Genomic DNA, 66,400 nt, shown 5'->3' on the forward strand with positions numbered 1-66,400 from the left:
GGTCACTACAAGAAAAAAAAAAACTCTATTGCAACAAACTTTTTTGTTGTAATAAAACCTTATTGCAACAAAAAAATTTCGATGCAAACTGTTGCAATAAACTCTGTGGCAATAGGCTATTGCAACAAAAATTTTGTTGCAATAGCGTTTTGTTGCATTAAAATAATTTTATTATTATTAAAACTACTTTATTGCAACAAAAAATATTGTTGCTATACTTTATTGCGACGTCGTTAGGTTCCACACTCTCAAATTTTGATTTTGTAAAGCAAAACGGTGGATTGAGAGAGTAGGAAAAAGAAAGAGGAAAAGTGTGCAAGATAGAAGGGAAAGGGGAAATTTTGTAATAGCGGGTAATAAAAATTGGGGAAAATAAAACGCAAGAGGGGATTAGTCTATTGCAATAAGGTTATTACAACAAATAAAATATTAGTATTTTTAAGTCCTTATTGCAACAAAAGTAATATACACATTTTTATGTTTATTGCTACTTTAATGTCTCTTTATTGCAAAATAGCATTTTTCTTGTAGTAGTTATTGATGGAGTTGGGGATGCGATTCGTCCAGAGTGAGAGCCGTTGAAGGTAGGGAAGGTGAAAGACATGTTTTGGGAAGAAGAATAAGAAACCGGGCCATGGAAATGAGGGAGGCTGAGGAGTTGATGGATGTTGTATCTAATTATAGCTTTTGCATGGTACAAAGGCAATTATACTTATCTAATCTCTCTCTATCCTTCTTTTCTTATACTTTTTTTTTTTTTATGAAACAAGATGAGATTCTTAGTTGAAGCAATTGTTATGGACCATTAGAAAGTTAGAGATAGATTACACTGACCTCACTTAAATTAAAGAGTTTAAATTGGGATTGGATTTGGCATAAAAGCTTAGTTTACAACATCCAATATGAGTATGCCACATCAACATTTTACTAAAAACCAATACAACTTACCACACACAATAACAACTAGTTTATATCCTTTCAGAAATAAAAAATCAAGAACCCTCTTTAGAATAGTTAGCACTTAACACCCATCCAACCACTCCATCACACACGCCGCTAGCCACTGGCCATCCTACCATAAACATCGTCACACGTCGTTGGAGATGCTATTGTCACCACTATTCGATTCACTCTCTCACCCACGACAACAAATCTAAAACACAATTCTAAAGCTATGAATAAGAAACCCAAAGTGCATCGAATCTTAAATATGACTAGGAACCCATAGCCACCATATAGGCCAAATTATTTTCTTCTTAAAAAAATCATTTTGTTAATGGACTAAAATTTATGCTACAAAAATTCATTTTGTTAATCTAAACCACAAAAAAATAACAAACATAGCAACACAAATTCATTGAATTTCTACTAGAAAAAAAAATGATTTTTTTTTTTAACTTTCTATTGGGGAACGTTTTTGCGACAAGGACCAAATATGCAAGATTAGCCCAAATCTACCCTTGGGTTCTTTAGAAGTGTTTACTTGTGGAGAATCAAGCCCAAAATTCCAAATGTATAATAAACAAAGGCTAATAGTGCTTTAACAAGAGAGAAATGAAAATATAAATAACAAAAATGCTGAAATATGCATAAGAACATAACAGGTTCGAAACTTCAACTCACAATCAACGAGAAGAGGAAATTGAGAGAGGTTGTGAGGAAGAGAGGGAAAGTTCTCCTGTACCCATATTTCCACCCTTAAGGTTCGTAATTGTGAGAATGTTAGCTGGCTGAATGGGCTTTCGGTCTCAAGTTTCAACTCTGTGGGGGAAAATGTAGTTGGTTGGTTTCTTAGCTAAAGAGGGACTCTTGTATTGAGCTTGGGGTGTTGCTCTCAGTGTAAAACGTGATGCCCCAGTTTTGAATCTGATTGTGGCATTCATATTGAGTTTGTAGTCCTCTAAATGACTGGTTTTTGGTCAATAGAAGAGGCTTTGGACCCCAAGGTGTTAAGCAAGTAGAAATTTTTAGGTTTGCTTTTGTTTGGATAAAAGGAAGGATTACTTTTATCATCATTAAGGAAAACTTTTACGCCATATCCGGACCTAATTTAATCTCTTAATTAAAACTATCCAAGTCTGCAAACAACACTAAAGGCCGTTAGTATTTTCCATTAATGTTAATTATTGTAGCAAATTCAAATTTTAGATTTCAGATTAATGGTAGAGATGGTGACTTTATGCTTTTGCAGAGCTATTAACAAAAAAAAAAAAAAAAAATAGAAATCATAGATTAAATTCTTAATTTGGTTTTTTCACTAATAAAAATCTTATGTCCCATTAATTATAAATACTAGTAAGTTGCCCGTGCAATGCATGGATAATTTTGTGATATTTTATTTAAGACAGTTTTGGAGAATATTGTACATATGTTATAAATAAAAAAGTAAACTAAATTAGAGTAAAGAAACATGAGTAATGCTACCAACACAAACTATTTTATAAACATTTTACAAACTGCTAATTTGGCATGCTCCACATCAGCTTTTTAAAAACTAACATGCCATAAAAGATATTAACAAATTCTAGTTAAAAAAAAAATCAAAAAAGAAACCCAAATCAGTTTTGACTTCTATCCTAAACCCAAAACGTATCAGACATAAACTATACCTAAAAAAGAATTCTAAAACCCTAGCCTCTCTGCATCACGATTGCACTGCATCTTCTCTACCTCCCTCCCTCCTTGCCTCTTCGATCTCAAATCCCAAATCCCAAATCCCAAATCAGAAATCTACTTCCTCTTTCCCATGCCTCCACCCCACCACACTTTGACTAATGCTGCCGCAACACAAGTCATAGGAATTGTTGCAGAAGCCATTAGAACCATGGACAAGAATGGTGTTGCAATCCCATCTAATGAGGATGATGCTCCCACAATGTTATATGAAGCTTCTAATTCTTCTACTTTTGGTAATTCCTCAATTACTTCTATTCTATTTTTAATGTTTCTAAATACAATACATGGTTTAAAGTTTTGTATGCTCGGCTTCTAAATATAGGATGACAAAATTGTATGCTTGACTTCTAAATACAATACATAATTTTCATATGACAAAATTTTATTTTTAAAGTTTTGTATGCTCGACTTCTGAATGGTTTAAACTTTTATATTTTTTTACTAGATAATTGAATAGTATATCTAATGGAAACAATCATGTGGTTGTCAGGCAATGAAGACTACAACTCAAATGAAGAAATTGTCATTGATAAGAAAGAAAATGAGCAAAAGTTAGAGATTGAAAAAATTGAATAAAATGAGCATGAGGTCAATAAGATTTTAGATGGAAATGAAATTTTTTTAGAACCAAAGGTTGGAATGATGTTTAATTCATAAGAAGAAGTTAGAGCATATTATATGCAATATGCTAAACAAGCAGGTTTTGGCATGTCGAAGAGAACCTCTAAACCTGGACATGATTGGAATTTAAAATATTTCACTATTTCATGTGTTAATCAAGACAAGGCAAAAAGTAAGGGACCTAATGCTCTAAGCAAGGCCAAGATTAATGCTAATTGTTGTCCTCATGGAAAATTCACTTTGTCTATTGTTGTGCTTAACCATGTCCATACTTTGAGTCCCAAAAAAGCTAGATATTTTAGATGTCATAAAAAGATTGATGCTTACGTGAAAAGAAGGCTTAAATTAAATGATAAAGCTCAAATTCATATCAATAAAAACTATAAATCTATTGTTATTGAAGTAGGAGGATTTTAGAAGCTTCCATTTGGAGAGAAAGACTGTAGAAATTATGTTGACAAAGCAAGGCGACTTTGACTTGGGGTGGGAGGTGCTAGAGCACTTTGTGACTATTTTGTTAGAATGCAAGAGAAGGATGACCAGTTTTATTATGTAATGGATGTGGATGATAGATCTCGATTAAGGAATGTGTTTTGGATGGATGCAAGAAGTAAAGTCACATGTGAATATTTTGGGGATGTTATAACATTTGAAACAACATACATAACAAATCCATATAAAATGTCATTTGCTCCATTTGTAGGAGTGAATCATCATGGTCAATCAATACTTCTTGGGTGTGGTCTAATATCAAATGAGAATGTTGATACTTTTGTTTGGTTTTTTGAATCATGGATGAAGTGTATGTCAAGCCGAGCTCCAAAAGCATTTATAACTGATCAAGACCAAGCTATGAAAAGGGCAATTGAAATGGTATTCCCTAAAACTAAACATAGGTTTTGTTTATGGCATATAATGCAGAAAATTCCTAAGAAATTAAAAGGATATTCTCAATATGAGATGATTAAGAAGGATATAGAGCACTCTGTATGTGACTCCTTGAGTCGTGATGAATTTGAAGATACTTGGCAAAGATTACTTGAGATGCATAATCTTCAAGATAATGAGTGGTTGCAATGGTTGTATTATAAGTGACATCATTGGATACCAACTGTGAGAGACCTCAACAAAAAGTGTCCCTCAAAAAAGAGATTTTGGTACCTTTAAAAGCACCTCTCTTTTTGGGAAAGTGATATGGAGTAGCCAATTATTTTTCTTTATACAAAAAAATAAGAAAATATACTAATTACAAAATACATGATTGAATAGTTCCATTCATTGATAGAATAAAATTACATATCTAGAAGAAAATTGAAAAGTTACATAGCTTTGGGTCCTAGTTACAATCTACCAAATGTTTACATGGCTTGTCCTAATTACATTCTACCCAAAACAAATGAAGACAATGCTAGATCTACTAAACCAAAAACCTAAATTTGGAGGCTAGGTTACGGAATGGGAAGGTCTTAGGCACCCATTCCACCTAGACAAAGTCTAGTCTTCTAGACTCTTGTGACCAATGTACTTTCTTATGCATGTCATGAATGACATGTTAAACATGTGAATGAAAAATTAAATCACACAAATTTATTTATGAATGAAGTCTCTTCTTTGGTCTCTTTTTTTTTTTTTTCTTTTTTTTCTTTTTTTTGTAATTCAAATCTATTTTAATGATTAAAAAAAATGATTTTGATTTGTCAAAATATCAGATTTGTTATGTAGTATTAAAAAAAAAAGTGGTTTTTGATGACAAAAATTCATATCTATTTTGTTATATTTAAAAGAATGATTTTTAATGACAAAAATTCAGATCTATTTTGCTATATGTTTACAAAGAATGAAAAAGATTTTTTTTTAAGAAGAGAGTTTCACTCATAGTCCAAATTTATGCAATCATGAATTATAATAAACACAAACACAATAATACACAATCTTTTTCTTTATTTCAACAATTTGCATGTATTAAGAAAATCAGATTTGCATCTTAAGAAATATGCAAATCAGTTTTGATTTGAGAAAAATTTAGATCTGCATCTCATAAAGATGCAGAACTCTTTTTGTTTGAGAAAACTCAGATCTATATCTAAGGAAGATGTAGATCTGTTTTTATATTAAGAAAAACTCAGATCTACATCTTATAAAGGTAAAGATCTTTTTTTTTTTTCTTTTCTTTTTTTCTTTTTTATATTGAGAAAAATTCAAGTCTACATCTTATAAAGATGCAGATCTATTTTTTATATTAAGAAAAATTCAGATCTACATGTTATAAAGATGCAGGTCTTCTTTCTTTTTTTCCTTTTTTTATTGAGAAAAATTCAAGTCTATATCTTATAAAGATACATATCTGTTTTTTATATTGAGAAAAATTCAAATCTACATCTTATAAAGATGCAGATCTGTTTGTTTTAAGAAAAATAATTGTTCACATGCAAATTTATTGACATTCAAGAAAAAGAGTATAACAATCAGATAAAAAACAATCATGCTTTAACAAAACAACAATTTACAATTCATGTTATGGATATTTGAAAAAGAAAGAGATATAACATGCATCATCACATCACAAGAAAAAGGGTGAAGGAAACAAACTCTTGCATGAGCACTCTTTATTCTTGAGAGAATGTTTTAGGGTTCAAAGAAATTTGTTCAATTCTCTTTGAAACCTAAAAACCCTAATTTAAGTAGCAACACTTAGAGAGGGGATCAGAAAATATGAGTGGTTTGAGAGTAAAAAACGTATGCCTCTTAGAGTATAGAAAAAAAGTGCTGAATTATGAGGTTTAGTCTCTATTTATAGAGGCCAAAAGACTCTAAAAAATAGGTACGGACAATTAGGGTTTGAATCCGGACACATCCTTCTGTGAAAATATCGAAAAAGGTATGCATAATCGTCACCCGAAGGCCGTTAGGCCAAAGCCCACATCAAGGAAATTCGGCCCTTTTAGAATGTTGTTTGGCATTCCAAAAGTGCCAAATTGGCCCTATGGCTCTGAATGCACTTTTGTGTTCGAGTGCCGTTTGGACTCATCTTTTAGGGTTTTTGGCTGGTTCTTGTACCTAGACGCATTTTCATCCTCCGCTTATGATTTTTCATCTCTTTTTTGGATAATTCAAGATATTTAAGAACAATTATCTTATAGATAAATACCCTAAAATAAATTTTGATAAAGTTCAGATTATCCACAATTTTGTTGTTATCCAATCATCCCTTTTATTCCTATGCATGCATCCCTATTTTAAACACTATGAATATAAGGGATGATTATCCACAATTTTATTGTTATCCAATCATCCCGTTTATTCCTATGATCTTTATAACAATCATGTTTCCTTTTTGTGTTGAACACTTTATGGTTCTTCATTTGTAATGGACATTATGGTATTATTTGAGTGAGGAAAAGCTTATATTTTTTTAAGCACAGATGGTGAATTCCATGATATTCTGGCTACTTCATTTTTTTTTCCCTACATTTAGGGGTTCATGAGCTTTCATGATATTCTGGCTACCCACTTAAATCTAACTTTCTATTTTCCACAGTATTATTCTGGAGACAAATGCAAATGTTATAGTGGGTAAGGTTGTAACTTGCAAGTAATAGTTTGGATGTTGGAGCTACTTTATGCGAGACAAAGGTATTATAATCCTGTTGACCGTGCATGTTGATAAAAGGGATGATTATCCAAAATTCAGATCTACATGTTATAATGCAAACTTGATCATGCGATATCTTTTAATCCGATAGTCCGATTTGAAAACTGAAAACACCGTTGCGATCGTTAGAATCTCAAGATCATTTTTATGATATACAATGAATGAATTAATGTATGTAATGCAAAGACAAAATGATGCATGTAATGCAAGAACAAATTGATGCATGTAATGCAATTATGATTTTTGGGGTACATGGATTGGTCATTCAAGTCATTCTTCTTGATTAAATTATGGGTGCAAAATTGAGTGTCTACACCAGCATATGTTAAAAATACATTTTGGGTAGGAATGTCTACTACACAATGTAGTGAAAGTAATAATGGTTATGTGGGGCCGAAGACTACATTGAAGCAATTTGTTGATCAATATGATGAGGCCTTGAAGAGTAAGGTTGAAATGGAGAACACAGAAGATTTTATTTCTTTAACTTCAAGAGTTCCATGGATACCTCATTATGCCATTAAGAAGCAATTTTAGTTATATCAATTCTAAGTTCAAGGAGGTTCAAGATGTGATTAAGAGAAAAATGTGTTATCATCCTTTTCTTCTTAAATAATGTTGGGTTAAGATAACTTAACTTCAATTAATTAATTCAATTACCCAAGTTAATTAATTATGTTCAATTTTATGTAAATCGTGGAGGCACCAACAAATCATCAATTAAACTAAATGCAACAGAAAATAAATTAATAAGGTGATTTGTTGACAAATAGGGAAAACCTCGTAAGGTAAAAACCCCACTAGGTGATATTAAGGTCATCACTTCTAAGAATTCACTTCCAAGAATTCACTAAGTAACAATCAAGCGGTTACAAGTATAAGGAATCTTACCAACTACCCTTGGCCTATCCCGAAATACCGACCTACAGTTGAACCTTTACTCCAATACCCAATTGGACTTGATCTTGTAGTAGCATTCTTTCCCTTGATGCATAAACCTCCAATTTGTGACTAACCCTTTGCATGAATCCCAAGTACGTGACTAACTTCAACAACTTAAACAGATATTATTGGCTGTAAAGTTCTTCACTTTATCAACAATGAAGATTTGGAAGCACTTGGTTACAAAACCCTATGGCGTACAAACGTAATAGCTTCACACAGAGAAAATAAGTCTCTTGGTCTCTATATCCATGTTAGAAGACCTTTAAAATAAGCCTTATATATGTCCAGAATTGTGAGAAAAGAAACTCCAAACAAATATGCAAGGTTAGACCGAATTTCAAATTTGAAAATTCTGAAATCGTAATTCTTGATAGATCGAGCTGCTATCGAGTTATCTATCGAGCTTCGCAATAAGTCTTAATAGTAGGCTTCTGTCAAGCTATTTGTCGAGGCTTAATGAATAACTTTTCTTCACTTGTTTCTTGGACTAATCTTCATGTCTTTAATACTTGACTTAAACAATATGTTTCTTATAGTACTAAACACATCTTAGATCTACCCAATTACAAGTAAAGTGCATTTTGTCGAAGGATTAGCCAATTACGCAAAATATGACCCTAACAAACAAGAAGGTGTAATTTCTACATATCAAGTTGCTAATGAGATAGAAATTGATGATGATGATACAAAGGAAGTAACCTTCCATGTTTACTTTAATGAAGATGAATTGGAGGTACAGTGCAATTGTTGCTTATTTGAATTTAGAGGAATCCTATACAGGCATGCCTTTTCTGTGCTTATCATGATAAAGAAAATTCAAATATTTCCATCAAAATATATTCTTCCACGGTGGAGTAAGGACTTGAAATGAAGATATACATTTATTAAATGTATTTACAATGACTTGAGTGGAAATCCTGAAGCACAACGTTATGATAAATTGCACATTTCTTTTTATGAAGTTGCATCAATGGCATCAAAACTAAAGAAAGTTGTATGACTATGATGATAGTTTTAAATAAGTTGAATGAGAAATTGAGTCTGAATGTGTCAAGTAGTGAAAATGGTCAAACATCTCATCACACATTGGGTGCAGTGACCATATCTAATGAAGTTATTAATGGGACATCGAAGAAATGTATTAAGGTGCTTAGTCCTTCAGTGGCTTGAAGTAAAGGGCGACCAATGTCAAAACGAAAGGAATCTAAAATAGACCAAGAGAATAGGAAATTGAAAACAAGAAAGAGACAGGAAGGGAACAAAACTAGCTCCCCCCCCCCCATAGTTTCTTTGTTGTATTATATATATATATATATATATATTTGTTTATCTGAATTACTTATCTAATTCATCTATTTTCTTTCTAATGAAAGAATTCTCAAGTGGCACAAGAAATTGAAGTCGATGTAGGTGAAATTGGTTTGCCTACTTTAAGTACTTCACAAGAAGATCATGAAATGGAAACACAAGAGAGAATGAATGTTCAAGTATTAAGAATAAGGAAAAACTATGAGATTAATTGTTTGAGATTTTAATCTACCATATAAATAATTTACACAATTGCATTTTATTAATCTAATCGTCTATCAAAAAAAAAAATTACTCTAATTATTTTGGTTAGGGTACAAATTTTACTTTTGGTTCCACATCTATCTGTTATAGTTAAGCTAATTGAGTTAGCAAAACTGTTTCTTGGAAGGTTGTGCTGTGTAGATTTTCTTTATCTCCCCTTTGACTAAAATGTTTTTTTTATCCGTCATCCAATCATATAAAGCAAATATATTATGTGATGAATCCTTGCCTTTTAGGGTACGTTTGGTATACTAAATGGAGATTACAACAGGAATTGTAATATTTATTACTAAGAATAAAATTTGTTATAATGTAATAACTAAACATATTCATTAGTTTGGTTGTGAGTTATAACATTAGAATGAAATTTAACATTTATTTTAGGAATTTTCTTACTCATACAATTATATTTTCTTAAAAATTGTTATTTTTATATTTTAAATTTCTAGTAGAGTTATTGAAGGATGGGTTCAAATGATAGAGGTAAACTTTTGGATGTCACTGAGTGTTTATTAACCTTATTCAGCTGTAGTGAGAATTGGTTTAGAAATTCAGCTGTAGTAATTATTGGAAAAAATAGAATCATGTTGCTTCATTTTTTCTTGATCATATGCTAGTCTCCCTTAATGATTATTGGCTGCTTCTTTTTGTGGGTTTAGTGGTTAATTGTTTGAGATTTTAATATACTATGTAAATAATTTACATGATTGCATTTTATTCTAGGCATATAGTGGTAGCTTCATGGGAGATGGTTTTGTTGGGCTACAGTCAACATATTCTAGTTTAAACCAATTCTAGGTGAAGTTTTTATGAATATGTTTTTTTTTTTTTTTTGAATAATTTTTTCTCTTATGATTGATATTTAATTTTTAAGATTTATTTTCAATTGCACAGTGTCATTTGAGTCAAGTTTCAAGTGGTGGATATACGATGCCATATTTTAACACTCTTTTATTTCCTAGAAACCAAATGCAGGTCTAGTTTATCATTTATAATTCATTTTATACTATTTATTTGTGTTTTTTTTTTTTTTTTTTTGGTTAATATATGTAATTTGATTGTAGGGTCTTCCTAATCAAAGAGTGGTAACTAGTATTAACCCAACATATTTTGGCACTCTGGTAAGCAATATACACCAACTATCAGTAATTCCTTAACTTTTATTCAATGTTATACTTGTTAACAATTTTTAATTTAACCTTTTTTTTAATGAAATTTGTATTTGTCGGCTCATCCAAATCAATTTTGGGGAAGTGGATCTCAAGTGCCAATTACTGACTAGCTTAGTGTTTATGGAACACAACAACATCATATAATCAACTTAAATCATTTGGATTTGCTGCAAGCCTTGTTACTACATTGTATATTTAACTATGTCAATTATAAGCACGTTGATTTCTAAATAATTTAATACATTTTCTTTTGTTCTTTATGTAGGCTCAACATCATGGGCATCAGTTTAAGGATTAAAAGGCTGGCAAGTTTAGTAAAAATTAAGTTCGACTTGATTAAGATGACAAACTTTTTGTTTTTCCTTTTTGTGTTGAACACTTTATGGTTCTTCATTTGTAATGGACATTATGGTATTATTTGAGTGAGGAAAAGCTTATATTTTTTTAAGCACAGACGGTGAATTCCATGATATTCTGGCTACTTCATTTTTTTCCCCTACATTTAGGGGTTCATGAGCTTTCATGATATTCTGGCTACCCACTTAAATCTAACTTTCTATTTTCCACAGTATTATTCTGGAGACAAATGCAAATGTTATAGTGGGTAAGGTTGTAACTTGTAAGTAATAGTTTGGATGCTGGAGCTACTTTATGCGAGACAAAGGTATTATAATCCTGTTCTTCTCACTCCCTCTCTTCCTTATATCCTTTCATTGCTCCCGTAATAAGAAAATGTGCAAAAGAACATGTAGTTAAACTAAATGATGCTATATTTATGTTGTATATGTGTTTTCATAATTTTTGTAGGCAAGCATTGGACACCGCATGTGAACATCTGTAAGGATATGCGATATTGAATGTAGAGGACCAAGGAGGGAACATCTTTTTGTATTTTGCAGTTCCTTTGAACTTTTTGGCATAGTTTATAAGCATCAAATTTTGTTATCCCTTGCGTCCTTAGTTTATTTTATTTCCATGTCAAAGTGTTGGTAACTGTTGAATTTACATTTTTTCTTGTAAACTCGATTAATTTGGACATCCAATGTCATTGAAGGTGGTCTAGATGAATTTTTGTTAAAGGTTTTGCCTTTTGGATATGAAGTTACCACTAGAATTCATTAACATGTTCTTACAAGTTTTGCAGTAACATATGCCCACCTGCACACCTTTTGACATGAGAAAAAAAGAGAGAGTTTGGTTTCTTTCTACTAGATTGTGGCATATGGCATACTTCCATTCAACTATATTTAAATTGTTGTTGGTGTAAAAAATCCTTTTAAATTTAGAACATTCAATAATCAAAGTAATAACCGAAAAGAATGCATATGGCTAACCTTGCATAATCTTTTAAGGATCCGTAGCCGACCCAAAAAAAAAAATTGGGACTAAAATGATTGGTTGTTGTTGTCAAAATAATCAAAGTCATCCAAACGCTTAAGACTTTATACTACCTAGATATTAATTTTCCACACCCAAAAACCACAAATCTTCACATTCATCTAACAGAATAGCGTACCCAAATATCTAGTCCATAACCCATTCAATCAATTATATCCTAAACAAAATTAAAGGAATTCATCAAAAAACCTAAACAAATTATTCAGAACCCAAAACATATTTACAACAAAACCCTAACAAAATTTCACAAATAAGTATGGAAAAAAATTGAGCTTGCCTTGTTTTCTAATGGAGTGTCGCTGCTTGTCATCGCCATTGAGAGATCGTCGTTTGTTGAGCAAGAGGTAAGGGGTGACACGGTGGCAGAGCAAATAAAAGAGACAAAGAGAGGAGGCATTGAGAGAGATGAGAGACTGAGGGAGATAAGGGATTGAGGAAGACGATTCACAGTGAGGGAGGAGAGCGAGAGTGAGAAACGGTGGTACTGTGTGAGTGAGAGAGATTAGAGGGAGAGAGAAAGAGAGGGACGCTATTATGTGACTTGGGAAAAATAAAAAAATTATAAGATGTAGGTATACTGGCCTAAAACTCAAGTTTGCTACACTTGAGTTCCATTTTTTAAAAAATTTACTTGATTGGAACTCGAGTTCCATTTGGGTAAATTTTTTTAACGGTTTGGAACTTGAATTTAGCAAACTCGGGCCCCATTTGGTAGAGTAGTTAAACAACATATTTTCAATTTTTAAATAACATTATATACTTTTTTACCCACACGTATTTCAAAAAAATACAAACAACATTACTCAAACTCCTCTACCAAACAGACCCTCAAGTTTTTCGTAGTTTTTTTTTTAATTTTTTTTTAAATATATCAGATAACTAAACTAATTGGAACAAACTCAAGTTCCAGAAAGAGTGTACTTAACTAAATAAATTTTGCAGCATGCTATTCACCTAAATTTTTTAAAAAATTAAAGTTTGCCCCAAACCCGTAGTTTAGGTTTTAGAAAATGTTTCCGTAAAGAAAGAAAAGTTAGAAAAAAAAAAAAAAAGGAAGTGTTCCAGACATTTTAAAAATATTAATAATTTAATTCAGGTAAAGTCTATCTACTCTGAAATATGATAAAATCCAGGGTGGAAGTGGGTGAGTGAATGTTGAGCTCAAACAGCAATGGCTGCTCTTCTACTATCTTCCCACACCATCTCTCTTTCTCAGCCAAACCTTTGCTTCCCAGAAGGACCAAGAAGGCCCGGGCTGTTCTCAACAGAACTCAGAAAATGCAAGTCCCCTACGAGTTGAAGCAGGGACAGACCCGTCTTTTCCATAAGCTCCCTTCTGGCCTAAACATGGAGGTCATTGTGCAGAAGGGTGTTGTAGACAAGGATCCATATGACAGAAACAGTGAAAACCCACCTTTAGTATTTGTCCATGGAAGCTACCATGCTGCTTGGTGCTGGGCTGAGCACTGGCTTCCCTTCTTTTCAGCTTGTGGGTTTGATTGCTATGCTCTAAGCTTGTTGGGTCAGGTAGCTTCTCTCTCTCATTCTATATTTTTTCCATTCTTGAAGCTCAAATTTGTGTAGATTTGTATATAATATGATGATGTTAGCTCCATCTTATTCATGATGTTGGTTTGAATTTCTGTGGTGCTATGTAGTAAGTTGGTCTTCATTTATATCTCAAGCTGTCTCTTTTTTCAAATATTTACTAACAATCTTGATGTATTTAAATCTACACATAATATGTGGAACAGGTGTAAATGTATTTGATGATCCATGTTTGTTATTGCTTTTTTTTTTCTTTGAGAGTTGAGACAGTGTGGGAAAAGGAAGGAGACTGAAATTGAAATGTTCATTATTGGGGAAGTAAAGGATCCAAAAACTTTATCATTATTTAGAGATTTGAAAATTTTATAGAAGGGTCAAATTCCAAATCAATTTATTGTTTCTCTCTGTGATCATCAACCCATGATGTCTGAAAATATTTGGCCGCAGACCTGCAGTTGACAAAAACCTAGAGAACTTGACCTTATTGGAAACCTAGAGAGCTAAATTTTAGCTCTACGCTAGGTGCAATAGTTGCATGTTGTGTCTCCAAGTGTCATGATGGTGTGTGTATGGCCATTACCTCTATACATCAGTTCCTAAATTTTAATTACAGTTGCAAATCTTTTGGGTATGGCATTTAGATCTTCTTGCACTAATTATATCTGTGTATATGTATACTATTGAACCTATCAAACTACTGGATTTACGTTCTTGTTTGTATGCTGTGGGACTAATTTGGCATATCCTATTCTACATGGTCAGGGTGAGAGTGATGCTCCTTCTGGTTCTGTTGCTGGTACTCTCCAGGTATTTTAGATCTCCATTGGAAAAATGGCTCCTTGGAAATGATAATTATGATGGTAGTAATTATTTGTTTTGTATGATCCACGGTTTCCATACTGGATATGATGTTCTTATTTCTATTCACTTCAAATTCTGCAGTAGACACATGCAAGTGATGTTGCTGACTTCATCCAGAAGAAAGTATTGTTACCACCAGTGTTGCTTGGACATTCATTCGGGGGCTTATTATTCAGTATTACATTGCAAATGTGAAGAATAACCAGGCTATAGGTAACCTTAGAATTGGTTCATAATCATTTGAAGAAGTTGAAGCAATACTCTGTGGATGAGGCATGAAATAAATTTGTAGAATTAGAGACTGCATTTCAGATCTAACTCAATTCTAATCTGATTGAAAATATTTAGGTCAAATACAGCAAAAACCCTTTATAAATAAACTGTAGTGTCATTTCTTATAATTGATAATCAATGAAAATGTTGATATCTCGTCTCACTGTGGAAAGAGTTGTCATCCATAAGGTCATTAAGGTGCACAACACATCAAAGATGTAATGCGAAATTTAAGATACATTGCTTGCACCTGAGACAACTTCTAGAAATTGATTTGTGATCTTAGTATTATTTTAATTTAAAGCCTCTAAAATTGTGCTTGAAGGAGTTATCTAATATCGTTCCTGAAACTGGAATGTGGTCTGAACCACAAGCACATTTTAAGGAATCAGATACTATTTCATTAAAATGCTTCTGGTTGGTCTATTGAATTCATATTCCTTACTATTTTTTCCCTGTTTTGTTTTGTGCTGATTGGGCTTGATTCTAGAAATGGAAAGTTTTTACCCCAAGCTTACAGGAGCTGCTCTTGTCTGCTCTGTACCTCCTTCGGGTAATAGGTGATTTTTTCTATTTCCTCATTTTTATGATATTCTACTTATCAAAAAGAAAATATTTATGATGTTCTATTATTCTTTTACTTGAACCTATCCCGATTGACTTTCTTCAATTGCTTTCTTTAGTGGGTTGGTGTGGCGGTATCTCTTTTCCAAGCCTATTGCTGCTTTTAAGGTATCTGCTTTCACTTTTTGAAGAAGATTATATATGTGCATTGTTTGTCATTTACACTCACAAAACATCATGTATTCACAAAAACCATGATTAATTGTTTAATATCTTAGCTCGTCTAACTGGTTACAGTTTTTGACTTAGCAGTTCATAAACTCGCATGTCATAGTTCATTATCTTGAAAAAATGCTGCCTAATTATGTGCAGAATGTTCAAAGAAAAACTTATATTGCTTTATGTTTACTAGTAAAGCTATTAATACTTATGACATCATTGCTTGATCATACAGAAGGTATGAAAACCTTGTCAATTTTTGTCCTCAATTTACTTTGTGTGAGTTTGTACACTAAAAATGGGAGTAATGCTATGGACACATAAAAATGAACAACTTTGTGGGTTTGTCCCCACATGGCCCACCATCACACCTCCACCACTCACAACTCGCCATGTGGCGAGTTGTGGCACAAGTTGTGCACTCTTATGTTTCCCTAGCATTACTCCTAAAAATGGAAGTCGGTCATTATTGTGACTTGGATACATCTTTTTGAACTTGACCAGATAACACGCAGCTTAGCAGCGAAAGCTTTCCAAACTTCTCTTCCACTTTGTAAGGAAACATTTTTCTCTTCAACAATGGAGGATCAACTGGTTCTACGGTTTGTTTGCAATCACTTCTCTTCAAGTCTATTAGCATTTTGTTTACCATGGCATTGAAGAATATATTTATATCTTTAAATTTGAACATCAGTTTGTGTGTGGACATACATTTATTTCCTTGCTAAACTGTTTTGCAAGGAAAGTTAGGTAATGGCTTGTACCTTGAGTCAATGTCTGGCAAAATAATGCTTGTGAAGCTGATAGTTAAACCCTGCTTGGAAGTTTTGCAAAAATGCACATTTATGCAAAGAACCTCATTACTAAGGTAACCTCAAAAAAATTTTAAATTTAGTAAAAAAAAAAAAAGGGTGTGATGTTTTCTGTATAACAGACAAAAAGGTTCTGATGCAAAGCTTGTCCCAAATGGAAAATGTGGAAAATGCAATTCCTAGTAGATATCAAGATAAAATATATAAGATTTCTAGTATATTAAAAAATGATGAAACACAAATTATGGTATATAAAATGTGCTGAAAAGAACATTTTTTAACACCTCCATGGGCTCCTTTCTTGATTTCAAGATTGATTGTGCAGATTAACGCCTTGTTGTTGGATTATTGATTGATTGTTGGCAGCCATGGTTTCAGGTCCAGTGATCCTAGAGAACTAGGTTTTTGTGTTTGATGTTGGAGGATGGTTGGGCAGTATTTGGGACGATGTTAGGGCTTTAAGAGCGCTATATTTCAAAGCTTTTGAGGGAGAGTGATGTGACTAATGAAAAAAAACAGTAGGATTGCTGGAGTAAAAAATTGACTCTTAAAAACTCTAGCCAATTTTAATACTAGTAATTGAAAGAAAAATCAAGGTCTTAACTTTAATTATTATTTCTTCATATCCTTTTGTTCACTTAATGCAATTTGGTGATCTAGAAATTTGTGAATTATCAATTAAAATTAATTGGTTTTGTTTGTTATTAGGATGAAGTTCTGAAAACTGCTGATATTGGGTGCACTAGGATAAATATGAATATATTACTTTTTAGTCCAATGCTTTTGATTGTAAACATTCACTTAAAAAAATAAATATTCCTTCAAGTAGCCATATTGAGAATCTAAAGTCATATCTAATTCCGCAGACATTTATCCATCTTATATTCTTAAGAAATTTTGCTGATAAAGTTTTTGATTAGTACTTACAAAAATAAATAAAAGAATTGTTAATTAGTTTTGTTCTAAGCGTCCAAACGATCTTTGTTTCTGACTTCAGTTTCAAAATTTCTCTACTTCAGGTTTTTCCCTGAATTATGTGGTTTCCATCAATTACCTGAGTTATTAATTTATAATTAAATGTACATCTTGGTGCCGACCTATCTTATAAATTTTGTTCAAATGTGAAGATCTTATGGATTCAGTCCAGTCTCAATTTTGAAAACCTTGGTTTACATTGAAAATAGAGGACAAAAAGAGACCTCTCAAATATGAATAGTTTAAATTTTCATTGTGTTCCATACATATGGCTACTTTTGGAATCAATTGATCATACACTGATTTAGCATGCCTATGCCTAGGAATTTTATATCCTTTCTGTTCTACAAATCTTTATATTTTTTGTTCAATAGTGGAACTTGACCTTCAATTTATTTACTTCTCATCAGTTACCAGGAACTAATGAGAGAAAGTTCAAGGATGCCATTGTTTGATTTGCGGAAGCTGAATGCATCACTTCCAGTTCCTTCAATCCCAAAAGGGTCTGTTGAGCTTCTTGTGTTGGGTGCAAATGATGATTTTATTGTGGTAAACACAAGTTTAACTCTTATTTACAGAGTCTGCTATTGCTGATATTACATAACATCAAATCTACTGATTCACTAGTGCCTGTTTACCAAACCCCACCATTTCTTCTTCTACACCTTTGATTCTACTTTGCAGTTGATATTGCTTTTGACCTGCTATGATTAAGGGTTTTTTTTTTTTTTTTTTTTTTTTTTTTTTTTTTTTTTTTTTGTAAATTGTAATTATTAGGATGCAGAAGGTCTCAGAGAAACAGGCCGATTTTACGGTGTGTCACCAGTCAATGTTGAACGGGTTGCCCATGATATGATGTTGGATTGTTCATGGGAGAAAGGTGCAAAAGTTATCCTATCATGGTTAACTGCTTTGAATAAGTAGGACCCATATGACTTGAAACAAAAATTTCCAAGCTCAGCACATAATTTAACTCAGAACTATGATATCTGGCTTGCTACCTTGAGTAGCTCATGTCAAGGGCCACACAGGTGCAGGATTAAGCTGTGTAGTATTCTTTCAAGTGTTCCAATTTTCAGGTGTTTGCTCCTTTCAGGACATCGGAAAATTTTGGAATTTTTGAGTGTTTGGGTGTGCTGCAGCATTATTAGATTTTTTTTTTTAATCAGCATTATGAAAGAATTGAGCACACTGAAATCTTACCCCTCAAGGCAGTGTTTGTATAATAGTATTAAGAGCAAGTATGGATTTATGTATGTATGTTTATCTTAGAATTCTATGTTCAAAAAATGAAATGTCTTCCTTGGTCATTTTCATGATTCAACTCCCTTTGAGTGGCATAAAAAAATATTTTGATTTCACTATTAGTCATGTTAGTATTTTTCATCAATCACTAAGTAGTAAGGACTATGTATGTATGTTTATCTTAAGAATTCTATGTTCAAAAAATGAAATGTCTTCTTTGGTCATTGTCATGATTCGATTCCCTTTGAGTGGCATAAAAAAATATTTTAATTTCACTATTAGTCATGTTAGGATTTTTCATCAATCACTTAGTGGTAAGGACTATTTTAACACAATATCAAAATTTTAGAGACTAAAATGACACATTTGAAACGTTAAAAACTAAATTAACACAGTGTAAAGGTTAAAGACCAAACATGTAATTTACCAAAAAAAAAAAAGAATAAATAAGGAGAAGAAACAAATAAAGAAAAAGTATTGGCTTCATGATTTGTGTTGAAATGGGTCCTAATAATATTAGCAAAAATGAAAATTACAATGCAAAATGAGAATCCTTAATTGTATCTCTAGAAAATTATAAATGCAAAATGAATTCTTCATAAAATGCATTTAACGGGAATCCTGCATTTTGTATAATGCATTTTTAAAAATTATTTGGCAAAGTAGCATTGTTGGAAACTTATTTGGAGAAATATTCTCTTTTGGATTTCATCTCTTAAGGTGACAAGATGCACATGTTGGCTAAGCTAATGTGGCCATTTAACATTTTTTAGTCCACCTAGATCTCATCTCTTCAAGACACAATGTCTCATTAAACACATTTCATCCCACCTTCCTTTTCCCTTCACTCTACTTCGACAAAGACTATCTCCTTCTCTCTCAACCATTAACAATGTTACTGTGGTTTCAATTTGCGGGAGTTTGAGATTTATGTAAATGTATAATTTGGCAGTGGAGATAGCGCTTAAACCACAAGTGACAATGCCACCAATTGTCAGTTCATAGATCCCTGGTGTTCCAACTTCCAAGTCATATGTAGGGACAATGGAGGCTTCGCTGGCCTAGTTGAGAAGATCGACTCTAGCATCTGCAAATCTCAAATTTGATTTTTTTATTTCGAATTTTTGGATCGAAAATTTTGTGGCTTTGTGATGAAAGGTGTTCGACTTAGGTGCAGGCAAAAAGGTCTAATTGTGGTGGTTGTAGCCTTTTTTTTTGGGGGGGTGCAATTGGACAACATACTTAATCGTAAAATCGAAAATTTGACACTCTATTTGTAACGTCATTTGAACCGTCTGATGAACATAAATTCTATTCCAACATACATTTAAGCTTATAACGATCAAAATGACGTGTAGAACATTACAATCAAACCATTCATTAAAAAATCAAGCCACGTCAAATTTTAACTTTTAACAATTACTACGCATCAAGTTTTAATTATATGTCAAAATACCATTGGTTTTAATTTTGTACGCAAAAATGTGTAATTTAACTTATCAAATAAATCGGTTTCTCAAAAAAGAAAAAAAAAAAAAAACTTATCTAATAAATCTTATAAGATAATAATAATATATTTTTTTCTCCTTGTAAAAATGAGGAAAATCAAAAGTTAAGGACCCGTTTGGTACGTGTGTTTAAACAATAGCTTTCAATTTTTTTTTTTGGAAATACATGTAGGTGAAAAAGTATATGAAAATATATGTAATGTTGTTTAAAAACTGAAAACATGTGTTTGAGTGAACGTACCAAACGAGGCCTAAACTTTACTTGTAGAACACTTTAATTATCACTAAAAATAATTTTAAAATTCGTAACTATCCTTAAAAAAATCATATAATCAAGATAAAATTGTGCGAAAATTAAAATTTCCTAGGACATAAGTGTTGATCTACACTCGGTCACAAAATCACAAGCGTCGACAGGCATTTGTGTCCAGTATTCCACCAAATCTAAATTTTTTATCCTCTTATCAACTCGTAACTTAGTTCAAATGTGTATTAAGGTAAACATGAGTTCAAAAACTTAGGGAGGGATGGAAATAAGGGTAATTTTAACTTTCTAATCACTAAATACAACCCTTTCATTAATGAAATAGATTTCAGCCTGATAGGGGTATTTTTGGCAGAGGATTAAAACCCCCAGAAGCGTCATTCTAGGGTGACGATGGCGCTTGCATACCTGTCAACTCCATGTGAACCAACGAGAGTCCTAGGCCAACGCCCTAACCATTTGATAACCCCTCGGATTAGGTCCAACAGAAACCCTCTATGAAGTTGATGGGAAGCCCTTTAGGAGCCGAAAGGGAGGGGTAACTGATGGGTCCATTGTGGCCTGGCTTGGTCCCTACGCATGCCCATACATGGAAATACCTTGCGCACCACACAAAATAAAACCCAGTACTCACCCATATCTCCTTTATATGGAAAAGGACCTTGAAATCTTGGAAACCCTATACGCCAAGCCCTCTCCACAAGGAAAGATCCCTACATTCAAGGGATTTCGATTCACCACTCACCGCTATATAAGCACTAGACCTCCTCTTCTCTCAGGTGTGCGAAAATCCCTAGCTCTCTCACTATAAAGTTCTTAGAGATTTCTCATTCACTAACTTGACCTTCGAAAGGTTCTTAGCCGGTAACACACTGATGCCTTCTGTTTGGTCCATTTGTTCTTGTTCCACAAGTACCCATTAGAGTGCTTTGGAACCTACAACTCACTGACGATTTCAGAGTATCATCACAGCCTATAGTTTTAGATTAGTGAATTGTTGGAGAATTATTGAAAGAAACTTCAGAGAGACATTAGGTTGCTTCTTGCAACATCACTCTTTCAAGCCAATTAATCCCAACAACTCTAATCTATATTCATTCAATTATATCCTTCTAATACAATCTTGACAATTATTCTCTAGTCATCACGCTAGAATCTCCTACATACATATACACACATAACTCACTTAGATGTTCAACTAGAAGACATGTGGATTAATCCTAAAGAGACAAGTAAAGCAAAGAATTTTATATCAATAGAAGAAAGCTATCATACCACTTGAAATAGGTCGTGCATGTGAGTGGAATTCCCCGTTTTATTTAATTTTCATGGTTGAGTGTGAATTATATGATCATGCATTAAATTAGGTTTATAATTCCGTTAAATATTACATGATGAACATATTTAAAGTCAATCAATGGATACCAAAATGACATGTTGGATGAAAAGTGCATAACGTAACATAGCCATCACTTTCCTCAAGATTGATCTACAGATCAGGCAAAATGGGTGCCTAATACTTTTCTATTTTCGTAATCAAGCCTCCGATTCAAACATTGAGTTTATAGATCGAGTCTTTGTCATTTTGTCTCCTTAGATTTTAATTAGGAAACAAAGTAATGTAATTTTTCCTTTTCTTAGATTGTATCTAGGCCTGAAACCATACAAATTTTCTCCTTATCATTTGTTGATGAAATTATTTAATAAAAAAAAATTAATGGTAGTTTTCTTAATTCTCTATAATAAAATAAGTGACAACTCCATACACATGCACACATGATCAACACATCATTTCTTGAGGATCTCTAATTGGGTAATGAAAAACGTGGATCAACACAACAATGGGAGATGTAGAAAGAGTGGATGGTTTATTGGATATGGATTAGGTTAGTTTTGCACGATCAATTTGAGTTTGCTAGATCTAGGTTGGTGTGGATGGTTTCACAACAATTGCTATGGCTTTGGTTACATGGGACTATTTGATTGTCACGGTGATGAGTTTCAAGGGTGACAAATGGAGCATAACATTATGAGTTATCTTTATAATGAACCATGAAATATTGCATCCTAATCATTGTTTTGAATTTCTTTCTTAGTGGATCTTGTGAGTTCTATGTCAAGACTCGTATTTTCAAGAGACGAGATCCAAAAAATGTTATTTCTTCAAATAAGTTTAAAACAATGTTATTTTGCAATTTAAAATTCAAAAATGTTAATAATAAGCAAAAAAAAAAAAAAAAAAAAAAGGAAATCGAAAAACTTGCCAAACCATAAGGAAATTGCATTTTGGAAAATGCATTTTATTGTACATTATTGCTAAGAAATTTATAAAATTTGTCTTTGGTACAATTACCAAACCCATGATAAATGGTTGACAGTAAAGCACTTTCAAATAAGAAATTTATTTTAATTAAGTCTTTAAAAAAAGGTTTGGACATCACTTTTATTATATATATATATATAGGGCTGTCCACGGGTCGGGCCGGGTCGGTTTTGGGCCCAACCCGGACTCGACCCGCCGGCGTCGGGTGGGAGGGTGGAGGAACCCGAAACCGACCGCCGGAAAAATCAGTCAAGTCGGTTTCGGGTGAGGGTGAGCGTCGGTCGGGTCGGTCGGGCGCCGGAGTAAAAAAAATCTTCGAAATCTGAAAAAAACGGTCGCCGGAATCTGAAAAATATCGCCGGAATCTGGAAAATTATGCCGGAATCTGGAAAATCTCGCCGGTATCTGCATTTTTTTCGCCGGAATCTGAAATTTTTCACTAAAAATTGCTGGAATTGGCCGGATCTGGATAAATCCCACTAGATCTAGCCGGATCTGGTAGAGATCTCCTCGGATTTTGTCGAGATCTCCTCGGATTTGGCTTGATTTTGCAGGTTTGGCCGGATTTTTTATACATCTCCGGTCGGGTTCGGGTTGCTCGGGTTTTGGAGAAGCAAACCCGCCACTCGACCCGCCGGTGTCGGTTCTAGAGAACGGAAACCCGCCGCCGACCGACTGGACCTTCGGTTCGGGCCGGAATCGGGTCTCCGGCGGGCGGGTTGTCCGGGTTGTCGGGCTCCGGTCGGGTCTGGACAGCCCTATATATATATATATATATAACTAAGAAGTCTATTAAATTTTGTTTTGTTTTGTTTTAATAAATAGGGATTTAAATTCAATTTCTATTTCTATTTCATAGAAGATTAAACCATAATATTAAGTCACAATGCCATTGGTATCCAATTAATTTTTTTTTACTTATTAAAAAAATAAAATTTAAATTTAAATTTGACCTAAAAAAGAAGCAATCTTAAATAAATAATTAAAAAAAAAGAAAAAAAAAAGGGAGAATAGAGGAGAATGAAGATTGAGTCAGCGGCACCAAGGATTATGAGTTACGGACAAACAAGCCCCCAACTATTCGCGTCACCAAACACAGTTAACAAAAAATAGATCAAACGGTGTAGAAGCGCCTTTAAAACCCTTGAACCAATCTCTACCGTCCATTATTAGGTCGAGCTCCTTATAAAACCCTACAATACACATTTTCATCCTCCTCTGTCTCATTGCCGAAGTCTAGGGTTTTCACTCTCTCAGCGCAGCACAGCTTAGCTTCACAGGACTCGGCCTTCACTTCTCGGTACGTAACCAAAACACCACATGGGGTAGCCTTGTTTTTCATTTTTCTCATCTGGGTTGTCGTTGTTTTCTCCTATTTCGGTTTTGAATCTGAGATTCAAAGATCGTGCTGTTTTTGTATATGTGAAAATGATAGTGTGGGTTTTATAATATATGTTCTCTGAAAAGCTAAGGGAAGTGGGACGAAAGAAATTGAATGGCTTTGATAAATGGGTTTGCTTTATGTTAGAAGTCCAGGAAATATATGCTAACATATGCTCTTTTTTGCTACAACCATTTATGTTGTGTTGTTGTTTTTTGACTATTTTATGCGTATTGGGTGATTTTGGTGCCTAAGATATTGATTTGACAATGCAAATGCCAGTAGATGCTTCGTAGATATCAATTTAGAGGCTGGTACTATGAGATTCGTTAAAAAAAAAAGTGTTGAAAGGCTTTTGTATGATTTGAATGAAACCAAACAATTTTGTTTTAACGAAAAACGAACAATTAGTTGTGCAAATGGAGTCTGTTTTTTTGGATCCCATTACACTGTCGTCTGAAATTTTGGTTGCTGAGTAAATTGACGAAAAGTAAATAAAAAAAAAGGCAAGTAGGCCAACGAATGTTAATAGGTTGACTGGGAAATTTTATTCTCAGGTCTCTATTGTTTGGACTTTTGAGACTGAAAATTTTAATTAGTCTTGTCATGTGTCTTTGGATTGCTTGCTGCCACGAGCATAGATTATGAATTTTGATGATTGAATTGCCTATAAGGGTTGTCATGTCCGTGTGATTGGAGTAATAAGTGCTTAGTTTTCATTTTTTTTAGCAAATGAGCTCTCTGTTTTGACGGAGGTGAAATTTTAATTGGGCTACCTTTTGCAATTTATTTGCCAAGCTGTTAGGAACATTTTATGGACTTTCTTTGTGAAAAAAGAAAAAAGCTGTAGACAATGTTCTACTTTCTGAATGAGATCTAATGTCATCTACGGATAACACTGATTTGGAAGCTGTATATGGTATGGATGTGGTTACATGTAAAGAAATGTATAGGGATAATGATTACTATTCAACTGGACAGTGAGTTCTAGCTTATATGGGTCCTTTCCCCTTGTAAGAGCAAGGTGAAGTGTGGTGTTCATGGGTTCAAGACCACTGGGTGTGCTACCTACAATTTAAAAAATGATTTCTATTCAATTGTGTGTTTCTTTTATGTCATAATACCTCCCTGAATTAGCATAAGATTTTGAATTGCCCTTGCATCAGATCTGCCAAGATGTACTCCTCAAGGAAGAAGATCCAAAAGGACAAGGATGTTGAGCCCACTGAATTTGAGGATACAGTTGCACAGGTTACTTTTTATGCTTCTCTCTGACAGCTTGTGTTTCATAATATCTGCCAGTTCAATATATTAAATGTTTGCTTGATATTGATGCAGTACCTCTTTGATTTGGAGAATACTAATCAAGAGCTAAAAAGTGACTTGAAGGATCTCTACATCAATTCAGCAGCGTGTGTATTCTGACTAGTTCTCTCCTTTTTTTTTTTTTTTTTTTTTTTATGGGTTAGAATTTTTTAACTAATAATGATGACAACATATTTAATTCAACAGTCAAATGGATGTTTCTGGAAATCGCAAGGCTGTTGTTGTCTATGTTCCCTTCAGATTGAGGAAGGCTTTCCGCAAGATTCATCTTCGCCTTGTTCGGGAGCTGGAGAAAAAATTCAGTGGCAAGGTAGTGTGTCATTTTATTCTATTCCAAGTGAAAGCTTGCTTTGTTGTCAAATTTTGGGTCCTTGCTTGGCAGCGAGATACCATAATGCAATCATTTGTATTTTTCCTGTTACTTCCGTTACAATGCAGAATAATTAGTAAGTTGTGTATTTTGTGGTGTAACAAACATCTTAAACATTGTGAGATGTACTGTGGTGTATTTTGTGGTGAATTGGTGAATTTTTATTTATTTATTTATTTATCTTAGTTTTGAACTTCCATACATAATGTGCCACATTAGTTTTTGATCTTTGCAATATCAAACTGCCATTCTCTGCTCTAATTGTGGTTTTTGTTTTGTATTCTTACTTAACGCACTTTGTGCGCTTTAATTGATCCTTGTTACTGTTTGGCAGGATGTTGTTTTGATTGCTTCCCGCAGGATCGTTCGCCCTCCAAAGAAAGGATCTGCTGCTCAGCGACCCCGCACCCGCACACTAACATCTGTCCATGAAAATATGCTAGAGGATATTGTGCATCCTGCTGAGATTGTTGGGAAACGCATCAGATACCGAATTGATGGATCAAAAATAATGAAGGTAATTGCAAACCTTGGTCTGTTGGTCATTGTTTTGTCAATGGGCTTTAGTTCTCACAAGAATGGGAAGTAGGGTCAGGCTGTAGGTCCATGACCCAATGAGTTATCATGCCATTACCAAAAAAACTTATATTTTTGTTGGTATGTCTCACCTTGTGCTGTTGGCAATTGGTTAATGGTGTCTGTTGTCCTGGTGTCAGGTATATTTGGACCCTAAGGAGAGGAACAACACGGAATATAAGCTGGAAACATTTGCTGGAGTTTACAGGAAGCTTACTGGCAAAGATGTAGTCTTCGAATATCCAATTGCTGAGGCCTGATTGTGCTGCATTCATCAGCTTTTGTTTTGGCACTGTTATTTTATTTTAGAGTTCTATAATTTCATTGAGTAGGATTATGTTTAAAAATTTTGACTGAGATTTGGTTTGATGTCTTTACATAGGACCAATGAGACTCTTGTGTTGAATTATGTCTTTTCCATGTGTCTAATTTCTGCGAGCTCAGCTTGGTGAACTTATTATATCAAATGTTTGTTGGGTTACGGTTTATCTGCCATTATCTAATGGGGTCCTAGTCAGGAACTGATATCCCCTGTTGGTTTTATTAATGTGTCTATATTTGTGTTGCATGGGAATCAAACTAATCGCTGCAGCGAGTGTTGGTTGGTATATATGGGCTTCAATTATTGGGTAAATTTTAGGTTGATTTCAATATATGTGGTGCATTAGGTTCTTCAACACAACCAATATTTTATTATTTTTCCAAGGAAAATTTAAATGCAATCTTTGAATTTAATTGAGGAACCTTGTTTGACTCATTGTGCCCGAGTGCTTGTCCTTATTCATTCTCAGTGTTGTATATTATACCCTCTAGTTCCATGTTTGGACTTGGACTAAATCTAGAATCAAGTTAGGCATCATTTGCATGATGTTATCTTTGAGCACTTGCTTATTAAAATTTATGTGAATCATTTTCATTTGTGTTCTTTTACTTTGTAAATGACTTGATTTATTGGCATACTGAGCTAAATGATACATACATGTAGACTGAATCAGAATTGGCTCTAATTTGTTTAAAATTTAAGAATATAGACCCAAGATTTTCATTGGCTCTACTTCTAAGTTCTAATTACCCTCTGACACTCTGGGTCGATACTGATACCATTTGGGTAGAAAATCCTAAAAATTGTTGTTCAATCCCTGGATATTTCATCTTGTTCGGTGATTCTCTCTTTTGTTAAAACAAAAAAGTAGTTTGGTTGCAAGATCAAACCCGTAATGAAAGGGTAACCTTTTTGTCACAAAATTCGGTAAAAAAAAAAAAAAGGCTAAAAATAGGCGCGATATTAGTTAATAAAGAATTTGTGTCAAAGACTTCCTACACTTGTTTAATTGAATAATCGTCTTTATTTCAGAATCTTCCTCTGATCGAGTAATACTACCTCATATTTTGAGAATTAATGCTCAAAATCTCATTCGGTAAAGTTTCAATTGGAATAGTACTCACGTCACTCTGTTTTTTTTTTTTTTTTTTTTTTTTTTTTTTTTTTTTTTTTCACCTTTTACAGGTACTTATTATTATAGAGAATATGTCTATGTAATTCTAAAAATGTCACAAAGATCATTGTTACAAATTTGTTATATTTGTTCTTAATGGATTTTGTTGAAATAGTATGTGTGGGGACAATTTTTGCTTCAAAGGCTAAGGGTTAGACTATGGTTGGAACCTTAGGCAATTTTTGTTGTCCCATATAGGAAAAAAAGCCTCCCTCTTTGCACCTTATAAGGCATGAACCAATGGTTGAAGAGTACCACTAGTTTGGTTAACCATAGATTCTAAATAGAACAAAATTGTACCACACAACTATAGATTCTAAATAGAACAAAATTGCGTACCTCTCTTAGCAACCCAAGTGTGTTGCCTCCCAAGGTATTCACGTCTCTCTCTCTCTCTCTCTCTCTCTTTCTTTTTGGATTTTCAGAAAATTGCAGTATCACTTAGTAATTCTGATGGCCAACACTCACTTCATCATGGTCTCTACTTTGGAAAAGGTTCTTGGGCAGGGGAATGTTAATGAAAAAAGGTCTACTACTAGTTTTGTAGTTTTCCTTGGACCATGTTTAATCTCTTGGAGTGCATAGAAGCAAGCGGTTGTCTCAATCGAGTATAGAATCCAAGTACCGATCAATGGCTATGGTGGCACCGTGGCAGTTGAGTTATATTGGCTTAGAATGTTGCTCAAAGGCCTTGGTATCGCTCTTTCTCTCCTCCTACTCTTTGGTGTGATAACCTTGGTGCCTTGTCTCTTGCTAGTAATCCAGTGTTTCATGCACGCATCAAGCATGTTAAGGTGGATTACCATTTCATTAGGGAAAGGTGACATGCAAAGATATTTTTTCTAAGTTTATGCCTCGGCTCAACTTGCAGACTTGTTTACCAAAGGGTTGACCTCAACCCGATTTCACCCGCTTCATTCCAAGCTTATGATTCATAACTTCCCCATGAGCTTGCATGGGGATGTTAAGGAAAAATATATATATCCAATGTTGCTGTCACATCATCATCCACAAGAGCAGATGAAGATGAGTTCGTTAGTGACTCAATATTTTGAAGAGTGCTGGAGTAATCTTTATCTAGTGATACATTATACTTAGTTGTAATTATCTTTTGGTTGTTAACTTACGTTTATTAATTTCAATTGTATTTATATCTATAAATACCAAACATGGATAGTAGTGGAATACAAGCTGCCACTTTTAATTCAGCAGTATTTTCTTACAAGAAGTTGTTCAATTTATTTTTGCTGATTCAGCTTTGATTATATTCGTAACTTCAAGTTTTGATTCGATTACGATTTTGTTGTTAATTTAGTCTCTTCTATTATTTATGCTTCTGTCATTCCTTATGTATGTGTGCTGAGATTTATTTCCTATATGTCATGATTGATATATGTGATATGTTAATTGTATTTTATTTATTCAGAGAAGTGGAGAACAACAAAAATCTGTGTCGTGATTGATATATGTGATATGTTGATTGTTTGGTTCTGATTCGTTTTCCGTATTGTTGATAATATTTGACAAATATGTTGCTGAAGTCACACGTCTCTTGCATCTACTCTTGAGTTGTGTGCCGTAGTGCTATTATTGCTTTATTGTCTATTATGGTTTCATGTATATGTGATTATTTGTGTAACCCATGTTGATATGTTTTAGTTCATTGACTCACCTTTTTATGTTTATAAAATCTTGAGTATTAAGGTCTTGAATCTCAATTAGTGGGAGTTGTATCAGATTCATAAAGAATAATATTTAAATAGCCCAGTAGTAATATATATTAAGTGCTAAATTGGATTATTTTACAGAGTAATTCCTATAGCCCTCCATTGTCTGTGAATAAAGGTTCTATTAAATTAAAACTTTGTCGAAGCCAAAAGGATAGACTTGATTTTGGTTTAGTAGTTCCTCTTGTTTACTTCTTGGGAAGATAGGTGTGTGTATGATTGGTGGGAGTGTGGCTAAAATAGCAACATAATCATACTAGTACATATATCACACTCAGATAATGGTTTGCACTTAACCAAATAAAAATGACCATTAAAATAGTGTAAAACTTGTTTGATTTGGAGGCCAAAAGTAAATCGGGAGTCATAGATAAATTAAATAAAATTAGAAAGATGAGATGAAATTGTGATGAATAGTATCTATTTGCCTTTATATGGTGTGCACAGTATATTTCAAAAGAAATTATTAGAGCATGCAAGGTAAGGGTTCCGGATGCCCACTTTGAACTATTATGAATATAATTGTTATATTTTGTTTTGGGAATCTATGATATTTTGTTCTTGTGGGAGATATCATTAATTATTCAAAAACCTGAATATGATGGATATATGTATGTGAAAATATTATTTTATATTATTTTGCAGATTCATTACGACCAATTTTAATCCCTTAGCTAAGATTCTGATGAAAATCGATTGTTTGGACCAAACTATGTAGATTGGAAAAGGAACTTAATCATTGTTCTCATTACTGATAAAATAGCTCATGTCCTTAATACTGAGGCACCAGAACTTGCTTTAGCTAATACCACCGAGGAGCAGAGAGATGCATTTAATAAGTGGCATGAGGCTGATGAAATGGCTAAATGCTACATAATGGCCTTTATGACCAATGTGTTGCAAAAACAATGCCTAGGCCTAGTTACAGCACAAGATATGATGCTGCACCTCAAAGAGATGTTTGGAGAACAAGGCAAAAATGCACGACAAACTGCTATGAAAAATCTCATGTCCACCAAAATGGTGGAAGGAACTCCAGTTCGGGAACATGTCCTGAAGATGATTTCTTTCATCAACGAACTGGATATGCTTGGTGTAGAAATTGATAGTGAGACCCAAGTTGATGCGATCCTAGCATCTTTACTTGATTCTTTTAATCAGTTTATCATGAACTATAACATGAATAAGATGGAAGTGACATTGTCAGAGCTGCTCAATATGTTGAAACCAGCTGAGGATCTCATCAAGAAAGAAAAGCCTATTGTAATGTTGGTAGAAAAATCTAATACTTCTCTCAAGTTGAAGCCTAAGGGTAAGAACTTTAAGAGAAAAGGGTCTCAGTCATTCAATAAGGCTCAAGGTGACAAAGTGAATAAGGACACTGAAAAAAAGAAAGCAAAAGGAAATTGTTTCCATTGCGATAAGCCTGGCCAATGGAAGAGAACTGTTGCCATTATTTGGCTTCTTTGAAGAATGACAAACCTGCAGAAGGTATGCCTAATTTTCTCGTTATTGAAACAAATTTAATGGACGGTCCATTTGATTCTTGGTGTGTAGATTCTGGTACAATCTCACACATTTGCAATATGTTGCAAGGGTTCAAGGAGACTCGAAGGCTAAATGAAGGGGAGGTGATCCTCAAGATGGGGACTGGTGCAACTGTTTTAGCCATTGCCATTGGAACCTTTTATTTAGAATTATCTTCTAGTAGAACTCTTGTCTTAGAAGATTACTTATATGTGCCAGAAGTGCGAAGAAATTTAGTTTTAGTTTCAAAACTTGGTTGTTCAAGATATTCATTTCTTTTTACTTCTAAACGTGTTGTTAAGTTTAATAATAAATTTGTAACTTCTGGCATTTTACAAGATGGTCTTTATTTTTTGAGTTCTATTGATAATTCTATTAATTGTGTTGAGAATGATATTGCTACCAGTGTGTTATTTTTTAAAATAAAAAGAGATGTTAATCCTACCTATTTGTGGCACTTATGGCTTGGTCATATCAATATTGATTGAATCAATAGATTGGTAAGGGATGGGCCATTGAATCTTTTGAACGTAGAGCCTTATCCAATTTGTGAGCCTCGCTTACAAGGGAAAATGACCAAAAGTCCTTTTATAGGAAAGGAAGCTAGAGCCACTAATGTATTAGGATTAATACACACTGATGTTTGTGGTCCTATGAATCACATGGCAAGAGGTGGTTTCTATTACTTCATTACTTTTATTGATGATTATTCTAGGTATGGTTATTTGTACCTAATGAAACATAAATCTGAATCTTTTGAAAAGTTCAAAGAATTTCGTAATGAGGTTGGGAAACAAATTGGAAAATGCATAAAAGTTATTTGCTCTGATAGAGGAGGAGAATACCTCTTGGATCAATTTAAGGAACATTTAAAAGAAAATGGGATTATTTCTCAATTGACTCCCACTGCCACACCTCAACATAATGGTGTAGTTGAAAGAAGAAATAGAACCTTATTAAATATGGTTCATTCTATGATGAGCATGTCAGAGTTGCCAATTTCATTTTGGGGTTATGCTTTGGAGACTGCTATTTATTTATTAAATAGAGTCCCTACTAAATCAGTTCCTAATACCCCAAATGAGTTATGGACCGGTAAGAAACCAAGTCTAGATCACTTAAAGATATGGGGTTGTCCAACACATGTTAGAAAGTCTAATATGGATAAACTAGGACTAAGGAGTGATAGATGTTTATTTGTTGGCTATCCCAAGATGTCTACTGGTTCCTATCCATGTATACTTGGTCCGGGGCGCAATACTATAGGCCTACTCCCTGTGGGATATGGTATTTGGCCATAAAACCCTCCATACAAGCTAGAGAGTCTACTAAGTGCTTGAATCTACCCATCTAAGCAAACATAGATGACGCAAAGGAAGTTTTCTAAAAAAGAAAGAAGGCTGAGGAGGATGGCCAAGGAGGAAAAGAAAATTTGGAGAGATAAATACTTACAAAAGCAAGTGAATGTATTAAATCTTAAACCTTTAGGAAAATCTTTTATAAATTTCTTAAGGAAAAGAGTTAGGGAAACTTAAGAGTTAGGTGAGTTGGAGTGCTTGAAATCTCTGAAGAACTTGTAAATTTGTAAGGAAAGAATGATCTCCCTTAAGGCTTTATATAGAGGGTGAAAATGAGTGGGAGTTATCTCGCTCAAAATTCCTAGAGAAAGATTAGCCGTTGGATTTGCGCCTCACCATTAGATCTGGGGAACAAGGCGCTGCTTGGAGTAATTAATGGCGCCTTACAAACTTCGAAGCGTTAGTAGCAATCATGGGATGCGCAAAATGGTAATTTCACATGTGTGAACCAGAGAAATAAATGGTTTTGTCTCTTAAAAATCAAAACCCCACTTTTTCTCCTCGAATGAGAGGGAAAAATCAGAGTTTTGAGGGGCTATTGTAGGGATAAGGGTCCAAAATCATATATTGGGCCTTGGGCTTTGTCCGAGGACGTTGACGAATTTGAAGAGGGATAAATAGTTATGAGGGATTCCAGTTTAGAGTCTTATAAATAAGAAATGAGTAGAAGGCGGTCCGAGGAGGAATTCCTCCTCGGGTATCATAGATATCGTTTAGATGTGTATTCCAACAATTAAAGTAACCTTCATAGAAGTCCCAGTGATAGGAACGTGCCTCATGAACATACGAGAAGGAAGGGAGCCCAAAAATATCTAAGGAAAAGCTGCTACCACCACATTAAATTCACTGCAGTTACTTTTCTGGCCGCATTTATGTAGAGAAGACCCCTGAACAGTGCTGCCTTGTCTATCGCAACTCACTGAAAGCCAAAGAGGGTGTCTGATGGGACGGACACTCAAGTAAGGGCTCAAATGATCAACAAGTATAGGATCAGGATGGTCCAATGGGAGCTATATAATGTAAGAAACCCTCCATAAGAAAATGATCAGAAAAATAGAAAAAGAACACTATAGCAATCAAAGTTATACCTATATCAGTTTAGTTGATTTATATAGAGATTTACCCCTCGGATAGGGAAATTCAGTCAGTTCTATATTCCTTGTTCTGGCTTGATCATCTACTGAATCCATACTAGCCGTTATTAAATTCATTAGGGCCGAGTTCTTTGACCCACTCTCTATAAATTTATTGTATTGGGCTCACTAGGCCAACATCCTTTACATTTTGGGCTTGGGCTGCAAAACGAGTCCATACAATATTGATGATAGAAAATCAATTTCTAGATTTGTGTTCACTCTTGGCAAGGGATCAATAAGTTGGAGAAGTTTCAAGCAAGATACTACTACAGACTCTACTATAGAAGCAGAGTCTATAGCTGCAAGTGAAGCTGCAAAGGAAGCTATGTGGATTTGCAAGTTCATTCAAGAACTTGAAGTTGTTCCTTCTATTGAGTCACCCATTACTATCTATTGTGACAATAGTGGGGCTATTGCAAATGCAATTGAACCAAGGGCTTATCAAAGGACAAAACATATTGCACGTAAATATCACTTGATACATGATATCATACATAGAGGTGAAGTAGCAATAGCAAAGATTGCCTCTGCCAATAATGTTGTAGATCCACTCACAAAGGCATTGTCTCAAAAGGTGTTTGAGAAACATTTGGAAGCAATGGGTATTAAATACATGTATGATTGGTTTTGAGTGCAAGTGGGAGATTGTTAGAATTATGTGCCCTCAAAAACAATACAATGCATTTTTATTTGATAATAAAATTTTATTTTCACATACATAATTTTTATAGGTATATTTTATTGTTTAAATGTGGCATGTGATGTTGCATCTATAGAAAAATCATGTTAATGGTTAAGGAATCAAAGATAGGGAGTAATGATTTTTCATAGATTATTAAATTGTTCTAGGCTATGGATATTAATTGAATATTACCATTGAAGCCTACACTTGTTATGCTGCTGTATGATAGGATGATTTACTCCATCATTGAGGTAGTGACTTTGAGCAGACAAGTGGGTGTAATGTAACAAGTACATTCACTGAATTGGATCCGATCAATGACACCTTATGAAGTGATCATTGTTAATTAAAAGGTTGTTCTATCACAATTTTTCTATTGTCTTCAAACATGAGGGATTTGTGTATATTTATTTATTATGCACATAACTTTGACAATTTCAACTGGTGATGCTAATTTTAAAGGCTATATACAGACATGCTAGGTTATGTGTGTAATGAGTAAAATATATAAATGCTCAACAATGAATCCACCAGTCTCTAAAGAAGATAGTATATTCATTTAATTTTCATATTGAAGTTGGACTCAAAACAAAACCGGTCCATGACATTTTTCAAAAATGTTTTTCATATATATAATATTGTGTGTATATATATATATATTATATATATTTAAAGAGTTTTTTAAAGATATTTTGGAGTACAATAGAAATTATGAAATCAAGAAATTAAGGGTCACATAAGCTAGGGGCATGACAGTGATATTAATCCAGTTCTAGTGGCTTGTGGGAATATAGTATGGTGGAAGGACATATATATAAAATTGTAAGTAATGAGACTTCATTTGTAATTCTCTAATCTTCAGGGGCAAATTGCAATGTGTTGATGGACATTATTGCAATTTGTAAAAGTTCAAATATTTTCTTGATATGGTTGAAAAAATTAAGGAATAATTTTGAAAGAGTTTCAAGAGAAGTCAATAACGTTCAAAAAAGTGACTAATGAATCTTACAGCTGAAGATTAGGATCCCTAAGGATCACACGTCCAATCTCTCTCTTAGGTTTTAGAAGTCTTAAATAAAAATAAGATTTTAAAATACTATCAGTGGGCCTTTGAGACATCTCAAAACTCACTTGGCTGCTAACTAATGAACCCTACGTGGATAGTGCATAAACTAGTAGAGCTTGTCAACAACGAAGTTGATTTTTGGTCGAGTTAAGGTACAGGATTGAAGTGCACCAACAATGCTTCTATACTCAGTTGGATCCGAGAGGTGATCACCTGATCTTTGTGACAATTTAGAACTAAAGGTCATCGGTGTAGCACTGGGTCAGTGGTGGAGCCACACACAAGGGTGAGGGGGCCAAGGCCCCCCTAAAATTTTAAAAAATTAATTTACAGTATGTATATTATTTACATTTTAAAAAATGTAGTATGTAAAAATTGAAGTTGGCCTCCCCAAATTTTGAGTCATTTCAATGGTGCTCTTAAAAGAAAAAGAAATTATATTAAAATTATATAATTTAAGAGGTTTAACAAATTAAGCTATGTAGAAAATGATACATTTTTGTACATGTCTAATAGAAGAAATACATGACTTTTATATACTCATTAAAATTTAGAAGATGATAAATTCTCTTAGTAAATTAAGTTATATATATGTGTGTGTAAATGTTTGTCTTAATTAATATATTAGCATCACAACTTGGCCCTCCCAAACCAAAATTTCTGGTTCCGCCCTTGCACTGGGTTTAGCTCCATCCATCTTGCAAGGAGAAAATCAACAATATATTTGGTTTGAGAATGATAAAAATTGGATGTATCACAATCAACCTTGATTCGCAAAAAATAATGCAAAGAAACTAAATCCTTCATAGTAAAATCACAAATCATGCAACGTATCAGATAATGAATGAATTGTAGACTAGTTCCCGTCACTATGATATCATCTACATGAATTAAAACGAAAATCTTGATACTTGATTTACATAAATGAACAAAGAATAATCAACATAAGATTCAGTGAAACCAAGACTGAGTAAAGATTATGTGAGTCGATTAAACTAGTCATGTGGAGCTTGCTTGAGACCATAGATCGCTTTCTTCAATTTGCACACATAATTTGGAAATGTTGAATAAAAAAATCACAAAAGTTGCTCCATAAATTTCATCCAAAGTCCCATGGAGGAAATCATTTTAGACATTTAATTGTCTAAGTGGCCAATTAAAATGAATTGCAAGTGCAAGAACCACTCTGATGGTTGCTGGTTTTTGATAACAAGACTAACGTTCTTTTTTTTGGGTAATCCAAACCATCTTGCTGTCGAAATCCCTTAGCCACCAATTAGACCTTGGACCTCTCAATAGAACCATCAAGACATTGCTTCACTTAATAAACTCATTTGCTGTGGATTACATTCTTGTTGGCTGGGTGTGGACATAGACTCCAAGTATCATTAGCATGCATGGTTGAGAATTCATCCTGCATTGCTTTCTGCCATTCCTTGAACTTGACAGCATAACTTTTAAGAAGAGGGTTTAGTCGGTATTGCAAGAGCATGTAGTGCACACAAAGGATGTTTAGTGAAGTAATAAACTTTATAAACTGGACAAGTTTTTGGGCAATGAATACCAGATTTACTTCGAGTAACCATAGGTTGATCATTGTGAGGTGGAGAAGCTGTAGAGCTTGTTACAACATGTGTTAAAAAGGAGAATTTGGTCCAAGACTCTTAGTTGTTGTTGTATGTGAATTAGGCAAGGTAATAATAAATTGTGAAATAGTAGTTGAAGGAAAAAAGAGGTTACCTTAGTTAATAAAGTTGGAGTTGCAGGGAATTTCTCTCACTTGGTCAGAATCTGTTGTCGCAGGATGAAATACGCTGGGACTCTCTTTTCGATCAGGAAATTGAAGTTCATCAAACACCAAATGTCCTCAAATAGACTATTGGTAATTGGATCAAGACACCTATATCCTCTATGATTAGCACTATACCCCAAGAATATGCACCTATTGGAATGAAATATCAGTTTGTGATTCTTGCAAGGCCCTAGCAATGGGTAGCAAACACAACCAAAATTTCTAAGAATGGAATAATTAGCTGCCTGATTGAGTAGCGCGTGAAAATATGACTGATTATTCAAAACTGTTAAAGAACCCAAGAACCCGGTTCTCAATGTATATAAGTTTTACCTTAAAATCTAATAAAATCATTTAAAAAAAAAAAAACTCACTTACTCACTAAGCAACATGGAAATTAAAGATACACAACATGGATGCAATGCAACCATAAGTAAACTTCAAATGGCTTTAGCCTTTGCCAGTAAAACCTCTGGTCACTTTGTGTAAATATTAATCACATTTCATAGTGCATTTTTGATTTATCAACTTTAGTAGTTGATAAAATCTAATAAAATTAAATAATGCTCTCCTTTTAGGATTTGTTGTGAAAATGTTGTAGACATAGCATTATTCTAAGATTATATCCACAAATCTTATGAAGAAAAATCTACTTCACCTATAGACAGGTGACACCACACCCACTCATTTTATCCAATCAATTAGGTTTCATGCTTTTTCATTTTCTCCTTTCATCTCTTCCAATTTCCATACACATGGGAAATACCAACCACTAATAAAAAAACAAAATAAATAAAGATAAAATGAAAAATAAAGGAGGAAGAAGAAAGGGAAACAGATCCAGAGCAGCAGCACAATGAGTTTTCCCAAATTTTTGTGAAGAAAGGTACAACTGTGAGATTGGGAAGGGAAATGAATCACTAGTTTATTTTGTCATTGGAGGGGTAAAATTGGATTTTTAAGAAAAATATGAGGGTAAATTAAGGAGAATGCAACACCATTCCTACGGTAATGTTTTAACACATTCGACACGACTTTCATATTTTGCAATGGCAACTTAGCAGGTGCCATGCGAAAATGCAGAAAATCACATTTTGGAGATTGAAACGCACAATAGTAAAATTTTAACTTTTGGGTCCAAAAAGCGGAAACAAATGGGCATTGTAGGACCCAAGTCTCCACTTCACTAAATAAAAAAAAATTGACGTCTTAATGGTCATTTGAGCGTGTTCTCAATTAGACAAGTACACCCTGGATCATTGATCATACTTTGCAGGGTTGATCTTGTAAATGTACCATGAAACAAAACTAGTTTTTGCTTGAAAAAGGGGACCTCGAAAAATCTCCAATTCCCGTGATCTGTCATCATATTGCATCTTAAGGAACTTAATTGTCACCTCCACGTTAATTACAACCAGCCACTAACAACTTCTATGCATTAAATGCTGAATGACAACAATAAGACTCATCTTAAGGAAGTTAATTGTCACCTCCACGTTAATTACAACCAGCCACTAACAGCTTCTATGCATTAAATGCTGAATGACAACAATAGGACTCATAGGACTAGGCAGTAACTCATCCCCATACCAACATAGAGAGGGAGATGTGATTGGAGCTACTACTCATCCCCCCCCCCCCCCCCCCCAAATGACTCAGAAGATTAGGTCCTATGTTTTCTATAAATATGAGAGAGAGAGAGAGAGAGAGAGAGAGAGAGAGAGAGAGAGAGTCCATTTGATAATAGCTTATTTAACTGAAACTGATAGCTTATTTAACTGAAACTGAAAACTTTCTTTTGAAAGTATTGTATATAAAGTTAAAAAGTTGCTAAAATTGTATAGTATGACCCATGAATACTACCAAAAAATATAATGAGACTCATAAATAGTAGCAAAAATAAACTAAATAGTAAAAAAATTGGTTTTTTAAGTCAATACTAAACGCAACCTAAATAGAGATAAAAGAGTTAACCCTACCAAATACTCTGGAAGAGATACTCTCACCTTGGTTTGAGAGGCCCTGTGGGCTAGGAATGATCCTTACATCCTCGATCTAAGTTAGAGCAGCTTTGGACATTTTGTTTGTAAATACCTTTTATTTCCTTGCGCCTTGTATGTGATTCTCTATCAATAAAGAAATTTATTGTATTAAAAAAAAAAAATTATCCATTACAATGTTAATTTTAGTCACTTTATGGATACAAGAGAATTTGACTTTAGGGTCCACTTATATATTAAGTGTGTGTTTGGCTCCAGCTTAAAAAGTCAGCTTATTTTACTATTCAACTTATTTTTGCTATTATTTATGAGCTCCATTGTAATTTATGGGCTCTACTATACTTTTTGGTATTATACATGGGTTTTATTGTATTTACTATTCAACTTATTTTTGCTATATTTTATGGGCTCCACTGTAATTTATGGACTCTACTGTACTTTTTGGTACTATTCATGGGTCTTATTGTATTATTTCAGCTAACTTTTACCTTTATCTACAGTACTTTTAGCCAATAGTTTTCAGTTTCAGCAAAATAAACAAATTTTAAACTGACCTTGAAAAAAACAAAAACCAGAACGTGAGTGTGAGGTTTATAAGTTTTGCAATATCATGAATCTACATTAGTTTTTCTAGCAAATGGGGGCATTAATGTCATAATAGGATAGGAGTTCCATGGTCACAAGAAAGTAATAATTTTGTTTGGGCAAATTACAACTTACCTACCTGTGGTTTGGCCTAAATTTAAGTTGCCTAATTGTAGTTTGAAATTTGACACTTTATCCACCTGAGATTTGACCAAAATTTAAATTGCCTACCTGTGATTTGAAATCTTATGATAATAGTGTTTCGCTGAATCCTTTTTTATCTTGTATTTTTATGTTTTTTTTTTTTTTTTTTGTATTTTTAGAGGAGACAGACATAAAAGTGGAGTAAAATTATATATTTAGCTATGTTTTTAACAGAGGTATGTTACAAAACTCTATTTGAGCTAATTTCAGGTGGGTAAAGTGTCAAATTTCAAATTACAAGTAAGCAACTTAAATTTTGGCCAAATCATAAATGGGTAAGTTGTAATTTGCCATTTTTTTTAAATATGAAATTTTATAGATAACAAAGTATAATTATAGGATGTGAAGAGTGTTCATATTCATATAATCTCACAAAATGTCATAATTTAATACATTTGAAATATACAAATTTAAATACCAAAAGCTTGCCACCCGCGAAAGCTAAGTTGTTAACAATTTGCTTCCCTATGTACACGGTGAAATGGTCACCCACTATTCCCTAGTGAGGAGAGTATAACAATTCAAATTAAGAACAACATATAATTGAGAAACCAACTCATTGTAGGTGAGAGAGAAGAGTGAGAAACACTAATTGGACAGGTGTCACATCCTTGCCCTTCTTATTATGGCCCCTTTTTGTTCTGCTGCATTGGGCCATTTATCCAAAGTATTGCCTAGATTATATTACTCAAGCTTTAGTAGCTTGCAGATATAGGGGTTTGAGCGTGGGCACTTAAAGCCCAAGGAAAATAAAAAGGATCAGGAACACTCTCAAAGCCCACCCTAAGTTCTTCAAGGAGATATAAAGTTTAAATAAAAGTGAAGAGTTTAAATTCAATGACACTTTTTTCTCCCCATAAAAATGGAAATATGGGTGAAATTATGGATACTTTCGTCTGTATAACTTATTACTATTATATATATGGCCAATTGCAAATGTGGTAAGTTACCTCTACCAACAAACTCTAAAAGACGAGCCAAATAAGTTTCATAAGCCATTCAAAATATAAATTGCCAAGATGTGAACATGTTTCAATCCCCCTTCTTTTTACTTAGGGTGGGAATTTGATGAGACTTTCCATTGGGAAACAAAAGATTAGACAAAAACACAGAAACAGGATTGGGTGAAGAATAAGAAATCCTGTCACATCTCACTACCAAAATAATGATCCTTATTATTATTATTATTATTATTCTCTTTAACTATATTATCGCTCATGCATGAAAATGCAAGTGTCATTACACAATACACATTTATAAACAGTGCAGAGCATTAGCCGCGCAAAATAATTTAGCTATTTACTTCTCCTAAAGCAAAAAAAGGTGCTCTTGCATTATAACGAGGCTTGAAAAAGTCGATCGTTTACTCCAGCTCTATATAGCTGCAATTCTGATTCACTTTCAATGCTAATCTCAGTGTTAGCAGGTGCAAAAAGAACATCTCCTTCAGTAACTACTTCGCCTTTGGATGATCCCGCATGCATAATTCCCTCCCCAGCCATGACAAGGAAAATGGAAGGGCCTGAAACTGCTGGAAAAACTGTTGATGCCCCGCGGGGAAGAATACATTGATCCACCTCAAATTCATCAAAAGGTGGCAGGTACCTTCTTACATATGAATTCAGAGGAACTCCTTGCAGGATTTCAGGAAAGCCCTGCAGCATAGACAAATATCAATATTCATATATTTGTAATTTGCGTCTGATGCAGTAACATCACCAAGATAATCGATAAAAATAACCAAAAAAAAAAAATCATTTATTAAGAAAATATTAAAATAATATCATTTTTTTTTTCTTGCACCAACAGTGAAGCACAATCATTAAACTCAGTCTAAAATGTATGTGTGTGTGTGTGTGTGACAGCATGTGAGAAAGTTTATCCACTGTCAGGTCTGTCAGACCATTAATTGCCACTTATTGGTTTCATGCTATGCAACAACCAAACTTTTGGCTGAAATAAACCCATAGAACCCATAAAAGACCCCACTTGTAGGTTAACAATACAGATCTCAAATTACTAGTGGAAGTGGCTAGATGAACTCCGTGACTACAAGGTTGCCAAAGGAAAGAAGTATTTCCTTTAAAGCAAACAACAAATCCAATTAAAACTGGATTAATACCTGAGAACATTCATTACCTGTTTGTATGTGAGCATGGAACAAAGAGTTTTGACATCACGGTGCTTGGGAGTAAGGCCAGCCCGTACAACATTGTCTGAAGTCGCCATGCATTCAATGCACTCACCAGATACATATGCATGAGGTTCATCTGCCCCAAGATACAATGCTTCACCAGGATTAAGCTTCACATAATTAAAAAAGAATGCTGATATGACACCAACATCAGCTGGATATTGCTTTTCCAACCGCAACACCAGTAGCTCCTTATCTGTTAATTTCCTCACCTGATGCAAGAGGGAAAAAAGGTTTTATTGATCATCAAAAATATGAGGAAAAACAAAAGCAGGAACTTTATAAGAAAAAAAAAATTCTCCTTGTGCCTATCATGCTCAATACCAAGTTAATCAGTGACCAAATGCCATCACATATAGAGTGATGAAAATTTAAGTTTATTTACATAAATTAGTGTAATTTTAAGGATCTGAGAGCTACTAACAACAAATTGATTTTAAAAATTGGCAATTTAGCACACATAAGGGATACATAGGGTGTAGTTGATCCAACTGTGGGTTCATAAAAATGCATATACCATAAGCAGTAATTGAGCGGTGCAAATATTGCTCAATTTAAATTGGCATAGTTTAATCCTCTCTCTCTCTTGATCGATATATATATGTGTGTGTGTGTGTATGTATGTATATGTATACATGGGTGTGTGTGCGTGCGCCTCATAATTTCACATTTAATCAAATATGGGTTTTAACAATTGAAGATGACAGAAGTTTTTATCACATAGTGGCCATTATGTGGTAGGAAGCAGCATCTTCTCAAAGGCTAACTATAACAATCAAATCATCCTACAAATAAGAGCATAAAGCTCTACAAGAACAATCTTACTTATAAAACTACAAACACAAAAAGGAAATTTTTAATTGCAACTGACCTGACTTTCAATTTGCAGACGACTTTTTATGTTAGATAACACTTTCGTTATCATCTCTTTGCTAGCCGACATGAGCTGGGTGAAAATTGACCGCAAAACAGATTTTACTTTTTCCTCCCCATCCTGCTCATTAATATGCAAGATTTGGTTTGCATATGCCCCACCAACCAGTTCTACAATCTCAGGAACATTACAAAGCACACCCTTAAGCTCCTGGTAAGAAAATAGCAAGTTGCTCCACGTAAATGATACTGAATTAACAAATCATGTGAGCATGCATAGAATACAAGCAAGCTTAGCTCGGCTACTACAATTACCAAATGTTCTACTACACCAATTACCTTGTACACTTCATATCCATAATATAAACATCTGGTGAACTTCAAAAAAGTACTTCTAAAGGAAGAAAAAAAATTGTGAACCCGTCAGCAAAGAGAGGGAAATATTACCCCATTTCTCCTGCACATACTCAATTTATGAGAGAAGGGATACCTTTAAAAAAGTCAAATTTGTTTACCGTTTTAGTTTTATTATTGTCATTATTATTAGTAAGTTACCACACACTCGATGGGTTTTACATTCATGACCTCACCCTCCATGCAATATTGTGGGAGGAAATGCTATTTGAGCTAGAGCTCATTAGCAGTTTGTTCACAATTTTCATGAATAAAACTCAATCAAAGCTGCTGCACATACCTCGATAGCTAATAAAAAACACAAACACACACACACACATGACTAACAATCCTCAGGCAGCAGAAAGCAGTTTTCAGCTAGGGAAAGACTAATTTTTTATTTCCTTTTATTTGTCCCCTGACCAAAAACTGCTAGGAAGTCCAACTTTTGTATCTAACTGAGATCAGTCAGAGCAAAGCTGACTGATGGTTAGGGATTAGGGATTCATCTTGTGACCTGAAGTGTCATGAGAAGAATCCAAGGGAACTACAAAGAAGTTAATAATTCTCCATTAATCTGAACAAAGAAATTTACTAACATTGTCATGGTAGTGTGAATAAAGGTTCAGCCAGTTGATAAACTTTTAATTCAGGAATTAAACAGGCATCACAATAATTATGAATTAATCATCTAATAGGTAGAGATAAAATTAATTAAATGTGCACAAAACATGAAGGTAAGAATGAGTTATATAATAAAACTGGGTGCCAATCAGAATTTTAATCAATAAAAAAAGGTACAGTCTTATCCATTTTGAATGCAGCGACAATTTCACAGATTGCCTTCATTATTCTAAACTGTTTAACAAACAAGCAATTCTAAGCAACCCATTCACTTATCACACCTATATCAGATCATCCACAAAACTCAAATTTGAGCTTGGATCCACAATACCAGTCAACAAAGAAATATCAAGTAAAAGCTTCGCATATACAAAGCTACCTTGGATCTCATAATACCTCAAGACTGATAAACCCGCAAAGGGCCTCAAACTCTGTTATTGCCAAAGCCATCTCAGGCTTGTGATTGTCGTCCTTGTACACATCTGGCCGTGCCTTATGCAACGCCCTTGCCAACTCCTTATTGGGATGAGCCTGTATTGACAACGCTTTTGCCACAGAAAGTACCTATTTCCCACTAAAGAGTCAAAATCCCACAAAACCCTTCATAACCAAAAAATCAAGGATTCACACAACCCATCAATATTTAACAAAGAAAACTCAAATTCCTGTCAAATCAAACCCAAAAACCCAACCATAAGCTTACTGAAACAAAGACAAAATTATATAAAATACACAAATTTACACACATAAACACATGCATCCATATGTGGGACCTTTTACAAAAGAACAAAAAATCAGACTAAACCCATCAAATATTTAACATAGAAATCTTAAATTCCAGTCAAATCAAACCCAAAAACTCAACCAGAAATTTACTACAACAAAGCAATAAATGTACAAAAAAAAAAAAACGCAAATTTACAAACCCAAACACATAAATCCATGATATAAAAATTCACGAAAACCCCATCAAATATTTAACATTAAAGTCTCAAATTCCAGTCAAACCCAAAAACTCAACCAGAAAATAGACTACAACAAAGCAAAATCTTACAAAAACATAACTTTACACACCCAAACGCATATATCCATAACATAAAAAATTCACACACAACCCAATAAATATTGAACATTGAATACTCAAATCTCAGTTAAATCAAACCCAGAAAAATCAATCAGAAATTTACTAGTACAAAGAAAAATTTTACAAAAAAACACAAATTTACAAACACAGAGTCAAATATCAAGATGCAGGAACATTAGTTGTACTCTCCACATAAGAATTTTTTTTATAAGAAAATTCACACTAAACCCGTCAAATACTTAACATAGAAATCTCAAATTCTAGTCGAATCAAAGTCCAAAAACACCACCAGAAACATACTAACACAAAGCAAAATTGTACCCAAAAAAAGAAATTCAAATTCAAATTCAAAGTGATAGACACAAACACATAGTGGGAAAAACATGAGCAGAATTAGTATATTGTACCTTAAACAAGAAAGGAAGATCACAACCCCAGTTGTGTAAAACCTTATCACCAAGCACATTAGGATTCTCCGAAATCCACTTCTTCAAGCTCACACCGACATCATCGTCAACGTCAACCGACACGCCATTGGAAGCGCGTGGGGCGTGGACCACAAACGAGGGCCCAGACTCGTGGGTGCCCATCCATAACTCCGCGTATGGGTAGTCGGGTCGGGTCTCGGACCCCGAGTTCCGGGCATAGAGCCGAGCGACCCGAGAGTCGTGACCCTTTAGACCCCAGTCGTAGTTTTGGACTGAGCATCGTAGCCTGAGAAGATTCTTCTGAGAAGGTGTGGAATCCATTAGAGAAAAAGAGAGAGTTAAGGTCTAGAGTCTAGTGGTATTGGTGGCGGTGATGGTGGTGGCAGTGCATGTTGATGTTGGGCACTCTGGTTTTATGCTTTTTGAAGCGCCACGAGAAGAGAGGGAAATAAATAAATAGCTTTATTTATTTTTTGGAGTGTGAGAGAAAAAGACGAACGTAAAGACCAAGTTTGTCTGAGGCACACGTTGTACTCTTTTTTTATTTTCAGGAAGCTTCCGCCTAAAGTTTTTTTTGGAAAAGGCAATTTGATTTTTCAGATTTTGGGACTAAAGAAAATGTGACCATATCGTTAAAAAAAGAAAAAGAAAAAAAAAAGTGCCCATATCTCTTGCAGTCTTAGTGATATGCATTTCTGACAGTACAAAAAAAAAAAAGAAAAAAGAAAAAGAAAAAGTAATATGCGTGTCCATTTTGCATCTTATCATTTTTGGTAGCTTATTTACTAAATATAAGATTAAAATAATTAAATATTAGTTTTTTTAATTAGAAAATAACTAATTGTAGAGGATTTTAAACAAAAGTGAGATTAAAAAAAAAATGTATTTTACACTTTCCCAAATGAATCATTTTTCATTTCGTCCAAAATATAAAAAAAAAGGCATGATCCCCATAACACGAGTGAAATTTGTGTTACATTCACCTATATTCTCTAAAAGTGGGTACAAATCCCAAGACATGCACCTGTAACTGAAGCTATAATGCCTTCCTCGCCCAATTAAAGGAAGTGGCCACAATCATTGAAATAACGGCCAACTTAAAGGCTCCATATAAGTACTAGAGAAATTCTTGAACACGTTCATTCTTGAAATTCATAATACTAACTTAAGTGTCGGAAGAGCTTTGATTGGCACCACGTTGGTGTCCCATTCGAGCTAATTTGTTTATTTTTGGCAAGTCTCCTAAAGCTCATTTGGATGAGTGACCCATTGAAATTTTTTTGCATAATAAAAATCTAGCCCATTAATTTTTAAATCCAAATAATCTCTGCCCACATCTCCATTGTCACCCTAATTAAATTTATTGTCTCAAAATTGATCACACACACAACAATGTGTAGAAGAATGAGGATGAGAGCCCTTGGTCAATGGTAGAGTTGAGACTCTTGAGATACAAGAGGTCCTTGATGAGTTGGAAATACTTCTTTAGGTAATTGACGCCTTCAATATTGTAAAACCACTTGAGCTTTTTTTTTTTTTTTGCTAGAGAGGCTATGTATAGTTTATTATTAACTCTTTCTTTTTTTTGGGGGGGGGGGGGGTGTTTCAGGAGAGGCTCCACGTATGGACTAGTTGGCTATATATATATAAAATATATTATTATATAGAGTCTCTTTGGACCAAATTTAATTCTTAAAAGAGGATTAGTTACAAGTTTAGGAAATATAAACTTCAATTTTTATTTTTAACCATGTATAGTTTTGAGTTGATCCAAGTGGATCCGTCATTGCTAGTTACAATAGTAAGATGATTGCTAAGGAAATGGTATAAGTTTTAGTGCTTTTGAATCGAAAGTCTATACTCGGGAGATAGATGAAAAGTTATAATTTTCAAGTTAGTTTTCAAAATATTAATAATTTATTGCTAATAAATAGGTTAAATTTGGTCAAGTCATCAACATAAAAACATGCATTTATCTATTTGATTATATATACTATAAAATCGAAATATTTAACCAATGTTTGACTCTCTTTTTTCACTTCCTTATAACTATTCCCCCCCCCCCCCCCCCCCGGCGCAAAAAATAAAACTCAATACTTTCTAGAACTAAAACCCGATAACATAGAAAAATCTAATATAATCTAATATAATAGTGTCTATTTTATTAATGTATTTATATTTAGTTTTGAAAATTTCTGCTTAATGGTTTGTTTATCTCACTATGTATAGTTTACGCTTGATTGTTTGTACTAAACTAATATGGGATCATCTTTGTGTACAAGATGGAAAATGAGATTTTGAGTAATTGTTTAACTATATATATATATATTACTAAATAATTTAACTTAGAATAAATTATAAATAATTTTAGTATAATGAAAAATATAGGGCACAATTTTTTTGAGTTAAAGTTAATTTATGAAATAATTTTTTTTCTTAAGAACTTTATTGTATTTACTCTTTAGCTTGCCCTCCCTGGAAAATATACCTGGCTCTGCCACTGAATGTCACTTACTTTTCAGGTATAAAATTCCATTGAAGGTTGAAGATTGACCATATTCATTTTATTTGATAATTTCAAATAATCTCTTAGACTATCACACAAAAAAATAAAAAATAAAAAATGAATATAATATTCTTAAAATATCACGCTCAATAACTTTCTTGTGGATCGCACGGATTAGTTGATGACCGCTCAAAGTTTAGGTAACTCATTTAATAGTTAATAATTAGAAAATTTAAAACTCTATTGGTGAAGTTAGTGGAAGCACTAGAGGATCTCCTTCTAATTTTCTAATTTTTGGTTTAGAAAGTGACACTTTATATGTTTCGGTTAGGAGTGGCTGCGGGTAGAGTTCGATTGGATTGTCCTCCAACCCGCCACTTGACTCAATTGTATCAAGTTTTAGAAACCTAAACTCACAACCAACCAATGGAATATCTGTTGTTGACGGACGACCTTTAGATTTTTGAAGGTTAGATTGGTCAAAGTTGCCATCCTTCTTGTCGATGGTATTTTAGATTTGGTGGAAATCTCACTAGATCTGGTAGATATCTCAATAAACCTGACTGAGATCTCATTAAATTTGGTGAGATCTTTGTTAGATCTGGCAAGATCTAAATGGTGAAGAGAGACAGCAAAGTGGAGAGGGATGAACAACAAGAAGGATTGATGGGTCAGTTGTAGTGAATTTTTTTCGAAAGGGGAAAATCGCCCCTTGAATTGATGTTGATCAATTTGGATGCTTTACACTCGCCATTGAACATTGCATTGCATGGATCAAGCAGTTTTCGATTCAAATGACTCCAGGTAGGGTGATTTTGTTGGGTTTGGGTTTGGGTTGGATAGCACTTGTCTTAGCCCCATTCTCTGAGCACTTACTTAGTACACTGAGAGAATTACTTCTTCATGTACACAATAGTGGATTCTATTACTAAAATTTATTGTGGAACTCATTCAAGTGAGATGAGGGAGCATTGCTTCAAAGTATTAAAAAAAATGTAAACTACATANTCAAAATATTAATAATTTATTGCTAATAAATAGGTTAAATTTGGTCAAGTCATCAACATAAAAACATGCATTTATCTATTTGATTATATATACTATAAAATCGAAATATTTAACCAATGTTTGACTCTCTTTTTTCACTTCCTTATAACTATTCCCCCCCCCCCCCCCCCCGGCGCAAAAAATAAAACTCAATACTTTCTAGAACTAAAACCCGATAACATAGAAAAATCTAATATAATCTAATATAATAGTGTCTATTTTATTAATGTATTTATATTTAGTTTTGAAAATTTCTGCTTAATGGTTTGTTTATCTCACTATGTATAGTTTACGCTTGATTGTTTGTACTAAACTAATATGGGATCATCTTTGTGTACAAGATGGAAAATGAGATTTTGAGTAATTGTTTAACTATATATATATATATTACTAAATAATTTAACTTAGAATAAATTATAAATAATTTTAGTATAATGAAAAATATAGGGCACAATTTTTTTGAGTTAAAGTTAATTTATGAAATAATTTTTTTTCTTAAGAACTTTATTGTATTTACTCTTTAGCTTGCCCTCCCTGGAAAATATACCTGGCTCTGCCACTGAATGTCACTTACTTTTCAGGTATAAAATTCCATTGAAGGTTGAAGATTGACCATATTCATTTTATTTGATAATTTCAAATAATCTCTTAGACTATCACACAAAAAAATAAAAAATAAAAAATGAATATAATATTCTTAAAATATCACGCTCAATAACTTTCTTGTGGATCGCACGGATTAGTTGATGACCGCTCAAAGTTTAGGTAACTCATTTAATAGTTAATAATTAGAAAATTTAAAACTCTATTGGTGAAGTTAGTGGAAGCACTAGAGGATCTCCTTCTAATTTTCTAATTTTTGGTTTAGAAAGTGACACTTTATATGTTTCGGTTAGGAGTGGCTGCGGGTAGAGTTCGATTGGATTGTCCTCCAACCCGCCACTTGACTCAATTGTATCAAGTTTTAGAAACCTAAACTCACAACCAACCAATGGAATATCTGTTGTTGACGGACGACCTTTAGATTTTTGAAGGTTAGATTGGTCAAAGTTGCCATCCTTCTTGTCGATGGTATTTTAGATTTGGTGGAAATCTCACTAGATCTGGTAGATATCTCAATAAACCTGACTGAGATCTCATTAAATTTGGTGAGATCTTTGTTAGATCTGGCAAGATCTAAATGGTGAAGAGAGACAGCAAAGTGGAGAGGGATGAACAACAAGAAGGATTGATGGGTCAGTTGTAGTGAATTTTTTTCGAAAGGGGAAAATCGCCCCTTGAATTGATGTTGATCAATTTGGATGCTTTACACTCGCCATTGAACATTGCATTGCATGGATCAAGCAGTTTTCGATTCAAATGACTCCAGGTAGGGTGATTTTGTTGGGTTTGGGTTTGGGTTGGATAGCACTTGTCTTAGCCCCATTCTCTGAGCACTTACTTAGTACACTGAGAGAATTACTTCTTCATGTACACAATAGTGGATTCTATTACTAAAATTTATTGTGGAACTCATTCAAGTGAGATGAGGGAGCATTGCTTCAAAGTATTAAAAAAAATGTAAACTACATATTTGATCCCTATCATTTACATCATATTTCAATTTAGTCCCTAATATTTTAATTATGTCAATTTGGTCCTTAACCTTTTAACATTATGTCAATTTAGTCTTTATCGTTATCTCTTAGATGGAAAAGTCTGACATGTCAAACGGCCTAAATTAAATTAAAATAAAAAAATTGGCCCACTAGATGCCACCTAGACTAATAGGTCAGTTTTTTTTAGAGAACACGTCAGTTTTTTTTTTTTTTTTTTTTTTTTTTAATTTTTTTTAAACCCAAATAAAATCTTTTTAGTTTGATAATAAAATTTTCTTATTTTGTTAAACAGAGGCAGACCCATCTAAAACATTATCTCCCTAAAATCCATAATCCCTAAAATCTAAAATAGTAATTATTGATCTTGACATAGTACCGACATAAATCGCGTCGGCATGTGAAATCAGCTTGATAAGGTTAAACCGCTCCGAGGCATGGTACCCACTGACTCTAGCTACCACAGACTTCACGCCTTGAATTGGCCAAGCAATAGATAGCCTCTATAATCCACAAACGCTTCCAAAAAAAAAAAAAAAAAAAAAAATACTACAAATTAAAAACAAAAATCATGTTTGAAATGCACAAAGTTATTGACGAGAACACGCATGGTTAAGCGATGAAAGAGCGAATTTGAGTAGAAACAGTAATGATTCGAATTGAATAAAAATTTTCAAAACGCTGGGATTTGAAGATTGAACAATGTGACTAATCAAAAACCTAAAACCGTTTGATTTTTTCCAAGAAAAAAGAAAAAGAAAATGAGAATCCCTAAAATCTAAAATAGTAATTATGGATTTTAGGGAGATACTGTTTTAGATGGGTCTGCCCCAATTTAACAAAATAAGCAAAATTTATAATCAAACTAAAAAGATTTGATTTTGGTTTAAAAAAGAAGAAGATAGTATAGGTGGTAGTTGATGTGGCAATATATATATATATATATATATTTTTTAATTTAAGCAATTTGACATGTCAGATTTTTCCATCCAAGAGATAATGATAAATACTAAATTAACACGACACTTAAAAGATAGGGACTAAATTGATACAATTGAAATATTATGAACTAAATTGAAATATGATGTAAAAATAAAAACCAAATATGTAATTTACCCTTAAAAAAATTTCCACGTCTAACCTATGTTAAATTATACCGTTAAATATAAAGGGGCAATTAATTATTACGAAAGACTCACCTGTAAGTCAAGTCCAATTTTTCTAAACCACAATGGAGTCAAGACGTCATTTTTATAAATCATTAGATGGATAAAGTTTCACCTTTTTCTCAAGATTTAGATATGCAAAAATTTGACAATTGCTAACAGAGTAAACATGAGGTAGGTAATGTGCCACTTCCTAAATTACATATTTGATTGAATAGGTTCAATCATAATGAAAAAATGTAATTCAAGTTTTATTTTCTTTTAACAACGGTCTTGAAATTATAGTGGTGAAGTGATTTATAGTCTGGTCATTTTTCATTTTCCCCCCATCTGCCTTCTTCTGAATAATTTGTTCAAATATTTTGAATGAATTCAAAATGTAGTTTTTGATTAATTTGACTTCTCAACAGCAAGATGTTTGAATGAATCTTTTATTTTATTTTATTTATATATTTTTTAAGAATCATGTTTGAATGAACTTGAAATAGATTTAGGTTGGTGAAAATTGATTTCTTATCTTTCGTTGAATGAATAAAGTTAATTTGTTTTAAAAATATCGTTATCAATTCTCTCATGAGTTTACTCCAAGTTACTTTAATTATAAGTTTTAAATATAGTTATATACATATTCGTAGTAATCAATTGGCAAAATATTTGTTTCTCAAAAAAAAAAAAAAAAAAAAGAGGGTAAAATATTAAGAATTTCAAGGTAATTATAAAATATTTCTGGAGTATGATAGATGTGTATTCATTTTTCTCACATAATAGGTCTTACTAATCAAATTAATAGTAAGATCTACTTTTCATGTGAGACAAAGAAGTATGTATTTATTATACTCTTAAAGTATTCTTAAATTTTCTAGAAATGATGACTTGGGTTTTTTTTTTTTTTTTTTTTTTTTTTTTTTTTTTTTTTATGGGGGGTGGGGGAGGTGGGAGATAGGTGATAGATCATTGAGCTAAGGCTTAGTTTATGGCCTTTCTTGATTGTGATTTTTTTTTTTTTTTTTGAAAACATTAGAAATTCCGTTTGACCTAAAGAACTAAATGTGATTGACGAGAAATCAATACCTTGATAAATAAATAACTGTGAATAATAAGTATAAAGAAGACGAGATGATCCAATTAAAGTAAACAAAATAGACAAATAAATAAATAAATAAATATTCCAAATAATTGTAAAAAAAAGGGGGTCAAAACCTCAAACGAACCCCACAGAAAAGAGATTTTAAAAATTAAAAAAAAAAAAAAAAGCCTTAAAACATATAGAAAAGATTACAATGCCATTAGGCTATTAACACTACCGAAGTCAAAATGAAATTGCCATTACAAAACTCTCGTACAGTTTGTTATTTTATTTTATTTTTTTATATTTAAAATTTCATACACTAACTAATTTGTGGGCATGTAATAGTTTGACCTATTTGATTGGGAGGTTAAAAAAGTGAGAGGATAGAAAATGTATATATTGTGAAAATATAATATCTAGCCTTATATCATGTCCATGACTCATTTTGGTAGGCACTGCATTAGTTTTATTGGCCATTGTTCTAGGATTCACTTGCATCATCATGCTATCACCTAGATATGTTGTAACTGATGTTAAGCATTTTTTTTTTTAATAAAAAAAGTCCAATTATGTTAGTTTATATACCCTATGACAGTCCTAAATAACATGTACCCTAATCTCAAGGAATCGACTCAATTACCTATAAGTAACTATTTTGAATTTCGAATGTAGTCCTTGACTATATAGTTGCCATTTTGAGATTAATTGTTTGATTGCTACCCTATAGTTTTCGATCCCCTAAATTCTCATATTTGAGTGTTGTTTTTATATATTTTTGTCTGGCCATAAGAAAGCAAGTAATAACTAATAACCATGGAATACCAAAAACAGACCTATATAATATAATGCATGTAAATTATTTTTGGCGTGGCCGAAACTGCTGGACCCAGCGAGGCTAGGATAGGAAGATAGCCACGTAACAAAAGGACAGCACGTGGTTGAGAGAATTTCATGGGTCGACGAAGATATCAACAATAGACAAAGGGGTTGGGGCGTAAGGAATTGACAGCGACAACGGAAGATTCCGCCGTTAGAAATAAAGATCTAGGGGTAGGGGTACTCGGATTGGATAATTGGATTAGGTCGGTGCAGACTGCAAGAATGTACATGGGCTCGGTCATAGTTCACGAGTTATGACACATTGACACTATCTGCTTCTTTAGGTCATTGGGTCTAGAAAATACATCCTGTTACGGGTGTATGTTTTTTTTCTTTCACAGCTGATGGGGTCCCACCAGCTTGTGAGAGGAAGGATGCATACACCCGTAACAAGATATACTTCCTTCATTGGGTCAGGTGTGGTCATCGGTCACTATTGAGTAAATTTTTTTTGGGATGTGTAGGATCCATTACAGTTCATCATAGTCACATCTTGAATCTCTCTAAAAAAATGATGGAATAAAAATGTACCTTATGAGTTACAAATCACATTTTTTGTTGCATAAACTAATTTATTGTATATATTTTTTTTGTTATATATATTATCCATAGTAAGGTAGGTGATTTGAAGTTTTAAAATATCTGCTTAGGAACATTTGAAGATACCAATTGAGTTATAAAATTATATTAGTACATAATTTAACTTTATTTGTCAAAATGTGTTGAAAGTATTAATTAAAATATTAAATATTCCTCTAAAAAACATTAAATGCATCTTAACTTGTGCCCAAGGTGACTCTACATTGAAGCCAAGGTTGTCATAGGATCATCTTGACTTAGAAAAAGAATAATTATTGTAATTTTATGATTTTTTTTTACCCGTAAAAAAATTTTGTGACCACCCTAAATTTTTTTAGGCTCAACATAATTACACTTTGAACAAATTTTAGTAACAAACTTGGTTGTAAATTAAAACCACAAGTCCACTCAATATATTTTTTTATTGGATGTGAATTTTGACAAATCTACCATTGCAATGGTAAATCAAAGATCAGTAGCTATATTATCAATCAAATATTTAAATCTTGAGTTTTTGTAATCTAAAATTAGACATAATAATAAGTTTATGGATTAAATATTAAATAACCTTCGACTGATATAAAATTTAACATGTATTTTAAGAACATAAAAAAAAATATGTAATTCAACGGTTAGATTTTTAAAATATATAGTCACATTAATTTGTTTAGTAAAAGTTGTAACTTTGGACAAATTTTAGCAACAAACTTGGTTGTAAAGTAAAACTACAACTCCACTCAATATATATATATATATATTTATTGGATGTGAATTTTGACAAATCGACCATTGGATTATCATTGCAAACTTTTAAGAAAATCAAAGATAAGTAACTATATTATCAATCAAATATTTAAATCTTGAGTTTTTGTAATCTAAAATTAGACATAAAAATAAGTTTATGGATTAAATATTAAATAACCTTCGACTGATATAAAATTTAACATGTATTTTAAGAACATAAAAAAAATATGTAATTCAACGGTTAGATTTTTAAAATATATAGTCACATTAATTTGTTTAGTAAAAGTTGTAACTTTGGACAAATTTTAGCAACAAACTTGGTTGTAAAGTAAAACTACAACTCCACTCAATATATATATATATATATATATTTATTGGATGTGAATTTTGACAAATCGACCATTGGATTATCATTGCAAACTTTTAAGAAAATCAAAGATAAGTAACTATATTATCAATCAAATATTTAAATCTTGAGTTTTTGTAATCTAAAATTAGACATAAAAATAAGTTTATGGATAATTTTGAGATTAATTGTTTGATTGCTACCCTATAGTTTTCGATCCCCTAAATTCTCATATTTGAGTGTTGTTTTTATATATTTTTGTCTGGCCATAAGAAAGCAAGTAATAACTAATAACCATGGAATACCAAAAACAGACCTATATAATATAATGCATGTAAATTATTTTTGGCGTGGCCGAAACTGCTGGACCCAGCGAGGCTAGGATAGGAAGATAGCCACGTAACAAAAGGACAGCACGTGGTTGAGAGAATTTCATGGGTCGACGAAGATATCAACAATAGACAAAGGGGTTGGGGCGTAAGGAATTGACAGCGACAACGGAAGATTCCGCCGTTAGAAATAAAGATCTAGGGGTAGGGGTACTCGGATTGGATAATTGGATTAGGTCGGTGCAGACTGCAAGAATGTACATGGGCTCGGTCATAGTTCACGAGTTATGACACATTGACACTATCTGCTTCTTTAGGTCATTGGGTCTAGAAAATACATCCTGTTACGGGTGTATGTTTTTTTTCTTTCACAGCTGATGGGGTCCCACCAGCTTGTGAGAGGAAGGATGCATACACCCGTAACAAGATATACTTCCTTCATTGGGTCAGGTGTGGTCATCGGTCACTATTGAGTAAATTTTTTTTGGGATGTGTAGGATCCATTACAGTTCATCATAGTCACATCTTGAATCTCTCTAAAAAAATGATGGAATAAAAATGTACCTTATGAGTTACAAATCACATTTTTTGTTGCATAAACTAATTTATTGTATATATTTTTTTTGTTATATATATTATCCATAGTAAGGTAGGTGATTTGAAGTTTTAAAATATCTGCTTAGGAACATTTGAAGATACCAATTGAGTTATAAAATTATATTAGTACATAATTTAACTTTATTTGTCAAAATGTGTTGAAAGTATTAATTAAAATATTAAATATTCCTCTAAAAAACATTAAATGCATCTTAACTTGTGCCCAAGGTGACTCTACATTGAAGCCAAGGTTGTCATAGGATCATCTTGACTTAGAAAAAGAATAATTATTGTAATTTTATGATTTTTTTTTACCCGTAAAAAAATTTTGTGACCACCCTAAATTTTTTTAGGCTCAACATAATTACACTTTGAACAAATTTTAGTAACAAACTTGGTTGTAAATTAAAACCACAAGTCCACTCAATATATTTTTTTATTGGATGTGAATTTTGACAAATCTACCATTGCAATGGTAAATCAAAGATCAGTAGCTATATTATCAATCAAATATTTAAATCTTGAGTTTTTGTAATCTAAAATTAGACATAATAATAAGTTTATGGATTAAATATTAAATAACCTTCGACTGATATAAAATTTAACATGTATTTTAAGAACATAAAAAAAAATATGTAATTCAACGGTTAGATTTTTAAAATATATAGTCACATTAATTTGTTTAGTAAAAGTTGTAACTTTGGACAAATTTTAGCAACAAACTTGGTTGTAAAGTAAAACTACAACTCCACTCAATATATATATATATATATATATTTATTGGATGTGAATTTTGACAAATCGACCATTGGATTATCATTGCAAACTTTTAAGAAAATCAAAGATAAGTAACTATATTATCAATCAAATATTTAAATCTTGAGTTTTTGTAATCTAAAATTAGACATAAAAATAAGTTTATGGATCAAATATATTATATTAAATAACATTCGATTGACATAAAATTTAACATGTGCTTTAAGAACATAAAAAAAATATGTAATTCAACATTTAGATTTTTAAAATATGTATTACAACTAATTTTGAGCCAAATTTTGTCCTTAAACTTTAGTCCCCTTAACAATATATTAGGCTTTTACACATAAAAAGAATATGCCAAGAAAAATTCTATTGAACTAAAATTTTGAAAGAGATATAACTTGTAGTATTGATAATGATACTATCATGCAATGATTTTAAAATAAGAAAACTCGTAGAAAAAAATTGTAAGACTTTATGTATTTGTGTATATATATATATACATATTTTGGTCAATATATGAAGTTCTCTTTTTATTAGATTTTGTATAATTTAAGTTTCTTAATGATCACTTTGAAAAAAATTCTTGAAGCCGCTACTGCTTGTTCCTTAAGAATATTCGTTAACAAAAGTCTCTTTCATTTTCTCTGTTTAAGTTAGGCTTATATACACATGGTCATTTTTGCAGGTAGTAGTTTAAATTTGAGCGGATTAAATTCCCTTTAATTTTAAAATGGAAGTATATTGTATGTTTTTTAAGTTTTGGAATCGTTTCTAAACTTTCAAAATTTATAATTTACATTATTGAATATTTTTTATAGAAATAATTACAATGTGTTGTTAATCTTGTAGCTTGAGCCATTTTTCTCTAGATCTCTAAGCATTTTATGCATGGGAGGTGCTAATTCAGCTACATCATTAAATATTATAATAATATTAAGTGTCCATTTCGTCATAGTCTATCACAGTTTTGTAGTTAAAAACAATGTTTTTCTATTTTTCTCCATTATAACGTTTTTTTTGGGTGGGTTCATGGAATTATTTTAGGAAATGTTCATTGAAAAGTCACATTGACGTTATCATATAAATTGTAAGTTTTTATATCAAATGAACAATTTTCAAAAAAGCAACCAAAAATTGAAAGAGTGTAACTAGTTGCCCAATACATTAGCAACTCCAATAATATGAAATGGGTTAAATACCCAAATAATTCAATTTTTATGTAAATGTTTCATTTCTCCAAAATAATAATAATAATAATAATAATAATTAAGAAGATTTTAATATAATTACAGTAGATATTTTGTTTTAGGAGATGGAGGACACTTGTTTGTATGTCATCTAGTATAATTTTTGTACGAATAGGACATAAGTTGGATTTAAAAAAATTATTTCCCCATTCTTGAGAGAGATGTTTGTGTGTGTGTATATATACATACATATATATATATATATATATATATATTCCTTTTAGATAGATTAGAATTTGACCATGTGACATTTGCTCAATGATGATTGCTTTTTATAATCAGACAAAAATGCTAATAACTCTTTTAAACGCAGAATTCAAATTAAAATTTATTATATAATGCTAATAAATTTTTTCCATTTGAACTAAATAAAACCCATTAAGAGATATAATATTATAAATAATATTTCATGAAAAACTCCCTACCACAAAACTTTGGAACTTAATAATATTTTTCTGTTTTTCCGAGGTGGAACCGTGCAAATTAACCTAAATGTCATAACACGTGCACTGCGATATAAGAATGCCATGATAAATATTTTTATTTATATACCAAATCATATTACAAGAAAATAATTAAATATAAATGATTTAACAAAGGGGTGTGTGATTCATAACTTCATAAAATTGAAAACCATTTATTAATTCCAAATAAGTTAGTGGTGTTCACATGTCTTGATTTAAAAAAAAAAAAAAAAGCCATGGGGAATGAAGCAGTGATATAAGAAGGGAAGTGCTAATAGGTGCCCTCAGGGCATTGGTTTGTGAATTAATTAATAACTAATAACTAATAACTAATCCAAGGAATGTTTGCAAGAATTAAATGGTTTGTGAATTATGAGATATTGAGATTGTGATGGACCCAAAAAATTAAGTGAAATTGTCTTCTTAATATCACACATTAAATATGACATCCGAAAATAACTACCATCCAACAGGCCAACGCAACACTACACATCATCTTTAATAGAATAGTAAAGTTTTGATTTTGATTGATAAAAGGTTTGACTTGTGATGTGAATAGGTTTATAACAAAACAAAACAAAAATCACAGAGATTGGAGATTATCATGTGGTTTCCCGTGTACTTTTTCATTCACACTTCTTAATATAGTAATTGAAACCTGGAAGATTCTCATGTGGATTTTTTATGGCTATAATTTGAAGCACGTATGCACAACATGAAAACCACAATCAATGCAAATGCACCTTTTTTTTGTCCTCTAACGAGAGGCTCAATTTCTCTAATGATTTGAATCTTTATCATAAAGTCATAAAGGCTCTAATTATGATAGGGATTTTGTTTTACTTTCATGGTGGGTTTGGTGGCATAATTAAAACGCCAAGAATTCAAATTTGAAGCCTGCGATTGTACACTTTGAGCATCAAATATTAAAGAAATTGATCTCAATATCTCACATGCATGGGAGGAAAAATATTATACAATGATGGTTGCCAGCAATATACATTGCAACACCTTTCAGTTTAATATTTGTTTTTACGTGTGGAACAGATCTTCATCTTACGATAACGTTTATTCCAAATTCTAAGATCCCAACCTCGAAAGAGAGATAAATAGCATCAACATATTCTTGATTCGGAAGTATAGTAACACAAACTGAATGGTGGACCACAAATAGGGAGAATCATATTCCTCCCTGGTCCAAAGTTTTTAAAAACATTTAAAAAATATGCTTAGAGCATGTTTAGTGGATTGTACAAATAGATACTAGTTGAGATACTAGAGGCGTTAGCTGCAAGGAGAGTAGTCAGTTTTACCATGGAGTTGGGCTTTAATCAATCTATGTTTGAAGGGGACTCGGAGGTTATAATCAAAGCCCTCAATGTCGAAGATTTTTCTTTAGCTAGTGTTGGACACATTATTAAAGACATTTGGTCTATGTCTGGTTTGCTACAAACCAAGTCCTTCTCTTTTGTAAGGAGGCAGGGTAACTCAGTTGTCCATGCCTTAGCTCAAAGAGCAAGGTTTTCCTTTCCTGGATTAGTCTGGATGGAGGATGTTCCACCAGACATTTATCGTTTTGTATATTTTGATTTTAGTTAGTTAATAAATTGGTTGACAAGTTCGGATTCTCAAAAAAAAAAAAAAAAAAAAAAAAAGGATGTTCCACCAGACATTTATCGTTTTGTATATTTTGATTTTAGTTAGTTAATAAATTGGTTGACAAGTTCGGATTCTCAAAAAAAAAAAAAAAAAAAAAGAATAATAAATAAATTAAATTGCTTATAAACAGTTCCAGTTTGGCTGAATAAAAAGCTTATTAATGTTTGTTTGTTTATAAACAAAGTTAGCTTGAGCCTCAGTTTTTGATTTGTTTAATAAATGAGCCAAGATCAAGCAAAAAATATTGTTCATAAATACGCTTGTAAGCATTAGGGGTTGATACAAAATAAGTTGAACCTAGTCTTGTTTATGAGTTTGGTATTAGTTTGATATGAGATTGACAATTAAGCTCAAGTCTTATTAAGATTTTTAAATAATTGGGAGTTGAGATAACTAGTCTAAACTAAATAAACTTGATAATTATTTTAACTAGTAAGTTACCCGTGCAATGCACGAATAATATTGTAATGTTTTATGTAAGATGATTTTGGAGAATGTTGTATATGTATTATAGCATAATTGTTATAGAACTTTATTAGTAATGAGTTCATTATAAAAAACAACAATTATAAATTGCATACACATATCCATTATAATTTTTCAATTGAAGTAATGAGGAAAAAAAAACTTTGGAGAATATTATAGAATAAAAGTTGATATAGAATGTGTCGTTCTCTTTCTCATCAATTCTAAAACAAAATACATATCCCAAACACTCACGGTTAATCACATCATTTACAAAACCCACAAATCTACAACGTCCAACCTTGATATCAAAATCGTAATCGCCATTGTCACTTAATATAAAATGCAAGTCCTCCTTCCTTGGTTGTAACAAACTCAGACGAGGTAGGATTAGATAAAACAACAATGTTAGAGCTAGGTAGATGTCGCCAAAAGATTGAAGGTAAATGACATTATTTTTTATTTGTGTGTATTTGACATGGGATGACATAAAGAGTTATGGGTAGGTATATATAAAAGGGTAGAAGTGTAAGAGGTGAAAATAGTAAATTAAAATGTAAAGAGTTTTGTGTGTATGTGTGAAAGATGAAAAGTCTTGAAACATTGAACCACATGATACAAAGAATATTTATTTTTTAATTAGAAAAGTCTTAAAACATTGAACCAAATAAAACAAAAAGTCAATAATTAATTTGTTCTTATCTCTTATGTGGCTTAAGAGTATTTCAATTTTTTTATAGAGTGCGTCACAAGGTAGAACCTCATGCTCTCCAATATGAGGTCTCTGCTTATATATATATATATATTGATTAATATAGACTTGATAATGTACTTATTTTGGATCACAAGTTCAAAAGCTTGATATTGAGCTTGAATTTGGCTTGACTAATGAATTAAGTTAAGTTAAGTTGAGCTCAAACTTTTAAATTTTTTGATGAGCTCGAGTCTAAACATCATTTATAGGTTTGGTACAATCTTGAGTCAAGTTTGAACATTTTACATTCATTATTGAGCCAAGTTTGAACACTTACTACTCAACATTAATAGTCCTATAATAACTATTCTTACAATTTAGCTATTCTGTAGTTTGATTATATTTTTATTATAAAGAATAATCATTTCTTATACATATCTATTTTTTAAAATGAGGAATAACTATTCATTTCTAAAAGATTTATAATAGTTATTCCTGTTGGATATACACATATAAGTGAAGTTCCACATTGAATAATGATGAAAAGAATTAGTAGTTAATATAATATAATTGAGCATATACTTATTGAGCTTAGGTCCTTTGGGTTAATTACTTAATGAAAAGAATTAGTGTGTCACTATATGTTATATTAATTACTTAATGAAACTCCCCAAGGTGTTTATCTCCCCAACAATTCCTTAGTAGGTGTATATAATTGTATAAATAAGATATTTTCTAAATATAGATATGAAGTTTTATCATAATATTACAACTTACAACCAAACTATGAATAAATAGCATGATTTTTCTCATTTATTAGAAGAACTAAAAAATTAAAGAGTTTAAAAGATCTCATCCATAATAATTAATTAATTATAAATTTGTGCATAGATGAAAATTTAGTGAAAATTTTAATATAGATATATATAAATTAGTTGATCATTGTCAACTCGACAATAATGTTGGAATATGAGTGGTGGACACTTTCTGTTCCCTACTGATTATATAAGCTAGGGATGGCAAATTAAGCCTGACCCGCGGGTACCATGCTCGAACCAACCTGCGAAAGAGTCGGGTTGGGTTTGTGTTTTAAAAATAAAACCCAAAATGGGTTCAAGTCGGGTGCGGGTTTTAGTGATACCTGCCCCGAACCTGAACTGTTTAAACTTAAAGTAAAATTACTAAAATACCTACCTATATTTATGTCATTTATATCAAACCCTAACCCTATTTTCATTTCTCTAATGTCTCTCTTAGCTCAAGCCGCCTCTTGGTGCTCTAACCTAAATTATAGCCTAAATTGCCAACTCGACAGTAATGTTGGAACTTGGAATATGAGTAGTGGACACTTTTGCCTGCTACTTATTATATATAAACAAATAAGAGCTCCTAACTTTATGTTTACTAGTATGTAGCCCCGTTATGTAACTCCGTGCTGCCGCACGGGACTGGTTAATTGTAATGATGCTATTGGCCATTTTTTTTTTTTGGTTTTGTTTTAGTTTTTTTGGGTTTATTACACGGATGATAGAATTAAATTAAACAATGAAAAATATATATTGCATTTTATTATTTAAGTAATGCTATTGGTTTTTTTTTTTTTTGGGTTTATCATACATAGGATGACATTAGATAAAACAATAAAAAAAAAAAAAAGAGAATATTGCATTTTATTATTTAAGTGATGCTACAGTGAAGAAAAAAGAGAATATTGCATTTTATTATTTAAAAAATATAAAGGGACATTAAAAAATAAAAACTGATCATTGAGCTTGGAATCTTCTCGGAGGCGCCAATGAAGCATTAATGTATGAGAGTGTGAAGTAAGGAAAAGTGGGTTTGAACATTGTGTTTGAACCCGACCTTACTCTAAGAAATCCGTAAGGAGGAAGAGAGGGTAGTGTGTGAATCTAGTTGGTAGAAGTTGAGAGAGGAGGAGACATGCTATGACGATATGGAATTAGGAGGAGATGATGTTTTGCTTTTATAGTGTTTCTCGTTGGACCCCTTGGTTTTGGTTATGGGATTAGAAGAGCCCCAGACTCTATTGAGATCACTTATAAAAGTGTGCAGGTGAGATATTCTTGTTTAGGCCAATGAGTATTATCATTGTGGTTTTCTTGGATTTCGTGTTAAATGTTAATATATCATTTATTTGGGTCCAAAAATTAGAAAATTTAGATAAGATACATGACACAAAATTGGAGTCTAATTTATAATCTCCATAAAATTGTGCAAGTAAGATGTTCTTGCTTAGGCTAATGAGCATTATTATTATGATTTTCTTGGCTTCCGCGTTAAATGTTAATGCATCATTTATTTGGGCACAAAAATTAGAAAATTTAAATAAGATACATGACACAAAATTGGAGTCAAATTTATAATTTAATTAGATTTTTTTTTGAGTTTTGGTTAGAACAAGTGGCGCAAAATTGAGAATCCAATTGAAATCTAATTGGATTTTCTTTCTGCTTCACCTATTATTATATATATAGATATATAGATATATAGATATAGATTAGGCATAAATTAACAAGTAGTGTAATATGTTTCACTAGTTAGACCACATTTAAATAAAAATTAAAAAAACCACTGGCATTGTTGATTATTCTAGCATTAAGAGTCTGTTTGAGATATGTTTATTTTATTGAAACTGTAAATTTTTTGTTGAAATTATTGTAGATGAAAGTAAAACTTAGTTAAAATAGTACAGTAAGATCCATAAATAGTACTAAAAAAATGCAGTGGGACTTATGAATAGTAGTAAAAATAAGTTGAATAATAAAATAAGTAGACAAAAATAATCTTTGCAAAATGGACACAATAAATACAAAAACTGAGGTATCTGCGGGAAACCAGAAGCTTTTGGGGGCATATTTGCAAAAATCCCCAAATCTTACTCTTCTTCGGTTCTTCCACAAACAAACAAACAAACTAGGGTTTTAGGGTTTTATTACACTCTTCAAAAAAGGCTTCAATGGCGGAATCGATTTGCAGAGCACTCCGGGACGGTGCGTTGCAAGGAGAACACGCACCGGCTCTAACCATCAAGGACTCCATTGCCTCACCTTTCGGTTTCCACGTCTTCACTCACCTCCTCGCCCAGCTTTCCTCCAACATTTTGGCGGCAAAATCCCAATCACGGTCAGTTACTGCGTGTTTCAAATTTCATAAACGCCGTCGTATTTCTCTCTTTTTGAAAAAAAAAAAAAAATTGGTTTCAATGTGATCGCAGTGGTCTCGTGCTTGTCGCTTTCTCTCGAAGCCCGTCGTTTTACTTGGATTTGTTGAATAGAAAAGGCATTGATGTCGCTTCGTCCCAAAAATGGTAAAGCCTTTTTTTTTTTTTTTTGGATTCCACAAGCCATCCATGCATCCCCTCCCCACCCCCCCCACCCTGGCCCCCGCGCGCGCACCGGGGGGATTGTCTAAAATGAGACACCAATATATTTTTTATCAGCTGAACTAGACAAAATACTGTAAGCGCACATGATGGCCGGTTTAGCATAAATCCAATAAAGGAAGAGCACAATTCAAACTAGTTTTTGCATAAACACAAGACATAAAAGCTCCTATACAGCTATGGATTATTTGGAAAAGCCTTTTCCTCATGATGCACATCTTTGGAACTTCAGAGGAAGTTTCCACACACAAACTCAGAAAAGGACAGGACTCCTCAAATGGATTCATCTTAGAATCCAAAGCTCCTAATGTGCCTTTACTTTCTTTAGCAAAACCTGTTCCCCGTGATGTTTGATGGCACATCAATGACACTTGAGGAAGTTTCCATGCACCAACACAGAAAAGGACAGGATGCCCCAAATAGATCCATCTTAGAACCCAAATTTCTTGTTTTGGTCCATGTTTGGTACTTTTCCTCACATTACCCAAATAGATAGAATTGTAACCCAGGTTTCGTAATATAATTCAAAATTCTAGATGACATTAACATGCAAAAGAACATGGAAAAAATAGCAAAGCATACTTGTCACACTCACGCTACAACCAACAGGCTGGCTAGAACTTCAACTAAACCTCACAGTAATTGCATCAGCCATTCAATTTGCACATACTAAACTTTCGCAATTACAGGATCCAAAATTACCGAGTCTATGGCAACACAAAAACGAACTTTTCCTCGTCCAACTATTCCTGCAACCACAAACCACCACCCACAAATCAATGTTACAAAACAAAATCACTAACAAGTAACAACCTAAAGAATAAAAAACACCCTTTTCCTTTTAATGACTAATGTTCAAAACTAAGACCCACTACCCCACCCCTTCACCATTTAGCCAACGGGCCAACAAAATACACTCTACATTCCAAACTTCCTAGTAGGTACAATTTCTACTTACAGCTCAACAACGAAACAGTGAAAAGAAATACGCATTCGACCAATACCTTTCCCCAGCTCGATAATTGAAGAGTACAACTTGTCCATATCTTTCACATTCCTACACAAACTAGCTCCAGTTGAAGCTTTGTTAGAGAGACTCCCACCATTTCCAGACGCCAAAAGGACATCCTTCCAACCAAGAGGATCCGTATAACAATCCAAAATCTCAATCCTGCAACAATGTTCGAGTTCCCACACATTCATAATAACAACAAAATTATATAAATATACATTCAGTAAGTCACACACACCCAGTAACACAATACTTTATTCACACATAAATAATGTAGTGCCAATTCTACAACTATTCTCAGTAAAATTTTTGGATAAATTTGAAAATTAAAAAAATATATATATATATATATATATTTATAAAAACAAACAGAATCATAATAATGA

The 66,400-nt window shown here is 32.8% G+C and overlaps 3 protein-coding genes across 3 annotated transcripts; 2 read left to right on the forward strand and 1 right to left on the reverse strand.

Annotated features, from left to right (window-relative positions):
• Nucleotides 1-13,141: 13,141 nt before the first annotated feature.
• On the forward strand, nucleotides 13,142-18,612 carry LOC111999538 (uncharacterized). Its single transcript, XM_024031670.2, is given in 10 exon segments — nucleotides 13,142-13,259; nucleotides 13,262-13,563; nucleotides 14,347-14,391; nucleotides 14,530-14,608; nucleotides 14,611-14,658; nucleotides 15,209-15,278; nucleotides 15,402-15,450; nucleotides 16,006-16,103; nucleotides 17,699-17,837; nucleotides 18,066-18,612. Coding segments are annotated over 10 exon segments (1,029 nt in total). The 5' UTR covers nucleotides 13,142-13,207; the 3' UTR covers nucleotides 18,213-18,612.
• Nucleotides 18,613-23,794: 5,182 nt separating this feature from the next.
• On the forward strand, nucleotides 23,795-26,825 carry LOC111999542 (small ribosomal subunit protein eS7). Its single transcript, XM_024031674.2, has 6 exons — nucleotides 23,795-23,929; nucleotides 25,177-25,261; nucleotides 25,349-25,422; nucleotides 25,523-25,646; nucleotides 26,041-26,223; nucleotides 26,423-26,825. The coding sequence occupies exons 2-6, from the start codon at nucleotides 25,187-25,189 to the stop codon at nucleotides 26,540-26,542; spliced, it is 576 nt and encodes a 191-aa protein (XP_023887442.1). The 5' UTR covers nucleotides 23,795-23,929; nucleotides 25,177-25,186; the 3' UTR covers nucleotides 26,543-26,825.
• Nucleotides 26,826-41,010: 14,185 nt separating this feature from the next.
• On the reverse strand, nucleotides 41,011-45,933 carry LOC111999536 (mannose-6-phosphate isomerase 1). Its single transcript, XM_024031669.2, has 5 exons — nucleotides 45,431-45,933; nucleotides 44,336-44,503; nucleotides 42,921-43,133; nucleotides 41,995-42,261; nucleotides 41,011-41,510 (listed from the first exon to the last, which is right to left on the reverse strand). The coding sequence occupies exons 1-5, from the start codon at nucleotides 45,770-45,772 to the stop codon at nucleotides 41,190-41,192; spliced, it is 1,311 nt and encodes a 436-aa protein (XP_023887437.1). The 5' UTR covers nucleotides 45,773-45,933; the 3' UTR covers nucleotides 41,011-41,189.
• Between the last annotated feature and the right edge of the window lie 20,467 nt (nucleotides 45,934-66,400).

This window comes from Quercus suber, unplaced genomic scaffold, assembly GCF_002906115.3.
Source record: "Quercus suber isolate HL8 unplaced genomic scaffold, Cork oak 2.0 scaffold_1047, whole genome shotgun sequence".
Lineage (NCBI taxonomy): Eukaryota > Viridiplantae > Streptophyta > Magnoliopsida > Fagales > Fagaceae > Quercus > Quercus suber.

Bases quoted from the DNA above. Each gene is read 5' to 3' on its own strand.
- LOC111999542 (XM_024031674.2), top strand. From the start codon at position 25,187: ATGTACTCCTCAAGGAAGAAGATCCAAAAGGACAAGGATGTTGAGCCC. The intron at 25,262-25,348 runs GTTACTTTTTAT...ATATTGATGCAG, and splicing joins TTGAGGATACAGTTGCACAG to TACCTCTTTGATTTGGAGAA. The intron at 25,423-25,522 runs GTGTGTATTCTG...TTAATTCAACAG, and splicing joins CTCTACATCAATTCAGCAGC to TCAAATGGATGTTTCTGGAA.
- LOC111999536 (XM_024031669.2), bottom strand. From the start codon at position 45,772: ATGGATTCCACACCTTCTCAGAAGAATCTTCTCAGGCTACGATGCTCA. The intron at 44,504-45,430 runs GTACAATATACT...AGTGGGAAATAG, and splicing joins ATCTTCCTTTCTTGTTTAAG to GTACTTTCTGTGGCAAAAGC. The intron at 41,511-41,994 runs GTAATGAATGTT...TCTATGCTGCAG, and splicing joins CCATGCTCACATACAAACAG to GGCTTTCCTGAAATCCTGCA.